The sequence below is a fragment of the Peromyscus eremicus genome, chromosome 17 (assembly GCF_949786415.1).
Source record: "Peromyscus eremicus chromosome 17, PerEre_H2_v1, whole genome shotgun sequence".
NCBI classification, from domain to species: domain Eukaryota; kingdom Metazoa; phylum Chordata; class Mammalia; order Rodentia; family Cricetidae; genus Peromyscus; species Peromyscus eremicus.
In genome coordinates this window covers 48,907,468-48,979,556 of record NC_081433.1, presented here as the reverse complement: position 1 = coordinate 48,979,556, position 72,089 = coordinate 48,907,468, and the positions used below count along the sequence as shown (strand labels likewise).

At 38.9% G+C, this 72,089-nt stretch overlaps 1 pseudogene; it reads left to right on the top strand.

The window, feature by feature from the left end:
- Positions 1-38,651: 38,651 nt before the first annotated feature.
- Positions 38,652-60,083, top strand: LOC131894231 (electrogenic aspartate/glutamate antiporter SLC25A13, mitochondrial-like; annotated as a pseudogene).
- Positions 60,084-72,089: the final 12,006 nt, after the last annotated feature.

The window sequence follows — 72,089 nt, the reverse complement described above, 5'->3', positions numbered from 1 at the left end:
AAAAAAATGCAGCCAGAAAAAAAATTTCCCTGGGAACTTGTGAAATATTAATATATGCTCTTCATTATTTGCTAAATGTCACTGTGAGGTATAAAATTTCCAAACAAGTTATCTGGGTTTTAATTGTTTCATGGTGCTCCTTTGTAGTCACACAAACTTGGACAACTTTCTTAGTCTCTCTAAATTTCATTCTACTGATTTGTAAAATGAAGATGAAGGAATCCCTTTACAGGGTTAAATAAGAAAGTTTGATTTAAAAAATCTTTTTTTTTGAGATTTTTGAGAAGTTTACTTATATTTAAAATATTCTTATGTGTAAAATTTTATCGAACAACTAATAAAATTAATTTCTTTTTCACTGTATTAATGAATTGTTTTTCATTTGATACAGTGTATACCTCTTGAATTTTCTAAGTGGAGACCTTGGGAGGATTTGGAGAGTATAACATCTATGTTCACATTTCAACCTGCCAAGGGAGGAGTTTGGTAGATATAGAAGACAAACCCTAGAGAAAAATGGGAGACCAATGTTAGGATCCACATATTGTTAGGTTCTTCAAGAATAAAATCTTAAAATTGTGATAATGACAGAATTTGGGAATCCAATGAAGAGTAATGTGTTCTCCTGATATGTGTATATGCTGTGCAGAGGCTGGAACCTTCTTCTTTTTTTCTATTTTTACCTGACAATAGGAATGATTAAGAAAGTTGGAAGCCATGGAGTGAGGACATTGTTGAGCTCTGTGGAGAACATTGGCAGCAAATTTCCCTCTTTCTTCTTCTCCATTGATTACACGGGCTCTTCACCAGGAAAGGAATTTCTAATGCTGCAGAGTTTCTAGTAGAGATTAGTAGAGAGCAGAAGAAGTACAGTCCTTAGATCTTGAAGTAGATCCCAAGAAGTTCATGTAGAGGGGCCAGCACAACGGAGCAGAGTAAAGGAGGCAAATCAGGACTTCTGGCTTGCAATGGAGGTTATGTTCCTTTGTAGGAGAAGTGTTTTCTGACCTGTCATCTTCCAGGAACCATGGAACTGGCTGACTGTGGATGGAAATACTGGGAACGGCATCACAAACAACCAGATCAAGACACAAGGGCTCACGTTAACTAAAAATTTATATTGTCACTATGACTAATAGCAGGACAAGTGAGTTGTGAAATGAAGGGATAAATGACAAGTAGTATTTTTTTTCCTGGAGAAGAGAATTGTTGAATCAGCTGAAATTTTCACAGATGTGTACACATCTCAGAGGTAAGTTACCACTCTGAGAGTCATCCATTGATAGTGTGATTGATGTCCCTATACTTTAGCTGTTTGGGTACTGGCTAGTAAACGTGGCTAGAGTGTCTGAAAACTTTCTTTTCCTCTTCTTAAGTGTATAGCTGTCAAATAGTGTGGAGGTTTGTTTAGGGCAATGAAATCAGAAACAGGCATTCTTCAGCTTCAGCAAGCATGAGTCATCTGTCATCAGCCTCTCCTACTTACCATTTTGTTGGCTGATGAAATCAGAATTCACAGAGGTAAGGTTGAGGTTGGTTTTCTGCAAATGAGAAGCCTTCTGAAGATGCAGCATCGTCAATGGATAGAAGTACCATGGGACAAAAGCAATGATTCGTTTTTATGAGAGTGTTTTAAAAGATGAGTGACAGGCAAGCAAGCCATGATTGTCTAGTCAGTGATTGTGAATATGATCTTAATGGTTTGGACAAGAAATTAGACGAAAAACAGGCACAGGCTTTTAAATGTTGGGAGATGAGCCTGATGGGCCCATTTCATATTCAGTAGCCGAACAATGATAAACTAAAAAGCTGTAAAAAGACTCTTCAGTGAGAGTGAAACAATGGCTTATAATGATGTCTACAGATTTCTTGAAAGGTATTCAGTTTAATTTAAGGTTGTCTCTGAACTGAACTCTTGGTCCAACATTTCTATATTTATAAGGAACTGATTAAAATATTCATGGAATACATTTCAAATAATTTGGGGCTTGACATGCTAGGAACTATGCTTAAAAACAGACTCAAATTTATAATTTAGGACCAGGAAGAACTTTTTAGCTCATTAAATTCCTCTTTCTAAAGATGTAGAAATGTGGTATTCTGAGATATATGAACCCATATGGTTATTAAAGGGCCTGTTGTTTATATAACCTTGGAATTTGTTTTTAACATTTAATAAAGTAATGATTTAATTTAACAATTGTTGAGAAAAAACTCACAAGGAAATAGTGAACAGTATTTGGTTTGTACCTTGTATTTTCATTGACATTCTGTGGTTGAATAGACACTTCTTGACTTATATTTGGGTTAGTCCCAGTAAACTCATCGAAGTTGAAATCTATTAATTTGAAAATGTATTTAACGTATTTCAAACCACCAAGCATCCTAGAAAATGCTGTGGTGAAGATGTTGCCCCTGATTGTTTAAGTATTGGAAGGTTGATTCCCAATATGGCAGCATGAGAAATAGTATAGAGATAGTAATATATGGGAACTAGTAGATGTTTAAGTTAACTGGTAGTATATCTTCAAAAGGGATTGGGGGATTTCCAGTTTCTATGACTGCTGCAAGATATGATCTCTTATTTCAGTACCATATGAGCACACAAGGAGGATCTCAAAGAGCCTGGCAATGCTGGTGCCCTATCTCTGAACCTCTTGAACTATGAGCTAAATAAGTCTTTCTGCTTCATAAAGTTAACCTGCTTCAGATACTTCAATTCAGTAATGGAAAAGATTAACAGAGCAACTCCATACACTATAGAGTATAGTATTTATTTATACTCATGATTATGTTACTGTCTGGTAACTGTGGCTTATTGCTACTTCCCAGCACTGCCAGAAAGTATTCTAGTATATAATGCTTGCTCTGGAAAAGTTAAGTATAGTTTCTACTGAATCTGCAGAGACTTTGTACCATGTTTTAAGCCAAAAATATCTTACGTTGAACTATCATATCATTTGGAGACTGTATTACAGATGTTATCGATGAGACAAATGAGACTATGTCAAATCTCCTCTGGATTCCTGCAACAGCTATGGACTAGATTTCATGCTTTGATTTTTGCATTATGTATTTGCAGTAGACCTAAAGCCTTCCTTATAAAATGTAAATCAGAGCATATAACTTCCTAACACTTACACTCCTTAAAATGGCACAAGCCAATACATTATACTTCTATAACCTGAATTGCATCCCTGCCTGTAACACAAATTTTAAAGGGTCTTATCAATAAAAACAAACCCAGAGCAAGGTATTGGTGTAAACGCTGAATGATTGGAAAAACAGAACAAGCCACATCTAACCTCACCTTACCAATTCCTCAGCTGATCTCATTTCCTCAGACTGAAAGCCTCTGAATCCTCATCCGAATGGATCTCAGCTGAACTGCTGTTAAGAGCTAAAAGTTTAAAAAAGGCTCTAGTTCCTGGTCCTCATGCCTTATATACCTTTCTGCTTTCTGCCATCACTTCCTGGGATTAAAGGTGTGTGTCACCATGCCTGGCTCTTTCCAGTGTGGCTTTGAACTCAAAGAGATCCAAATGGATCTCTGCCTCCAGAATGCTAGGATTAAAGGCATGTGCTATTGCTGTGGGATGTTCTGTATGTTATGTGTGTTGCTTGATTGGGTAATAAATAAAACACTGTTTGGCCAGTAGCCAGACAGGAAGTATAGGCGGGACAAAGAAAAAAAATTGGGGAAAGTGAAAGGCGGAGGCAGAGAGATCTACCAACTGCTGTTCAGGGAACATCACGTAGAGGCAACAGATAAAGCCACAGAATACGTGACAACATATAGATTAACAAAAATGGACTTGGTATAAGAGTAAGAGCTAGACAATAGTAGGCCTGAGGTAATGGCCGAGCTGAGCAGTTTAAGTTATATAAGCGTCTGAGTGATTATTTTATACGTGGGTTATGGGACTGTGGGGGCTTGGTGAGACCTGGAGAGAAGCTCTCCAGCTACACGCTACCACTGCCTAAACCTATGTTTAATATAATGGCTGTTTTGTCCTCTAACCCCCAGATAAGTTTATTGGGGTGCATGATATATCAACCACACCTGCCTAAATTCATAGGCTGTTGTTCTAGACTCTTATGTCTTAGAATATTACTTTATTTGGAGATGAGAGTCTTCAAAATGAAGTTAAGCTAAAATGAGGTGATTCAGGTGGGACCTAATTCAATATGATTTGTAACAAGAGGAAACTAAAACACAGACACTCATGGCAGGAAGGCTATGTATAGCCAAGGAAAAGGCAGCATCCTACAAACTAAGAAGACCTCATGAGACACAGACTTTCCTTTGATCTTAGATTTATAGCTTCCAGGATCAAAGGTTGATAAATAATAGATAGATAAATGATAGATAGATAGATGATCAATATATACATAGTAGATAGACAGATAGATAGATAGATAGATAGATAGATAGATAGATGAATAGATGGATGGATGGATGCATGGATGCATTTCATTTGTTTAAGCCACTCAATTTGTGTTACTTTGTTATGACAACAATAGCAAACCAATACACATGCCTATACTTTAACTTCTCCTTATAATCCTTTCTTCCTTAACCATTGCTCTCCTATTGCACTGTATCTTTTGTTTGTTTGCTTCATCTAGATAAAGTATAAACATATTGAAGGGAGTGGAAATGGGCTAAGGGTCACTGCACTTGTGTTCTCTGGATAGCGTCATGTATTCCATGACCCTTGATTGGCTAACTCCTTGTATTTGTAATGGCACCTCAGTACAAATGTGCTTTCTATCTAGCGGCCATCTCTGATATCTTTTTTAAATGTGGTCCTCAAGTCAAGTTTAGTGACTCTCATGTTAGCCTATTCACTCTACTGTCCGTTCAGTTGGGAATTTAGTGGTTTATTAATATATTGATTTGTGTGTAGTATGTCTCTTTCTGTTGCTCATCTTGAACTAGAATGTCAGCTCCAAGAATGTGAAGCCTTGACTGACCTCTAGCTCTGTTTTCTAGACACAGAGACAGTAGCAGTTGTAATAGAGGCAGAGGAATTGATGGCACAGAATGTGGAAGAAATGATTTGGAGTAAATGTCATGTTTGGAAAATTTGAAACAAGCTTAAGTAACACAAAATTATAATTTTTGTGGGCACAGAATTATGAAGGAAGAACAAGGACAAAAACATTGTTGTAGAATAGGGGCCTATGGTAAAGATTCTAGAAATGAGACAGATCATTGAAGAACACTGGTGAATCATGTGACTCAATGCATGCAGTGTTCTTTAATTTTTAAAAATGTATTTTTAGTTGAAATAGGATTGCATCACTTTATCCCCCTCTTTCTTTCTTCCAGTCTCTTTCAGGTTACTCCCCTTACCCTTCAACCTCTCAAGTTGATACTCTTTTTCTTTGATTGTTTTTGCTATGTAGATATGCACAAATATTTAAATATAACTCGATAAGCCTGTTTTGTTGTTTACAGGTGCTTTGAAGTGGGATATAGAAAAGCACGGAAGGAGTTCCAACTGGAGAGAAGGGAGGGAGATCAATACAGCTGGAGAAGGAGAGACAAGAGACAAGTAACACCAATATTGTTTGATAACGCCTCAAGGAATCATATTATTTTATATTTACCTAAAGTTATACACAATAAAAATGTGATATACATATAAATGTATACACACAGTTAACACACACACACAAACTCTCTCTCTCTCTCTCTCTCTCTCTCTCACACACACACACACACACACACACACACACACACACACACACGTCTTTCTTAAAGGATGACAAGACACTTGGGATGACAATACCCCTCACAGGAGCCACCAGACTTAAAAAAAAACACAAAACAAAACCCAGTGCTAGGCACAAGAAACCTCCTTTGGAATGTTTGGTCAGTGTACTTCAAGTGACTCTCAAAACAAAATAGACTATGGTTGTAGAGCTTGGTTGCCTCTCAGAAGCTGAGGGTAGGCTCCCATTGTTATAGACACCACATACATTGGATACAAGACTCAGATCTGACTTGAGTTAGTCTGACCTGAAAGATTCTTCCCTGTAGTCTTAACTTCTAAGCTTCTAGAAAATACCACACAAGCTGCCAAGGAAAGGAAGTAATTAAATAGTCTTATCCAGCTGTAACACTTATGAACCACAACATTGACCATAAATTTCAATAAGTGGTACTCACATGTTAGTAGTATAATTGGACTTAAGGCCCACTCAACAGGAGAGAAATCATGTCTGGTGTTGAAAATATAACCAGCTTCCCAGGGTGAGTGAGGTCACGGACGTTTGAAAAGTATTTATTACCACCACTTTGATAGACAGGTATAACTTTTTACTACATTCTAAACCTTATCCTTCACCCACAGATAAGTACAGCTTCCACTGAATCAAAGAACATCACAGAAAAACACAGCTGGACACAAATGTAGAGATTAATGGATCATGGGGAGCCTTGCCCCAAGGATGCATCTAAATCCCAGTTCCTGTATCTATGGTTCAGGGAACATCATGCAAGAAGGGGCAGAAAGACTGTTAAAAGTCAAAACACCTGGACATCTGAAGTCAAACAGTATGTCTTAGAAATGGTTGAATAAACAAGTCGGGAACAACATTATTTAAGTGTTAATGTGGAAGGGGGAAAATTGTGATCCCACTTATTGCTCATCCAATGCAGAGTGGTCAGCAATGAAACTATATACGCACAGCAAATAAACAAACAAACAGACAAACAACTTTTTGACTGTTTAAAGTGATGACAATGTATAGGATGGGTTAGATGTGGAGAGCCTAGTCTTGGAAAACCATTGGAAAGTCAGTTATAATTGTTTAGGTATTAGAAAGGAGGAAATTATCTATTCTGGTAGTGATAAGAATGATCACTGGAGGACAGATCAATGAATGTGTAGAGAGGCAGAAATGATAAGACTTAGAAATTGACAAATGAGACTTTGGTGGTAAAATGGATGAGAGATCTTATATAACCTTTTGCTGTCTGTCTTCTGAGTTATTATAGAGATAGTGGCATCAATACAGAGAGGAAAATCAGAAGGATCTTATCAAGGGAATATATCGAGTGTTAAATCCTGCTGAAACATCCAGTTACAGGTATTCAATATTGAGTTTGAAATATACATTGGGCTTCAGAGGAAGGTTAGTGTGAGTAAAAATAGATTTTCATGTCAGCTGTATAAAAATGGCTTTGAAAGTTATGGAACGGAAAATGTAGATGAAATTTCCAGAGACAATACATAGCAGGGAGCGGAAGATAAGGACTCCCTGACTTAGGGTATTGAGGAAAAACAGAAACAAGAAAAGAAACTATAGATATGGTGATATATTGTGTACCCTAATAAAATGTGCCTGAAGATCAGAGGACAGAACAAGCCACTAGATGAAACATAGAGGCCAGGTAGTGGTGGCACACACCTTTAATCCTAGCACTTGGGAGGCAGAGAGCCATCTGGATCTTTGTAAGTTCAAAGCCACCATGGACTATATGAGATTGAGTCAGTCTAGGAGAGAAACAGAACCAGGCAGTGGTGGCACACATCCTTAATCCCAATACTTGGGAGTCACACACCTTTAATCCCAGTGCTTGAGATCTCACACCTTTAATCGCAGTATTTGGGAAGCACACATACTATTAATCCCAGTACTAGGAAGGAAGTGATGGCTGAGCAGAGAAAGGCTGGGTGTGAGGAGACAGGAACTGAAGCTTTTCAGTCTGAGGAGTCCTAGAGGTAAGATGTGGCAGGGGTTTGTTCTTTTGTCTCTCTGATCTTTCAGCATTTGCCCCAATACCTGTCTCTGGGTTTTTCTTTTATTAAAAGACCATTTAGTAATTCATGCAATAATAGAAGTTGAAGGAAAGATGGATGGAAAGAATTTCTGTTCTGCATAGTATCAAACATACTGTATAATATAAGAAGAGACAACTTCACCAAGAGTAATGAGAGTTGTTGAGATAACTGCATGTCTCATGGTTCCTTTATTTATTCATAGCTGATGCATCTTTGTCGATTATGATTAGGAGTAGTAGGAGTGGCCTTTATCAGATTGCCATTTCCCCAAATAGAAGCAATAACAGTTCCCACTCCAGAAGTTTTCACACCAAGAGGGAGTTTACATTTCCTCCTTTTGAATCTACAGTCTTCCACACACTGTGCTGTGTGCTTGCTCTGAAGGAACTTCAAAGAAATCCATTCATTTACTTTTCATGTCTCATAGATGTGCCTCAACTTAACGGTGGAGTTACCATCCTATAAACACAGTGTAATTTGTAAACATTGTAAGTTGTGGCAGGGTACTTAATGTAGTTATCTAAGCAAACATGGTAGCTTAATACCACGTATACTGTAAAATGTGTGTTGTTCACTCTCTAAATTGATCATGTGACTAACGGGAAATTGAAGCTCATGGTTAACACAAGTATCACAAGAGACTGTTGGGAAAAGATGGTTGTTCAAATTCAAAATCCAATTCCTACTAAACGTGTATCATTTTCATAGCATCCTAAAGCCCAGGTCAATTAAAAAGTAGATCATGCCATCATAAACTTGTGACTATATTTTAAATAATAACTTCCAAGCCTTTATTATGGTTTTTTGCTTTCTAAGGGCTAGACATGAATCCATAGGAACTAAGGAGAAAGATAAACTGAAAGATAATTATGCTGGCTCCTCGTGATAGCTCATTGTTTTTACCAATCAAGTATATTTTCTTTATATACAACACGGAGACAATAATATTTGCCTCCATTAGTTTTATGGGAGTTAAGTATGATAACATATATTGTTTTTGCTTATAAAAAGCCTGGCAAATACAATGACTCAACAGTTACTAGCTGATCTTATTATTGTTGTTGACCCTTAAGCCACAAAATAAACATTTGTAGAAATCCACTTAAAAAAAAATGTGGCCTGACCACAGAGATCTGACCATCCATCTGTATTTCTCTCTGTCTCTGTTGCTGGTGCTACTCTTGTTATTTCTCCTCTCTGTATACAGTGATTTTAAACTCTGCACTCAAATCCCTTCTTCTCAGCATTGTTTATTGCTTCATTTGAATATAATAAGGAATAGCAAAAATTGAACCAAGGCTACCCCTCTATTCCTAAGGGAGGTAGCTGTAATTATGCAGAACAGAAGGTAAAAATGAAAATTTGTGGGCTATTTTATTATGCTGTACCAAATATTCATCACGGTATTAGTAAAAGAGCCATAAGCTTTCGGAGACCTGCAAAACGCAGCAATGAACGCAGTTCTAGTGCAGAGACAGAGTCATTATAATGCAGGAAAATGCCCTTGTTTCATTAAATCCACAGGGAACCAGCACTGGGTTAGACTTGTGGGAATCAATAGATCATGTTCTTCATCTTACAAGAACAGTGATACCAAAACGACTCAGATTTATATACATCATAAATAGCAGTATTGGACTTTGGCTGCTCCCCCCACCCCACCCCCCTGCCCTTTCTCTTGTTTCCTCCTGGAGTTAAACTTCTTATGTTGGAATTTATGAGACAGTAAAAAGTTAGTGAAGGGGAATCAACTGAGGCCAACTGCTAGGTGGGGAAAAAAATCAAGTTCTCATGTTTAGACTTCCCATCCTCACATTGTTTAATAAATATCAGAGGGGTGATATTAGCAAGTGTTTACAATGGCAATTCATTTTCATGGCTGTGCCTCATTGACCGAAGCAAAGAAATTAATAGCTTTATTTCATTTTATAGTCTAAGCAGCACATTGTGCATAATATCCAAGCTGCTTAGATGATGGATGTGTTCATGGCGTCTTATGGCTTTTGATAACAAGTGCATATATCACACAACAAGAAGTCAAACAGATCCGTCATGTGCTGTGCTCATCTCACTCAATTTTCATTATGGTGTTTTTTATTCACATACACTGCACAAGATGTACATACTTGACTGCTTGCCTGCAATCTTATATATTTCAAACTCCACATATTGCTGTTTTGAAAGTCTGCGGGGATGGTCTTTCTACTTCATACTCTTTGAAATTGATCTGGTAGAAATAGCACAATATTTCAAGCTACCTCATTGCCAGCTAGGCATTAGAAGCATACTAAAAAGCCTCTTTATGTTGATGATATCTTAGTTATACAGACTTACTCAATAACAGTAGTAGCCTTGGCATGTTTCAGAGCTCTCTCTGGTGACCACACATTTTCTTTTTTTAATTAAATGCAGATGGAATTCTCTTTAAGTTCATGTGTATAGTGAACTTCAGGGGTGGTACCATCTCACATGTTTCATTTATAACTTTCAAAGATTCTCCAATTTTCATGAAATTTTTGATAAGATGTCAAAAGCATTTATTTTTTAAAAGTCAAGAAGCACAGACAGGGGTCCTAAGTCCATTTCCATAGGAGGGCAGTATAGTATCAAGAAGAAAACACAAGAACTTGGAGGTAGTTTCCTGTGCTCTAACCTTATAATTAAACCACTTCCTGCAAGGGGAGTGGATGGTATTTTGAACCACACTAATAAATCTATGGGTTAATAATGTGTGAGTGAGAACAGCATGCACCATAATCACCGCTGTTGATCCATTTGTCTCTCTTTGCACAGAATATTGATCCCCCCCCAAGAATTGTAAGGCAGATAGCACTTAGTAAAATTCCTTTTCCTTAAACTCTGCTTGCTAATATATTCCTGTTGCCACTCATCTCTTAGTAATTTCCTGATGGATAACTATTGCTTTTTATAATTTAAAATCGTCTTGAAGAGTAGTTGCTACATTCTGGCAAAACTCGTTATTACTGGTAATTGCCTGCATAATGAATTCCAAGTACTAGATGGTTCCAGCTGAGATCAAAAGTGATCATTAACTCACCTATCAGCAAAACAAGGGTTTCTGGGGCTGCTGTCTTATGGTGAGCTCTCTTCTTTTCCACATTTTAAAAGGCTCTGCTTTCTTTTGTCAGGTTTACAGGTACCAGCTTTCACACATTTAATGCTTATCTTGTCTATGGGACATTTGAGGGCTTTGAAAACTCATCTTTATTAATTCAGAAAGTAAGAAGCAGGGGGATTTGTTTGTGTATCTGGCTTAAAAAATAAACTAAGGAGGCAGCTGAGTGGCATATGGAACATTTTAGAGTGACAACTTCTCATTCAAATTGATGGTAGGAGAATTTCATAAGCTGACACAGGGTCTACTGACTTGCTGTTCTGTTTTTTTTTCCCCAAATAACTTTCTCCACACTTGGAAATAAAGATTAGAAGTTAGCACTTTAAACAATCAATAAATTTTCCCTTTGTTCATCCTCATTCACTTCTTTTTTTCTTTACATAAAGAGATATGTTAGGTTAGTAGCTAATGCTCCAGGCCAAACATCCAGGAGGCCAAGGCAGGAGGACCACTATAAGTTCAAGGCTACTGTGAGCTGCATAGTGAGCTCCAGTACCTAGTGTGACATCTTATCTCAAAACCCCTCTAAATCCCCAAAACATTCAGGAAGCAGATTGAATTTGGAAAGTGAAGGGGTTGAGAAAAGCCTTCTTGAGTTGCCTCTTATAGGAAGGAACTTTTGGAAAATATGACAGTGTACAAAGTACTTCAGAGAGAAGAATGGAAAGTGACAGGTTCTCTCCTTGACCAAACTGTAGCCAGGCTTGTCTGAACCTTTTGCTTAATTATAGACTGATTTTAGGCTTCTATGTGGATCTCTGCTGTAGTGGTAAGTTTTCTCTGGTCCGACCAGGCCCCGCCATCCCATGGCCACTTATAAAATTGTCATTCAGAGGTAATATTAATTACTGATTGCATGGCATATGGCAGACTTCTTGCTAGCTAGCTCTTATAACTTAACCTATTTCTATTAATCTATATGTTGCTGCATGGCCATGGCATTAACTGTCTGTTGGCATCTTGCTGCTCCTTCAGCAGTGGGTTGGGGTTTCCCCTGCCTCTCTGTCTTTCTTCTTCCTTTCTCTCTCCTTGAATTTCCCACCTGCCTCTAAGGGCCAAAGTAGCTTATTTATTAACTAATGGGAACAATATATATTCACAGAGTACAGAAAGACATCCCTCAGCACTTCCTCTTTTCTATCTAACCAAAAAGTGAGGTTTTAGCTTTAATACAGTAAAATTCTATATAAAAATAGTTATCAATCAAGAATTACAGTTACATACAGTCTAAAGTTTCATATCTAATTTATCTCTTATCATAAACAAGGAAAATTATAACCATCTAGTCTTCAACTCCATCAAAGACCCCACCAGGATCTAATACTACCTAGATAAACAGAAAGTGCTTTGTAAGTAACTTCCAAAATTCTGGAAATGACAGAGACAGCTGGCTGCTTGGACAGTCACCCAAAACTCCTCTGCAACTTTGGGGCATCCACCTTTAGCCTATAGGCCTAGAGTCTCTCAGTTGCTTTCCCTGTGTCTTGTAGAATGTCTGGCAGCCTCCTCTGTGAAGCAGGAACCTGAAGCACCATCTTGTCTTGCAAAGTTCTCTGGTCACCTTCCTATGGGTCCTGCATGTCCAGTTTATACAACATACTGCCAATCAGTTGACACAAGGTCACTTTTTTGCCCAGTGGCTAACTTTTGCCACAAAGAAAGCAAGCTCCATAATGAGTTTCTTCAATGCCCTTCATCCTCCTTGAAGTAATTTTTTTTTTAATTTTTATTTTGCAATACAATTAAGTTCTACATATCAGCCACGGATTCCCTTGTTCTCCCCCCTCCTGCCCCCCTCACCTTCCCCCCAGCCCACCCCCCATTCCCATCTCCTCTAGGGCAAAGCCTTCCCCACAGACTGAGATCAACCTGGTAGACTCAGTCCAGGTAGGTCCAGTCCCCTCCTCCCAGGCCGAGCCAAGCGATCCTGCATAGGCCCCAGGTTTCAAACAGCCGACTCATGCAATGAGCACAGGACCCGGTCCCACTGCCTGGATGCCTCCCAAACAGATCAGGCCAATCAACTGTCTCACCCACTCAGAGGGCCTGATCCAGTTGGGGACCCCTCAGCCATTGGTTCATATTTCATGTGTTTCCATTCATTTGGCTATTTGTCCCTGTGCTTTATCCAACCTTGGTCTCAACAATTCTCGCTCATATAAACCCTCCTCATTCTCGCTAATTGGACTCCCAGAGATCCACCTGGGGCCTAGTCATGGATCTCTGCATCCAGATCCCTCAGTAGTTGGATGAGGTTTCTAGCACGACAATTAGGGTGTTTGGCCATCCCATCCCCAGAGTAGGTCAGTTCGGACTGTCTCTCGACCATTGCCAGCAGTCTGTTGTATGGGTATCTTTGTGGATTTCTGTGGGCCTCTCTAGCACTTTGCTTCTTCCTATTCTCATGTGGTCTTCATTTACCATGGTCTCCTATTCCTTGTTCTCCCTCTCTGTTGTTGATCCAGCTGGGATCTTCTGCTCCCCCAAGCTCTCTTTCCCTCGACCCTCGCCCTTCACTACCCCCACTCATGTCCAGGCTATTCATGTAGATCTCATTCCATTTCTCTGTCATTGGGCAATCCCCGTGTCTTTCTTGGGGTCCTGTTTTCCAGGTAGCCTCCCTGGTGTTGTGAGTAGCAGTCTAGTCATCCTTGTTCCACATCTAGTATCCTGCTATGAGTGAGTACATACCATGTTTGTCTTTTTGAGTCTGGGTTACCTCACTCAGGATGATTTTTTCTAGATCCATCCATTTGCCTGCAAACCTCATGATGTCATTGTTTTTCTCTGCTGAGTAGTATTCCATTGTGTATATGTACCACATTTTGTTTATCCATTCTTCAGTTGAAGGGCATCGAGGTTGTTTCCATGTTCTGGCTATTACAAACAATGCTGATATGAACATAACTGAACAAGTGCTCTTGTGGTGTGGTTGAGCATTCCTTAGGTATATGCCCAAGAGTGGTATAGCTGGATCTTGGGGGAGATGGATTCCCAATTTTCTAAGAAAGCGCCATATTGATTTCCAAAGTGGTTGTACAAGCTTGCATTCCCACCAGCAGTGGAGGAGAGTTCCCCTAGCTCCACATCCTCTCCAGCATAAGGTGTCTTCAGTGTTTTTGATCTTAGCCATTCTGACAGGCGTAAGGTGGTATCTCAGAGTTGTTTTGATTTGCATTTCCCTGACGATTAGGGATGTTGAGCAATTCCTTAAATGTCTTTCAGCCATTTGAGTTTCCTCTGTTGAGAATTCTCTGTTTAGTTCTATAGCCCATTTCTTAATTGGACTGTTGGGCATTTTGATGTCTAATTTCTTGAGTTCCTTATATATTCTGGATATCAGTCCTCTGTCAGATGTGGGATTGGTGAATATCTTTTCCCATTCTGTAGGCTGTCGCTTTGCTTTGTTGACCGTATCCTTTGCTCTACAAAAGCTTCTCAGTTTCAAGAGATCCCATTGATTGATTGTTTCTCTCAGTGTCTGTGCTACTGGTGTTCTATTTAGGAAGTGGTCTCCTATGCCAATGTGTTCAAGACTACTTCCTACTTTCTCTTCTAGCAGGTTCAGAGTAGCTGGATTTATGTTGAGGTCCTTGATCCACTTGGACTTAAGTTTTGTGCACGGTGATAGATTATACATTGCAATTTTAAGTGAGCTGCGCAAACATAATTGTAGAGAGCCGTGCACGGCCGCGCTTTGAAGATGGCGCCGGCTCCAGCTTCCGCCTTCCCAATGGCAGGTGTTCTCTGGGATAAACAACTCCTTATTTGGCTTGGGTGTGGAATCTGGCTTGCTTGCGTATGTCTGACCCTATCAGCATTGTCCACGTGGCACTATGGGGTTGGTTGCCCAGTGGCTATAAAGGGGGTGGGCTGGCTTTCCCCGGAGTCAGAAGCTGGCTTTCCCCGGGGTCAGAAGATTTTCTTGAGGTTCCTGAATAAACTGCTTGGAGAAGATCCTGGTGTTGCATCTTCCTTGCTGGTTGAGGCGGACGTGACACATAATACCTTAAACGAGAGTAGAAATATACATATAGTATAACAAAATTAACTTTACATTTATAATGAACTAAAATCTACATCAATGTAAACCATTTTAAACAAGTTGTTGCTCTTTAAAAGTAGATTCAATAATTTACCCTTTCATCCTTTCATGTCTATATCATAAATTTCTATATCATATCCCCCTTTCTTCTTTTAGAAACAGATTGACTATGACCAATAACAATTTGTAAATAACTTAAACAAAGACAAACATTCAGAATCCACTTTTTGAGAATGTGGCATAGTGTTATAGGCTATTCCTACTGATTGAGGGTGCTGATAGTCTTATGGGGACACAAAAAAATTTTAGGATTATGGTCAAGTCCTGACTGGAGTAGTTTGTGAGGCTGTGGTCTCTGAGCCAGTTGCCTTGAAGCTGTTCTGGATGTTGAATCATCTGGAGACCTCTCAGGGTTCTTTGATGGAACCATATTGACCTGGAAGGAATCCACAGCTTCTCATCTTCCGGGGAAAAAAAAGCAGAACCTCTTTTCCAAAACAATGTATCCTTAGACACAAATTTTGAAGTCAAGATACTTTAAAATATACATATTGGTTAAACTCAGCAGCCTTTATAATGAAATGTCTCTCTCCAGTTATACATACCAAAGACAACACAATCCAGATTTTCTGCATAATTTCCATCTTTAAGTGGCTTACTTTATTTTTATATATTATTTTATTTTACTTTTATTTATTTATTTATTTGTGTTTTTTTTTTTTTTTTTTTTTTTTTTTTTTTTTTTTTTTTTTTTTTTTTTTTTTTTTTTGAGACAGGGTTTCTCTGTGTAGCTTTGCCCCTTTCCTGGAACTCACTTTGTAGCCCAGGCTGGCCTCGAACTCACAGAGATCCTCCTGGCTCTGCCTCCCGAGTGCTGGGATTAAAGTCATGTGCCACCACCGCCCAGCCATATTATTTTATTTTTTAAGACTTTTTTTTTTTTTTTTTTTGGTTTTTTGAGACAGGGTTTCTCTGTGTAGCTTTGCGCCTTTCCTGGAACTCACTTGGTAGTCCAGGCTGGCCTCGAACTCACAGAGATCCGCCTGGCTCTGCCTCCCTAGTGCTGGGATTAAAGGCGTGCGCCACCACCGCCCGGCCGACTTTTTTTTTTTTAATGACTATCTATATCCTTTCTCTTTTCTCTCTCTCAAGTCTAGGTATCATTTACACACTTTGTAAAACATTTAGGAGTTTATTCCATCTGAATCTGTCTTATAGTGAATCTATAATCCTTTTCTGATCACTGCTTTAAAATGAAGCATGGTTGGGACTAAAGTGGCAGCTTTGGCTGGCGACTCTGCACCCCTCAGCTTCCCTACATGGTGTTGGTACATTATACTGCCGTCTCTGGGAGCCCTGCTCACTACCAAGTCTGGAAAGCAGTGAGTCTATGCCTAGGAAAAGCTAAATCCACCATGCAGTGTTCTGTGTGGCTTGGAGACACTTCTGTGTACGTGGTGGGAATCCACCGTGCTACACTCAAGCTCTCATGCTGCAGGTTCTCTGTATCATGGCTTGCCTGAGAGACACAACTAGGAAGCTACTTTGGCTCCATTGTAGAACCCCCTTTTTAGTTTTCTCAGGTCTTGGGTGGAAATTCTTGCTACCATGTTGAGTGCCAAAATGTAGTGGTAAGTTTTCTCCATTCCTGCCCAGCCCCACAGTCCCACAGCTGCTTATAAAATAATCACTCAGAGACTTAATATTAATTACCAATTGCATGGCCTATGGCAGGCTTCCTGCTAGCTAGCTCTTATAACTTAACCCATTGCTATTAACCTATATGCTGCCATGTGGCCATGGTACCACCCGTCTTGCTGCTCCTTTGGCGGCGGGTTGGTGTAACACACACCCGCCTCTGCTATTCTCCTTCTTTTCTCTCTCCTTGGATTTCCTGCCTGCCTCTAAGCTGCCTTGCCATAGCCAAACCAGCTTATTTATTAACCAATGAGAATAACATATATTCATAGCATACAGAACGACATCCCCCAGCACTCTGTTTTACCCATTTTCAGCAAGAACCCTGGTAAGAAGTTAGCTAGAATCTTCTACCCACAATGTTTGATTGGCCTTTCCATTCCAGGTGGTGTCTGCTATCTCTGGTCCCATAGAGTGGGGAAGGGTCTCAGGAGACCCCACTTGCTGAGAGTTATTGACACTTGATGTCTTGTTGGGTAGGGAGATTCATTTTTTTTTTAACCATGTGGCCCCTGGTAGATTGATCATATTCCGGTAAATGGCTTCACACCTGTGAGTTTATAGGAAGCAAAACTGGACTCAATGGGTTATAAAAAAAAAAAAAGCAAAACATAATGACAAAGACACAAATTTGGGAGGAGTTGGGAGTGGATATGGGAGGGGTCGGGGGGGGGGAGAAGTGGGAGATAAATATGATAAAAATACATTGTAGGGATGTATAAAATTCTCAAAGAATTAAAAAAGATCTGCCTCAACTGAATGTACCAGGCTGGGCTGACTCCCCAGGGGAGACCTTGCCTTGGAGGAGGTGGGAATGGGGGGTGGGTGGGTGGGGGGGAAGGCTGGGGGGTGCGAGGAGGGAGGACAGGGGAATCCTTGGCTGATATGTAAAATTAAATTAATTATAAAATAAAAATATTTAAAAAAACAAAACAAAACAACAAACAACCAGGGAGCCTAAAAAAAAAAAGAAAAGAAAATAATTATAAGAAAATAAAATTTCAGTCTGATGTTTCTGCTAAGTTGGGTGAGTCAGAATCCTTCTTTAATCCCGATGTTTCCTCTTCATAATTCTGGGAGCTGCATATGGCTTTTTGTCTGTAAATTTCCACTCCTCAATATACACCTTCACCACAAGGCTCTGTTGCAGACAGCCCTACTATGTTATCATGGTTCTGCTATGATATTCTTTCTTGAATAGTCTCCCTGACACTCATTAGCAAATGAATGGCTGTTTTATCCTTCAAACACTATGGTACTGAAAGTCTGATGGGGATATTATTTGACATCAGACTACCAGATTGCTCACTCAGGGTTTCAAGGGGCCACCTTTGAAGGCTTTTCTCACTCTTGGCTGGTTAATGAGAGACCAGGAGAGTCAGACTCTTGGACTATTGCTCTGGACAAATATGAGCTGGCTAGGACAGCTTGATTCTGAGCTGTATTACAGTCATAGGCTACTTTCAAAAGGAATTTCATTGGTCTTAACTAGAATATTTCCTGATAACTTTTAAACATAGGAATCTGAATTATCACTTGAAATGTTTAGATAGTCTTTTGCTTGTCACAGAGATCTATTAAAATTGCTTCTTCTTGTATGATTTTAACTGAATTATATGAAATAACAAACCTTACCTAGATTAATAATTTATCTATTTTATCTGATACTCCTTCTAATTAAAAAGTTCTTTCCTTTTTACAGCCTCCATTGATTTATGGAAGCAAGCAGACTTCAGTGTGAGTTTTAGGAAGTATCAGAACTAGTTTCAAACCTATAATAACATCTCCACACTCGTCATGTAGACCTGATCTACTTACCTGCCATTTTACAGAAAAATAGTTTCATTTCTGTATCTTACCATAATTTTATAGTTTTTTTACATAATTCCTTTTAATAGTAGGTACCTTGTTACATATGTTATTATTTGAATGCCAGTTGATTGCCTTGGTGACGAAAACCAGAAAATAACATCACAATTTATCTACGTGAGGAAATATGCTTTTCTCATCTGTGCTTGGCATGTGAATATATTGAATAAGTTCTCACCTATTAACTTAAAATATATTTAAGTCAAATCTAGGGGCCGTATTAAGTATAGAAATTCCCAGCTATTAATGACTATTTAAAATATACTTACAAACAATTTAGCCTGGCAATGGAAACATAAGAAAGACCATTTCTGGTGCTGCAGTTAAGAGCTAACAGTACTTGTTGTTTTTGCAAAGGAACAGGATTCAGTTCCCAGAACCCACATGATGGCTCACAGCTACCTGTAATTCCCATTCCAGAGGATCCAACATCATTTTCTGGCTTCTGTGGACACCAGGTATGTATGTGGCTCATGGACATATACATAAAATAAAAAAGTTAAAATTAAGAAAGAAAAACTTAGTTTCATAATTCAATGGATTTCCCCACATCTTAATTATTGTTGCCCCCTCCCTTTTCATATTCTATAAGCATAATCCAGGTTCTTTCTAGTGAACTTTAACTTGCTAGTCTTTACATAAAAATTCTTGTTTTATTTCTTGATAGTATAGAAAATATCAATGAAAACACAAGGCATGTAATTGGAAATAAAAGCCAAAGAAAACCAATTCCCATAAGAGAATTATGAAACACATTGTTCTCAGTACATATGTGAATATCACTGTAGACTTTGAACTAGTTTTATTTAAAAATACACAGGAATGAGAAAATGTATTGTATATAGATCACTAGAACGCATAGGCTATACATTATCTAAGAAAAATAGGTTTTTTTTCAAGGTATTTGCTCTTTGTTACCAAAGTACTTACATAGAAGACATGGCAGTTTTATGACTGTAAGTATAAATTAGGGAATCTACGTAAGAAGTTCTCATTGATTTATAGATGAGAAACAACTTCCATAAATTATGTAGACATTTCTCCTCCTCTGTTTAGGATTGTTCTAAACAGATTCAGACAGATAAATTCTATATAAGCCCATAGAGGAAGGGAACTACAGTCTAACTGAGTGATTACCCCCAGTGGCTGGTGCTAGGCAAGTTAATGAGATGTGCTCATTTGCCTGAGACTTCCTTCCTTCTCCCCATCTGCAGAATGCATTCTCCTTGCCCTCCAGTTTCCTGGAGCTTGAATAGAGTCAGAAAACTACCTACAAGAAGCTAAGCCAGAAGTTGCCAGTTCTGAATAAAGTTGTGAGTCTTTCGTCATGGCATCTGAGCACTCTGAGCCTTCTTGCTCCCAACTTCTCAAGTATCAGTCATGATGTATCAAGGGTCACCAATAAAGCAATAATGCTGTCTCTGTGCCTTTGATATTTGAGATAATTTCCTACAAACGATTTTTGCTCTTGCATTATTCTTGAGTCCAGAGAATTGGCTAAACTCATGATACGTTTTTTTAACACCCCTCATACTCCCCTCAAAAACCTGTGGAAATTTGCAAACCTTACTTAGACAGCCACATGCAAATGTGACACATCTTAATTACTTTGCTTTTATTATATAAAATCAATCAGTATTTAATAATAAATATGTATCTTCAGGCTGAAGATCTTTGCCAAACTCTATATTCATACATTCATATTCTCAATGTTTCCACTGAAGTCTTTATTTGGATAGCAGATAATTTCTTCAAACTTGCTGTGTAAAATAGGATTTATTATCTCCCCTGTACTCCCAAATTGACTTTATAAGCAGCCATTTTCTGTTTCATTTTCTAGCAACATTCTCTCCTCGGTCACTGTCCCTAAAGCTTGGAGTCCCTCCTGGACACTTCTTTCTCCCTAACCCTACTTGCAATCATTAGACAACCATATCATCAGAAACCTCAAAACACATCTGGAGCCTGACCTTGTCATACCTTGTAATACTAGCAAACCTCTTGGCTTTTTCCACTTTTCTCTCCAGTTCCCCCAGAACACCTTCTCTTCCTCTCAACTTCATGTCTTTTGTTTTTTATTTTAAAAATACACTGATTAAAATTAGTGCTGCCCATATCTGCATGGGTTATTGTCCTTTCATTTGAGTATGGGAAACTGCTGAAAAAAACAAAAAACAAAACAAAAAACCTAACTTCCCTTCCCTCAGCAACCTGAACCTTCCTAAAACATCTCAGTGTGGAGTGGAGTTTCATGGGCCCCTCCCCCATCCATATTGGAATGTTGACTGAATTAATCTTGTTCAGGAAACTTCAGTTGCTATGAATTCATGAGGACAACAGTTTTGTCAATGTGAAGAAACTATTTTGTAGCAATCCTCTCTGAGCCCAAGCTCTTACAATATTTCTGGCCCCCTTTCTACTATTTCCCATGAATCTTGGTAGCGGGTGGTGGTGGATGTGAATCAGATGTCAGTTAAATTGGGCCATAACCACTTACTTTTTCTATGCACTTTGGTCAGTTGTGAGTCTCTTTATTAACCATCTGCTACATAAGGACACTTCTCTGATAAAGAATGAGACATATGTAGTATTTAGAAGGCAGTTCAATATTATGTTCCTTTAACAAAATAATAGTACTAGTTTTTCCCCTAGGCCCTATGACCTCCCTAACCACAGGTTCTTAGGCAGATCTATAGTACCAGACATAGATTCCCTTTTTTGTAACAGGTTTTAATTTCAATTAGAAAGCTCTTGGTTACTCCCATACATTCATGTCACTATTGCATAAATAGGCATACCTTGCCAGGGGAGTAGTTATTATAGCGTGCAGAATGCACAATTGAGTAAGACTGTTGATGACTTTTCTCTCCCAACAAGTCTTCAAAGCACCTCCTGGTGCTATGAAAGCTAGCTAGTAGGGAAGAAACCTTCTGGTTAGTACTGCTTGGTATCACCATGTCCTGTGATCAAAATGTCTTCAGTAATAGGGTCTTATAATATCAAGTTCTGGCAGACTTATAATCAGAACATTTGCTTCAGTTTTCTTTAATATATGACTATTCTGAACTCAGAAGTTAGAAGGTGCTGTTTCATGGTGCCGAAGATGTATGTCAGTAGGTACGTTCATCTCCTAGTGATACAAAGCCTTGAGTTTGATATTAAGTGTGCATAAACCAGGCATGGTGGCACTCTCTTGTAATCCTAGCACTCAGGAAGTAGAGCCATGGGGGTTAGATTATCAAGATCATCTTTGACTGTACAGCTCAACTTTTAAGGGAAGCCTAGGATATGTGAGACACTGTCTCAAAAACATTGTTTAATTCCTCACTCTATTCCTGGTACAAGCTAGTATCCTTACTATGCACTACATGACTCTATATATTCTGGATATTTACCCCCTTTTGACGTGGGAGCTCATTTTTCTGAACCTTTCTCCACGTTCATACTTCCAGCAAGATATCCATGTTTTTGTTGTAGATTCCCTCTGTCTTCAAGTTCTCTTCTCTGATTGGTTCCCTAGTCTTGAGTCATCATCCACTGTCCTCTAATGTCCAATATCCAATTAGCTAACTCTCTCCCTTTTCAAATCTTTGTTCAAATCTCATCTTTCAATGAGACTCTCTTGACAAATGTTTACAATTGTGATTTGTCTCACGCACTGCTCTGGTATTCCAAATCCTTCCTGTTCTGCTTTACGCTTCTTCTCAAGATACAGAATTTTCCTCCTTATTATTTACTTCAGTTTTCTTATTTTCTCTCTATTGGAAATATACACAACAGTAAGGTTTTATTTTTTGATTAAGATATTCCAAGTGACTAGTATACTATTTAGCATGTGGTAAATACTCAAAAATATTTGTTGACTGAATGAATAACCTTTTATGTCTTATAAAGCTAGTCGTCTGGTTAAAAGTCTGCATATTCATCTCCAAGAATTAATCTTTAATGACAAAATTCCATGTAGTGTGGGCAGACTTCTGGGAGATAGCTTGAAGCTTCACCATACTGAATAATTTGCATTTCTGAAACTTTAGAATTAAAATCTGGGTCAGTATAGATATTAACAACGCTGTCAATGCTTTAGACAAATGAATGTGTATATTATGTCAGAATACAAATTCATGTACAATGAGGAATTAGAACACATGCTTATTAGTAAAAATTCCCCAAATTCATTCTAACTTATGGTTGAAATCAGAAGCTTTGTAGTTTGGATCGGTCTTGTTTCTTACTAGTACATCTTAAGCATGTGATTGTACCTTTATCTGTCTCCATAAAAACACTGTAGTTTTCCTATAGTTTCCTACATTACAATACATAAAATCAGCTTATTAGAACTGTGAGGAAAAAATACACTGGATCATGTACTTATTATGTACAAAATAGTTATGTCCAAATTCGTGTGTTGCATCCCATAATTTGGGCATATAAGTTTTTGCATGAGACTGTGAAATATGTAGTACTTAGATCATTAGTGATGGTGACTGATGGATTATGAATTTAAATGAAATTATATATAATGATATTCTATATACTATTTTGAATTATGTGTGCATTTTGGAATAGAATGGATAAATCAAGTAAGAAACATACATTACCTCATTTTTAAAAATATAGTCAGAATATTTAAAACTGCTCTCAGGGATTTTAAAGAATATAGTCCATTTTAATTAGCTGATATTCTTATGCCGTAACATGTAGGCATTGTAAGTATTATTGCTGTATAACTGAATTTTTGCATCATTTTGTCTACCTGTCTATAGTTACTCCACCTCCAGTCCTGGCAATTACCCTTCTACTCTCTGCTATTATGCAGAATTGCCTTTCTGGGTCTGCTTGTTTTAGTTAGCATGATTTATGGATGGCAGGATTCCTTCTTTCTAAAGACTGAATTTCAATCCATCAAGAATCCATACATTTATTTTGTTGATTCATTGGTTGATGGAGACCTAAGATAATATTTGATCTTCCATAAGTGACATTTGAAAGTGACATTCTGTAAGTGACTTTTTAACGAATGTGAGAATGCCACTAGCTGTTTTCCACAAGCAGATCTCATTTCCTGGGGATATATCCATAGTAATGGAGTTTCTGTGTCTTAAAATTGTGATAAATCATGTTTTAGATATGGTATCACCTAGGCTTCCAAGAAATAAAATAATCCATATAAAGTGCCTGGGTCTATGAATGGCGCCTAGAAAGTGCTTAGAATGTGTTGACTCAAACATAACAGAACAAATCAGAGTCACACAAAGATTAACTTCTTTAACCAGGCATACCAGTGTATTGAAAAAATGCCAGTGTAGGGTGTTTTACTACTAACCTATATTACAATCAACATCCCACTTAATCTTTAAATATTAAAAACTGTAATTATTTGTCCTACAAAACAAGAAGAAAATAGCGCAATACCGGTTCCTCCTGCAGCTGTACTACAGTCTTTATTTTCTTTACAACACAAAACATTTGCTGTTGAAAAGTTACAACAAAATGTACGGTGAAGGCAGAAAGAAATATCAAGGAACCAAATTATATCCTTTTCAGAGGGAAGTAGCTCTGGTGAACTACAGCACCCCAACACCCCAGGATAGCCAATTAACCTGCTCAATCAAAAGTTTCCATTGTTAAAGGATATGAAGTATATTCCACAGTTAAAAGTATTTTTGTCTCCTTTTCTTCAATTTCACCTTTCTTTTTATGTTGCTTTGGTTTTTCAATTTCTCTCTGTTTCCTCCCCCAAAAGAGTAAAAATAAATATGAAAAAAATGAAGAAAGAAGCCCTGTACAACATTTGAGGTTAAGAAGTAATCTGTTCAAAGGAATTAAAGGATTCAGGGAGGCTCATGTATCATTCCATCAAAGTGTTGAATGTTCTGTTTGAAATCAACCTTTGCATTAAAGCTGCCTTGGGCTTTCCTGAGTAGGCACTGGGAAATGGGTGAAGACAGAGGAAGGGGAGATACTGTGATTAATCCCTTTGTTGGTGTTTGCTGAGTGGCTCTCCATGCTTGTGACTGAGAAGATGCTCCTGGTGGCCTCTGAGTGGCCGGTCAGATCTATGTGGTTGTTATTTTGCTCACTTGGGACTACTTCATACACTTCATTAAGGCCCATAAAAATATTTTACACCTTTTACTTATAAAATGTATTTTGCCTAACTGCTTACATAAAGATGATAAATGTAAAACAGCATGCATACCCTGGAGTGAATGAATGAAAGACTGGATTTTATCCTGCATTTTCCTGGAGTTAGCTCATGACAGAAATGAGCAAAGGAAACAAGATATTTCATTTTATGTGTCAACCTAAAATCCTAGTCACATTTGTGGATGGAGATTTACTGTTCAGGAATATATGTTCTTGGGTGAGCCAAGGGATGCACAGTGGAGGACTGACTCCATCAATGTTCGAGTCTTAAAGACCCATTGTTCAAAGTTACATTTCCCTTATTTAGTCCTTCATAAATGTAACTACATGACATTAAGTCTCAAATTCTTGTGATAGCATGCTGCAGGAAGAAAAGATACTGCAGTCTAGACTATTTATTTCTGTGGATTTATCAAGATGCGTAATTTCCAGGATGAGAAGTAGTGAACACATTCAATATTACCTAGTTTTCAAAGGTCAGGTATCTTAGAAGTGATTTGCCAAAGCAGTGAATGTTGTGGCTGATTTCCTTCATGAATGTCAACCTCTGCTGTAGAGAGGAGCACACTTGTGGAAGTTTCCTGATGAATAGTAGGTGAGGGTGTTCACTTTTGAAATGCAGGAACCACACATAAGGGGAACCAGCTTACTGTAAGTCTGGTTACATCCTCAGCGACATAGACAACAAGTACAAGAGTTTATTTGGCCTGGCACAATCATTTCTTTCCTTATTTTCTATTTTGTTGGAGGCAAAAAGTTTATTATAGACATACATACAAAAACACACACACACACACACACACACACGTACATACACACACATACATATATACATCCATACATACCACAGTATGGTGGAGGCTCTGAAACATAATCAAGTCTCTGGAAAATGAGCTTTATGGGTCCTTATCTCCAGGAAATCTAGATTACCCGGTGAATTCTGAGATTCCCTATATATATGTATTTTTATTCATAACACATGTCCTTATCACAATTCCAAACATGTACACCACATATCCTGGTCCTCCGTCCCCAGGCCCTTTCCCACCCCTACCAGCCCCTCCCTTATTCATAAGTATCTTCTCTTATTTACTAGTTTGAGTTTTATTTAGTGTCCCACAGAGTTTAATTAAGGCTGCCTGTGTGAGCCTGAGTTTCTCAGTAACTATGAGTACCTGGTGGACTCACTGGTGGGTACTTGCGCTGCTCCAAGGAAGTCACTGGTCAGTGGTAAAACCGTGGGGAAGCAGAGGGCAGAGAGAGCTGCAAGCAGAGTAAACTGAGTTGCTTGGCTAGAAAGTGAGCCAATAAAACAAGAGTTGAAACAGGGCGACTGGAGGGCATCCTAATGCATGAGGGGGCTGAAGGCGAGACTGAGGCTTAATCTCTCGAGTATTATCTTCTTAATGTACCTTTCTCTGATGAATGCTAGGTGGCCTTATGGGTTGTGGTGTCTTTGGAACAGGATCAGCTTCTCAGGTAGCAGCCTCTAGTGGCAATGCCTGCGTCCTGCTGAAATGCCAGATGTTAGCCTGTTGTTTTTGGTATGAGTTCTATGAAATTGCAGGGATTGCTAGGGAAATGGAAATTTGATTAGTCCTTTTTTTCCCCCCCTGCCTGGGGAGAATGCCATTTTAGCAGGAAGTACAGAAATACTATACTCCATCATATTTTGCCATTTTCCTTCATCTACTGCTATGCATGTATAAAATAATAATAAATTTCTTATTTCTATCAGAAGTTATTTTAACTGTGATTGCATAGACGGCCCACTTGTAGTTGGATGAATAAGAGTGGCTGGAGCCGTCTGTTCTTGGTTATCTTATGGTCTGATTGTTCATTATCCCCTTATTTGGGGATTTACTTTTGAGTAGATCAGCTTTGTGCATCTGATTGTGAGAAGACTGCTCTGTTTTAGGTGTCAAATACTTCTCAGTATTGCAAGAAAATTAAACTCTTCCAATTATTCAACAACTTGTATAAATTTTGAAGATAATTTTGTTAAGAATAATGTTGACATAAAAGTATTTAAACTTGACTATTACACGTTAATTATTCAAATATTTTCTCACCTCTAAGTAGAAATAATAAAAGAGCCCAAATTAATCTTCTGAGGATTTTAAACAAGTAACAAAATGTTTTATCCTCTTGCAGCATCTACTTTAAAAAATGTATAACAGTAAACTTTCTTTTCCACAGATGCAAATTTTAAAGAAGTCTCTTCCTTGTTTTTGTGTCAAGGGATGCCTCTCTTGTGGACTTGGCAGGCATCTCTTTGAAATGAAGAAAGATGGCATCCCATTTTCCAGGTTGTAGAAGGGGGTAGGAGTCTAACTTCTAGTCACAAAAACAGATGCCTAATCACATTGGCCATCTCCTCTCACGGGTCCTTCTTCCTTCCTAACTCATCCTGGCACTTAACAGATCTCCTACCATTGATGGCGGTAGAACTGTGTCCAGTCTTTTTTGCCTTATTGTGATAATACTCAACCCTAATGTGTTAGTCTTGGAGAAAATCTCCCTTACTTGTTACTTTGTTGCAGTCATTCTTTGATATAGGCCGGGCTTGGAATCATGCCAAAAGGAGGGCACAGAGGACTTCAGCTCGCAGCAGATTCAATATAAATAGTGAAGTGGGCCACACACAGTGCCGTGTTTTCAGACTTAACTTGCAAATTTAGATGATGAACATATTCTTACTTTGAATTTGAAGACTGGACCGTTAGGAGAAGTTTCACTGGGCTGAATCTAGGCTGAATGATCTTTTAAGAAACTTAAAAAATGAGAATTATTGGAGTAGAATGATTAGGTCTACAAACTTACAGCAGATAGGAGAGTTTGGATGATGGAGATAATTATACCATTGTACATTCAAGGTGCAGGCCTATTTATTTCTAGAGGTAAAATGGAAAATGAAGTTAAACATGCACCAAATGTCTTTGTTAGGATATTGAGCTTTCTTTGGACTTCTTTTCTACCTTTCAAGCAGCAAAGATAATTTGATAAGTTATTTCAGTGATTCTTGTGCACTACCTTAGCTTACAAAACAAAGTAGTCCAAAAGTGCAAATACAGCATTCTGCTTTAATGCAAGATGGGAAATAACACAAGCAATTATCTGACAAATGGCAGCTGTTTAAACTGCAGGATACTAAACTAGTATCTTAGCAGGGGTGTGATTATCTATAGGCCATTAAAAGTTTGTTTCTTTATTATTTCATTTTTATTGTCTTAGGTTTGAGAAAGGGAAAGATAAACTCTCCAGTTGAAGAGTTTATTACTTTTACTACACGAGAGTCACTCTGATTCTAAAAGGCATTTTGTTACTTGATTAAAGTTCTCAAAAGATTCATTTGAATTCTTTTCTTATTTGTATTTAGAGACCAAATATTTGAATGAGTAACAAATAATAGCAAAAAAACATTTGTGGCAACATTATTCTTATTAAAATGAACTTCACAATTTATACAAGTTAATGAGTCATGGGAAATTTTAATATTTATTTAAAATTTGGATGTATTTAGTACCTAAGAACAGAACATCTGTCATGCATGTTATGTTGCTTTTCTTGTTGCTATGACAGAGTATACGACAGAAACAACTCAATGAAAGAAGAGCTTATTTTGGTTCATGTTTTGAGAGTGTGTCATTGACAGGAAGGCGCGAGGACAGGAAATGAGCGAGGGAAGTGTGAGGTGGATCTTTATGGTGTGTCAGTGGTCAGGATGCAGGTAAGTTGGACCAAAACCGAGGGATGAACTGTAAACATTAGACCCTCTCTGAAGTGACCCATTTCTTCTAGTTTATGTCCCACCTCTGCAACATTCCACAGCATCTCACCCAACACAACTGGCAGCAAGTTTTCAAACACACGAGTTTGTGGGCACAATTTACACCCAACACAACCCATAAGATCCTGTGCCTTCATCTGAAGTGGTTAGGCAGATGGGGCTAATTGTTATGGAATCAAATAGTGGATGAAGTTACTTTTATTGCTTCTATTTACTCTTTTATTCCATTTCAAGTACCATCTCTCTATTTCTTTCCAGGTATTCAGTATCTCGCTAATTGTAATCCAATCTCCCCTGGAGAGAAAATGGCAATTATTTTCAGATTCATGAATATCAATTGATGCAATTGCCTCATTATTTTTTGACATAACACCTACACTAATAGATCAGTAAAAAAACAGGTACACTTAGCGTCTAGACTTCATCAAGGCACTATTGCCAACTACCTCTTGTGCGTCTGTGGGTTAGGCATATAAATATAAACCCGATTGCAATGCCCTTAGGTTGATTTATTATCAGACGTCTGTGTCCACAGAATCTCTATAAATGAACTATTGTCAACAGAAGAGAGAAATCTTTCATCCACACAAGGAGAGCTATGCCCTTGTTCATTTAATATTCCTTAAATTAATACATAGTTATGCATTCACTAATTTTTAAGAACGTGATATTCGGTTTAGAAGGAGAGTGGGCCTACTGTGCACAGTCACAGCAGGATCCATCGAAAATGTTGTCTGTCTGGGAAGTTCTCCCTAATCAGACTACTTTTATCCAGGATGAAAGTAGGCACTTACATTTGTGGTCTCAAAGCTATGAGGGTGGAAGCAGGCATGCCAGAGAGCCTGCAAGGAGGACCTGGGAGTTGAGTTGAAAATGCATTTCAGATAAATTGCCTGTCTGATGTTGTCGTAGAGGCTAGGACAACTTTAGATAAATTAAGAGAAGTGTGGCTTAGAGAATGAGAGAGCCGTTGTCTCTTCTGGGTGCCAGACAATACTTGGCTGATTACTTTTAATCCTAAGTGTTGCAGTTTAAGAGGAATGTGGATAAGCTCAAAAGACATAAATGGAGAGACCAAGAACGTGCCAGAGAAGACCATTAGGAAGGACTAAATTTGATGTAATAAGTGTGTGTGTGTGTGTGTGTGTGTGTGTGTGTGTGTGTGTGTGTGTATGGGGTGCATAGCAATGCCTAGAGGAATGATATGGTGTAGTTTTATTGGAAGATCTGTGTTTCCAAGAAGGGCTACCTGCAGTTAATTTCCACACAAGAAGCAGAATTAGAATCAGCTTGTTCATGCATGTTCCCATGCTGGAGTTAAATGAACATATCGACACTGTCTACATTTCCAAGTACAGTTGAGAGATTACTTGATGCTAGTCCCTGTGATCACCCTCTTTTGTGCTGTGTCCCTCTGCACCATTTACAGGAAATCAATGGCAACAGTTTGTTTCAAAGAATTGTTATTCTATTAATAGGGCTGTTGATGGCATGTTTTATATTAAACTAGCTTAATTCTCAGGGGGTTTTCATTCATAGTTATAGGGTTACAATTTCGGTTTGTCTTTCTTTAATGTCTCTCTTTAACCTCTGTGACTGTAGTTGTTATTGTTAGCATATATCTAGTAAGGATCATTCCAACTATATGAAGAAATTTCTGATAAGTCAAGGAATTTAACAAGCTCCTGAAAGATCCACGTGACAATGCTTTGTTGTTTCCATCTTGACATGTTTTTATCAGTAGAATTTTTTTTCATGATTTGTGTGGAATTGGGACAACTTTTCACTTAGATAACAGCACTGAGATACAGAGAAAACCCCAATGTCCGTTCAGATTTTTATCATGAAAAAAAAATAATCCTTCAGTGAAATAATGATGATGTGAGTGGTACCTCACATAAGTGGAGTCACACACATATGAGTGTTACTTCTTCTGTGACTGGCTTATTGCACTAAGCATAACATCATTCGGATTCATACTATATTCTTACAAGAGGCATTGAAAACATTTGAACTCACAGAAATAGAGACTAGAGGGAAAGAGGGAGGCGAGATCTTGCTCAGTGGGTGTGATGCTTCTTCTTAACCTTCAGGATTATTGAATTTAAAAAATGGTAGATTAGTGTAGCTGGCTTTTCTTTTGGGCCACCAACCAGCTCCCAAATCATGACACAGAGACTTAATATTAGTTATGAATGCTTGGCTTTATCCTATGGTTGTCCCACTAGCTCTTATAACAATCTGTTTCTCTTTAGCTATGTTTACCTTGGCATTTTTTTAACCTTTCTTTCCTTTTGTATATCTCATTTCCACTGCTTCTCATGTCTGGCTAGCTGGTGGCTGACTGGCTTCTGGCCCTGGGTAACTCCCTTTCTTTCTCCCTCATTCTCTCCTCCTTCTTCTCTCTCAAGCCTAGATTCCTCCTCCTACTTAGTCTCTCTGCCCACCAGCCCCACCTATACCTCTCCTGCCTAGCTATTGGCTGTTCAGCTTTTTATTAGACCAATCATGTGCCTTAGGCAGGCAAGGAGAAACAAATGCAACACATCCTTACATAATTAAACAATTGCAGCATAAACAAAGGTAACACATCTTTATATCACTAACAAAGGCAGCAGAAATAAACATAACACATCTTTGCCTAGTTAAAATATTATTCCACAACAGATTAGCAACACACTTTTCGGTGTGTCTGTGAGGACATTTTCGGAGCTGGCTAAACAAGTGGGCAAAGCTTGCTTTGAGTGTGGCAGCCATGCAACAGGCCGGGGCCTGGGCAAACAAACAAGGAAGAAGAAGCATTCTCTCCCTCTGCTTCTTAGTGGTCATGAGGATACAAATGTGCTTACCACATAGTTGTCTGTCCATTTTTTCCCCCTATCTTTTAAATTCTTCTTCTTTTAGATGGGGTATCATGTATCCCTGGCTGGTTTGGAGTTTGCTATGTACAGTCAAGAATTACCTTGAACTTCTGATCTTCCCATATTCTCATGTGCTTTAGGCTACAGGCACTCACCACCATGCCCTGTTTGTGTGGGACTGGGAATAGAACCCAGGGCTTCATGCACACCAGATAAGAATGTTCTTGACTGAGCTACATGCTTTCTTCCTTACCACAGGCCTCAGCAATGGAGCTAGTTGATCACAGACTACAATCTGTGAAAAGCCTGAGACTTAATAATCCTTTAAGTTGTTTTCTATTTGTTAGAGAGTGACGAATAGCTGATTTACACAGGGGGTGTGAAGTGTCAGTTCTGCGAGATGAAACAGGGGTGATAATCTGCTATACAGCACAGTGCCCCCAGTTAACAACACAGTACGGGGTGCACACATTTTAAATGGTTTTACCACAAAATCACCACCAGAACAAAAATAAAAGCCCAATGACATATAAAAGGACATAAGGAAAGTTCTGGAAGCAATGAATGCGTTTAATGGCTTGGTTGTGGTGATGGTGGCACATGTGTACAGGTTGTCTGTCCAAACTATTCAAATTGCATATATTGAACATGTACTGCTCTCCTATATGTCAATAATGTTCCAATAAAGCAGTTAAAATGAGTCAAAAATAACATTAATGAAAAAAATTAAAAGACAATAAAATGTAAGATTTTAAAAATTGTGAACACGGTTTAAAAATTAGTAGGAAAGCATCTAATTCTCCCTCTCCTCTCTTCCATGTGTATTTTGTGATGCCACCACCTAGACTTGAGTGCATAAAATTTATTCTGAAGCTGTCTTTGTTTTTTAGATCCCAAAGACAGCAGCTGCCTCCCATTTAAAACCAAGACCCGTTAGCTTAATTTTCTTAGCTGTTAGCTCACAGAAGCACAGTTTTGGCAGGTTCTATCATTCCCCATTAGAAAGTCCCCCATCGCTGGGCATTTTAGCGTTTTCCCGCATTCACATACTCAGGAGGCTCAGGAGTCAGGACTGGGAATTGGCTAGCTTATGTTCTACAGTAAGACATCTCAATGGAACACATAAAGTTTCTGCTGTGCTTCTGAGAAGGGAGAAGACCAATTGTAGAGATTGTTCTGTGAGAATTCTCTTACAGCTTTTATCACCGCAACCCTACTTACCTGCTGCTTTGTGCCAACATTCTTGTACTCTAGTGTGTTATTGCTAACTTGAAAATAAAGATATGGCTTCCTCATTAAACTGCTCTGCTGGGTCTCTCTGCTATGGTCCTAAACGGTTTCCAGATCATTTACAAACATGCATCCAATTCCTTTTAGTTACAGCCCAAGCATATTATTACATACATCTGAAAGCATATTTAAGCATAGCATCACTTGTAGTTGAAAAACAGAGATATAAAATAATTTTGGATGAGGGACTTGCCATTTTGTGGTTCTGTAGATTCACTACTTCACTGGTTTGCTGATGATGTACTTTAAAAGTACAGTTTATTAAAAACTGCCTGGTGTTTTCATTTGTAAAGGGGGCAGTAAGCACTAATTTCTCAGGGAGTTCCACATCTGTGAAGTTTATAATCCAGTTAGGAAGGCAGGCAATGATTTCCAAGATGCTGAAATAGTCACCAGAGAGGATCACTTTCTGTTCTGCAAATGTACCTCATTTAGATCAACTCACTAAAATCTAGACTCTCCATTTTCCAGGGAACATCTAGTTCATGGCCAGAGCATATTGAATGTTCACAACCAGTGGATCATCCGTGACCAAGTCTCCATGCTTCTTTCTGCTCTAGCAGGGTCCTTTGCTTTCCAGAGGCGAGGTATTTATCCCAAAACCTATTTGTGGCATCTGTATATATTTTATGTAATTGAATATTGTCAGGGAACATGATAGAAATAATGACAGTGAATGGTTAGAACACTGTTTTTTGTTTTTTTTACCATTTTCAATATGTTTATAGAAATAGATCTGTATAATCATCATTAAGCATCATAAGGACACACAGTGCCTAAAAAGAAGAGTTCTATCTTCTCAATTTGAAGCTAGGATGATATTACAATATTTAGCTCAAGTTAGACTAAATTCTGAGAAGAGAATGAGATAACAATGACACTGAAGCCATCATATCCAGCTTGTCTGTGTGTTCTGGATCTGTCGATTAATGCCTACCCACATACCGAGCAGACAGTGGTGCCCACACAACACGTTAGTGTCAGAGATCTGAAATTGCTGATGTATGACTCTGAGACCCTCAAAAGGGAGAAAGGGACAATGTTGGAGCATGTGAAAGGGACGAACCTACAGATCCAAAACAGAAGGATCTCCATGACACAGGACAACAACAGGATATCCAAGAGGAGCCCCAGTGAGAGCCCATTATTGATGATGTAGCAGAAGCCAGAGGCCTTAAGCCAGACTAATGACTCATAGCAATGAACACTTGAAAGTAAAGATAAGTAAAGATAAAGGAGACACTGTGTGACTCAATGGGCTTCTTCCATGACAATATTCTTATTTCGTTTTTGTTTTTTTTTTTGGGGGGGAGGGTTTCTTTAAAATTTGTTTTTGCTTTGGGGTGGGAGTTTGCAAGGGCAGATGGTGGATTGGAGAGGACAGGGAGATGGGTAGGATTGGGATTCATGATGTGAAAACCACAGAGAATTGATGAAAGTTAAAAAATTAAGTATCCTACATTCAGGGAATAGACTGTGCCATAGAACACTGCTGTTATGGAGACCAAGTTGAAGAGTTCAAGAAGGAACAAAGACAAGGAAGAAATCCTGTTGAATTGTACGACATGTGGGCAAACAGCACAGAGGAGAGGAATGACCTGAGATTTCAATTAGGCTTTGTATTTATTTACAGCTGTAAGAGTCAATATTTTCACTGTATTTGTATATGCACAGAGCATCACTGGTTATTGAAAGAAAGGCATTTTCAGACTTCAACAGACGTACACAAATAAAAAGCCTTTGTTTTATATAGATGTACTGGAAAAAGCACATTGTTTAGACAAAATAGAGAAATTAAAAATGTATTTTTTTGGTGGCTGAAGAATCGACTCAGCATTTAAGAGCATTTACTGTTTTCTTAGAGGTCCCAGGTTCAGTTCTCAGCACCCATCCTGAGTTCCTGAGTGGCTCAAAACTCTGTGTGTGTGTGTGTGTGTGTGTGTGTGTGTGTGTGTGTGTGTATATATGTAATTATAATATATACCTGTCTGTATATACATATTATATTAAACATGATAATATGTGTGCACATATGATATTATATACACATATATGTGTTATTAATATGTACATATATTATTATATATGTATATACACACAAGGAGTTTTGTATAATTTTATTTAACATAATAATATATAATATATATAAAAGTCTCTCTATATATACCACTTTATATTTATTACATTATTTTGTATAATATTATATATAATTTCTCTCTATATATGTAATTTACTCTTCAAAATGAAAGGAATTTGGGTATTTGCAACAATGAGAATGAATGTGGAGGATATTATTCTAACCAAGATAAGCCATGCACATAAAGGCAAGCACTGCATGTTCTCACTTTCATGTGAAGAATCTGCAGAAGTCAAATGCATGGTTGCAGAGAGCAGAAGGATGGTTCTCAGACACCAGGGCTGCGATAGGCACTGTAGAGATGTGCAAAGCATCATTACTTCAGTGAGGTAAAAGACTAACATTTGCAGACACAGTGCAGGGTGTGATGACTGCAGTTAGTAATAGTGTGTCGCTTATTTTAAACTTGCAACACCAGTAGATTTAATTTTTCTATAGTAATTTAATAAGTATGTGAAGTGATAAATACGTTAATTAGGTTGATTTAATTTTCCTGTCTTGTGAACACATATCAAAATATTTTTCCTCGTAAATTTATATAATAATTGTCAATTGAAACTAGCAATTTTAAGAGGGAATTATGCTTGCAATAAGTTTTTGGTGAGACTTGGTGGTTCTCATAACAATGGTCTTGTGTGAAATAGAGGGACTTTAACAGCTTGTAAAACACAAGTGTCTTGAGTCCTTCCAAATTTAAAGTGGTGTCACTTTGGTGGTAGGCAGTTCACCCTAAATGTAGACTTGTTCCAAGATTTTTAACTTCCCAGTTATGTCTTCTCTCTCTCTCTCTCTCTCTCTCTCTCTCTCTCTCTCTCTCTCTCTCTCTCTCTCTCTCTCCTTCAATCCCTTTCATCTTTCTCACTTCTTGGTCACCATACTGTGGCTATACCCACTTTGCTACACGATCCCCCAATAATACACTGTGCCACAGGGCCCACTGCCTACGAACTGAATACCCTGAAACTTAAAATGAAAAGTTTTGTTCTTTTAAGTAGATTTCTTTCAAGTATTCTTGTCACAGTGACAGGAAGCTAACTTAACTGTTAAAATTCATTAGCCTAGGTAAATTGATGAAACAGAAATCCTAGTAAATCAGAGGCCAATTGTGGGACTGTCATTTCTTCAGGAAAGGGCTGGCTGAGAGTGGTCCACAAAGAGGAGGCTATTGTCCATTGCTTCAGTTTGAGAAAAATACCGCATACTGGGCTTGAAGGAGAGCACCAACTCTCATCTCAGCAGCTGCTCAAGATTGCTGAAGGAAGTGAAGGTTCCCGTCTTCGTCACCGCGTTAAAAGGCTGTGATTCAAGCAAGCCATACAGTGCTGAGCACACCCATTTAACTCACAGAGCCATCTGAACAACAAATGTTCTAGTTCGTCTTTTGGAACACCCCATGAACTTATTACTTCGAGGTGTTTGTTTTCTGGGCATTTTAAAAATACCGAACCGGTTTAATGTCTATGAACATGGCTTTGTAAAATGTGAAATTATATCATTTAGTTGGCCACGAATGCTGTAGTGCGGCTATTTCCTCTGACTTGAAACATTCCCTCCCAGAGGGAATGGGATGGCTCAAGAAATTCACAAGAAACTTACAAAATGCAACAGGAAGCTACAGTCGGCTGGAGGCTGTCTCTGAGGTGATGGAACCGGAAACAACAGGAGCTCTGCTTTCATGAACCCTGACCTCTGCTAGGATGGAGCTTTTTTGGCGATGTGATAGCTTCTGGGGTTACCCGTGCTCCCTCAGTGACCCAAGTAAACTCACAGACTCGCCAGGATAAACATTGGTACAATCTTTTATTTGCGGCTGTTGCTGCCCTATCTTGCTAAATAGATTATTTTGTCAGTGTTTCTCAAGGAAAACTCAGGCAACAAATACTTAATCACCAAAACCAATTAGAAGATAGAGACTGACAGAAATTTCTTCCATTAGCCGCTTCCACCTATTGCAGGTTCAGACTTTTTAGTTACTACCACACATTTGGTCTTCTCAGAGCTGGGACCTCATTCTGCCTTGGAGGATGGATAATAATAATAATAATAATAATAATAATAATAATAATAATAAAAGCCTGTCTTCAGAGCACATGTTCTGTTTTCATTTAGCCCTTTTTTAAAGATGCTTAGATATTTCACCTGGGATCTGAAGCTTGTTCCTCGATAGCCTTTATGTTCTGGAAGATTCCAGAACCACAGGGGCCAATTGCACGCTGCCACCTTTCCTTGGTTCTTGGGTTACTCTTACAAACTTGTCGCACCTGTCAGGTCTCTCTTTTTTGCCTTTGTCCATTTGGGGTTAGTAGATTCATAGTCCTGATGTCATCTGGGTTCCACTGCCCTAAGGGAATTCTATCATTCATGTCTGTCGCTAGAGTACAGAACAACCTTTGCCAGCGCTCAATACCTGGAAGATCTTCCCTTCCCGTGCAAGACGGTTCTACTGAGTGCATTCCCAGTTTCTTGGACACTTTAGCCCAACTTAATGCAAAGACATATTTCGGCAACTGCCAACTTTGGCATTTTTACCTGTCAAGTTTTCTGTGTGGAGGTTGTAATGTTTATATTTTTCTCATAATAAACACTGGCCTCTGCCTGCACAATACAGAGAAAACATTCAGATTGCCTAGATCAATGATATAACTGCATTTTATATTAAAAATTTCCTTGATTATTTTTTGATCACTGTTTTGTCTGGTGTAATGTACTTTTTTATTACCCTTCTCAGTTGAAATAACAAAAGATGAAAATTAAAAGGAAAAGGAATATTAAAAAGGAAATGATATTGCACTGAAAGAAATAGTGAAATATAATCAAAACATTTTAATTAAAAGTGATTTAATAAATCTAATTTTAGTTATTTGACTTATATTGGATAGAGCCACCGTGTGGTCAACGTCTTTTGAGGCCAAATAATAGGTAAAGTGTGATTAAAAGAAATCATATGGTTATTTAATAATTCACCTCTAGCTATATGAATAGCTAGCCCAGAGCTCAAGCTGTTCTCTGTGGTTTCTCACCTCTTAGAAAATAAAACAAAGGTCCCCAGCACCTATTCTTTCTGTGTTGTTCTTTGGCTTAACACAGAAAAATGAGTTGCATTTTCTTTTTTAAATCATAGTGTGAAAAGCCAAAACCATAAACTGAAAGTTGGTGCTGCTCAAACTTTCCTTAGCAGTAGAATTCCATTTCTCTGCAGTTTCTCTGTGCTTTCTGCGTTTATGGCTTGGGGATTTGAAGGGTCCAGAAAATAATAGACTCATGTTTTCTATCATCGTCTTTCTCCATTTTTTCTTTCTGCTGAGAAGTTTCTCCACCTCCATGGGTTTACTGTTGTCCCTCTGGTCAGGAGCGGACTGTAGCACTGGCTTTTTGAATTCTCCTCGTGAAGATATAATCATTTAATGACTCCTCAAAAATGAGTTAAGACATTTAAAAATTTGTTATCATTTTTGCTCCGCTTTTCTCCGTGTTTTGTTTCATTTTAGGGGCCCATTGTTTTCTTTCATTGATTTCCTTGTGGTCAAGAAGGCTGTAAGTCCCGAGCTTGGCAAAGGAGGATAACGGTTGGGAGGCAAATGCCAGCAAAATACAATGATGAATGTAAAAGACACTGTAATCATCAACCAGTCATTTTGCACGCCAACTAAAAAAATACGACGTTTGAAAAAGTTGTCTCCGGCGTGGTTAAACGTCAGGTGGGTTGGCCTCTGATCACCTACTGTAGAAAATTGGTAATTACACATTAGTTCTACACTGCTTTGAGATACACTTCTTTTAGATGACTACTGGCCATTCTTAAGACTCAGGAGCGTCTTTATCAAAGGTCTGGGCACTATTCTTTGAAAACGTAATTATCAAGAAATGTAGAAGGCTGGCGAGATGGCTCAGCTGGTAATGGCGGTTGCTGCCAAGCCTCATGGCCAAAGTTTGATCCCCAGGACCCAAACTGTGAAAGGAGAGAACTGACTCCTGTGGCTGTCTTCTGATCTCCACAGGGGAACAGGAGCATGTGCACATGCACACGTATACAATAAATAAATGGAGTAAGCAAAAATTTAAAGAAAGATAGCCCCTCATCTCTTAGTATGGTGAGTAGGAGTATAACTCCTAATGGACGTCTTGCTCCAACTTATAAAGCACATCTTAGCCTCAAGATATGTCTATTAAGATCACAAGCTTCTAGCTGCTTCTCCAAGAAATCAGGCTACCCTGCCTAGTGGCCTTTCTTTTTCTAGATTTAAAAAGTTGATAAAAAAAAAATGTATGCTACGCTATGGTCTTGAAGCGTCTCTTACCCTTTGTGATTTGGAGCAAGAGCAAGACAATTTTAATATGTAGCTTCCCTTTCATCTGGTGCCTCTCTGTTTTGTAACTTCTTACATGAAGGGTAGACCTCCCTGTGTCACGTGGTGTGGAGTGTCCCTCCTGCTCCAAGACTGTAAGAATGGGAAGCTCTGCTTTCCTGCAGTCCTGAAGGCTCACTCTCTTCAGGATACCATCATGCTCTCTCTCTTCAAGACTTCATCATGCTGCCTGTAGTGTAACTCAGTCACGAATTTTCTCACTGTTCTGGAGTTTGAAGGGCCTGTCTCCCCTTCAAGAGTTTCACCATGCTGTACTTGATGGCTGCCCCTTCTAATTGAAGCTCCTTCTGAGACCTGAAGGCTTAGTCTCCAACTTTGGGTCACAATACTGTAACTCCTAACAAGCTCTCATGGGTAATTTGTCTCAGCTTTCCTTTTCTCTCGTCACATCCTCTGGTTCTTTCTAATAAGCGCAGACAGTTTGCATTTGTTTTGGGTAAGGATTATTGGCAAAAACAGATGGGGAAGAATGTGGTTAGCCTCTGTCTTGGGGCAACATTCTGTAAGTTTTTCCTGACCATTATTTAACATGATGTGCTACGTTTTTGTGTTAACATCTGTTTCTGACCCATCAACTATCTTTTGAAAATAGCTTTAATTGATGTGTAACTGTGTCCATCTCTTCCAAGGGTTTTATTAACTTTTCAGCTTGTGCCGCCACCACCGCAGTCCAGACTTAGAGCAGTTCTCAAATCCTAGATATCATCCCCATTTGCAGTCAATCTATTCTATTTTCACTTTTAACCTTTTTGTTTTCCTGCATAGTTGGCAATTCTTAGCTGTCTGTTCATCTTTAAACCATGAAAGAGTTGATAGAATATGTACTGATGAATTCCTTTTGTTTATACTTTCTTGAAGGAAGTCTCCCCTGAATTGGAGTCCCATGAGCAAATCCCTCTGAGAGACTGGGCTTTGTTCTCTGGCAAGCTTGGTTTTAGGTTGAGCAGATTAAAGTAGCCACGAAATTGCCAGAGTCTAAAGGTTTTCACTTATGATCAGCAACACCTAGATTTTTCCCAGGAAAGTATTTGCATTTCAAAACCAACTTTAGTTTACTTGAGCTGGAGAAAAAGGTGTGTGTGTGTGTGTGTGTGTGTGTGTGTGTGTGTGTGTGCGCTTGTGCACGCATGCACGCATGTGTGTATATTTTTGTATGTGTGAAAGAGAGAGAGAATGAGGAAGAGGAAGGTTAGAAAGAGTAGGGAGAGGAGGAGGAGGAAAAGGAAGTACAATTGTTCTGAAGTCATAATTTCTATTATTTTGCTTATCCTCCAGCTCACAGCAAACCTGCTGTTCTACCTGGAAAAGTCAGTTTCACCACCACAGAGTACCATCTTACAGGTATTTTAACAAATTAAAATGATTTATTGGTTTATTGTTTCTTCATGTTTGTGCACCGTGTGCATGCAGTGCTCAGTGTCCAGGGTTGCCAGTAGAGGGTGACAGATCTCCTGGGACTGGAGGTAAGAGATGGTTGGGAGCCACCTTTTGGGTCTCCAGAGTGGAACCCGTGTCCTCTGAAAGATCAGCTAGTGCTCTTACCCCTGTTTCGTCTCTCTCCAGCCCCTTTTCACAAGTATTTTGATGCGATACCTTTGGTAGTTTTTGGTATCTTTATCTATTAATTTTAAATGAATACTAAAAATTATGTATTTTTTTGTTATATATAACATGTCACCTTGAATTATGTGGCTAAATTTGACTAATGAACATTTCTATTGTTTCATATACTTACTGTTGCCTTGGAGAAGAGAATCCTTAACATTTCTACTTGTAGGTCAGCGAAATAACTCGGAGGGTAAAACTGCTTGCTACCAGGCCTCACAAGCTGAATTGGATTCCCAGAACCCACATGGTAGAAAGAATCAACTCCCTCCTCTCATTTTTCTTTGATGTACAGACATTTGCCATGGCACACATGCACCCGCCCTCCCCAGCACACACTTCCGTAAAGTAAATAAAATGTAATTTTTTTTTCAGAACTTCAACTTGCTTGTCATTTGGGAAAGGACAATTAGAAATAGTCAAGATGACTGAGCTGGGCGAGGATTTGACGTATTGACAAAGTTCTTATGTAGAAAGTCCAAGGCTCTGGATATGATCCATAGCATTGCAAAGAAAATTGAAAAACGTCTGCTTACTTAAGCCAATCAATACTTTCTCTTACTATACCTCTTAGAAATGTTTCGCCTGTTGTATTCATCGCTGTGGGTTATTTTATTTTTTCTTTACTGTAATTTTACCATTTTCTACAGAAGGCAATTATATGTACTCTCTGCCATCCTGCTCTGCTTTCTGCTAAGAAATGAGAGCCGGATGGCAATTACTTTAATAGAGATGTCTCTGCTCAGTAATAGAGTGGACAGGCAGTTTTCTAGAGGTTGGATAAAATACCACGATGTGTTCTGAAAAGGGGTCCAGATAAAATATTTAGAATCCAAGTCTCATTGAAGATAATAGCTCAGGAAGATAAATGTAGCAATGGGGTTGCTTCTTCAGTAAGGACATTTATCTAGAAGAGAATGGGACCCAAACACCAGAATCTTCCTAGAAGACAAAGAGTAAGGTTTCTACACATTGGAGAGTCTGCTAGGAGAGTATCAGAAAGCGTATGTCCCTATTCTGACAGTAAGAATTAGCTTGGATAGGAGATATTTTGAATTGTCTGGAAAAACTAAAATTATAACTTGTTTCGTTGATTCTGTGATATACTTCCTGTTTTCATTTTTTTTAACATTTTCATATACCGATATGAACACAGCCCATGATGTCACACATTGAACAACATACTAGAGTTTAAAACTTCTTAGCAGAAGCTAAAGCATCTCTTTTGGAATGCATATTTATCCTCGTCTCAGAGAATTCATATAAGTAACTTTTCTGGAAAATGAGCAGCTCACTATTAGCAGCTGATGGCCCTGATGAGAGTCAGGGCCTGCCACGTGTGACAGCCGCTAGCGTGTGACAGCCGCTAGCGTGTGACAGCCGCTAGCGTGTGACAGCCGCTAGCGTGTGACAGCCGCTAGCAAGAGATCCTCTCAGCACTTCATGAGAAATGGAACAGTTGCTACAGAAAAGACATTTTTGACAGTGAGCACTTTGGGAGATGTCTTTGGGGGGCAGGAAATTAAAATCAACACAAAAACAGAAGACTTAACAGGTCTGAATATGAACCAAATACACAAATCTTAAGTGATCTGAGTGTCTCCATTTGTATAGGGGGGGTGATTTCCATTTTCCCCTTAATGATGGAATTATGAGATTGGTGTGTTTCTCACTGTGTATTTTTTTTACCTTTTTAAAGTCACACTGCAAGACAAGGGATATGCAGTTTTAGAAGACAGCTCTTCTCTATATTTCATTTATTTTTATGCATTCTCTTGTATTCTTTTTAAATATTAGAACTATGGAGAACAACCTTGTGATATGTTGTTCATGATTTCTGAGAAGCGTCATTTTCTTTTAGTAAGTGGAACATCCTAGACAAAGCATTGACTATCTTATACTTGTGTTGGATGCTGGGCCCTGATTCTATAACTCACAATTGTCTACTTTCTTTTAGAAGTACACACACTTTAGAAGTCTTTTGAGTGATGCTGGTTAACACCATTGGTTAAAGCATAAAACTAAAGAGGCAATTTAATGTGTCTCTTCCTGTGGGTGTCAATTTTCTTTATTTGAAATGCCAGTCCTAGAGGGCTCAGGCTTCCACACAGAAATGTGAGTTGGTGACATATTAGCTAATGGGCAGACACAGTAGAGAGAATGATGGAGGCCACCCATCACACTGCTGGTGTTTTAGTGGCAGCATTTTGTGTATGAACCATAGTGTTAAAAAGAAATTGTTTTGATTTACTTTCATTCCTGACTCCTTTATACTTCCAAGTAGTACAAAGAATGAGAAAACCCTAAGAATTTTCTATTTTCAAGGGCATTTTTACAAGCTGTATTCTACAGAAAAATCCTTTTTTCTTTCTACGAAGGCAAAAATCCTCTTTGTAACCTTTTTTTAAGTTGATGGACATGGTTTGTGTTCATATTTACCCTTGCGATAAATATTCCAAAATCACAGTGTGAAACAAATGTATTCTTGCAATTAAAAAAAAAGATTGTCTTAGGCATTGATGGTTGAAGGTGACAATCTTTGATGTTTGCCAAATCTCCAAGTCTTTTTATGATGGGAAATAAATGCAACTTGTTTTCATCTTAACTTGACAATGTCACCTTGTCAAAGAATTCTTTCTGAGATATTTGAAAAATTATATTACAATCATAGCAGAATTAATAAAACAAATCCCAGGGACTTTTCAAAGCTTTAGACTTCAAAGCTATGTCACCCACATGAAGGTGTGTGAAGTGGCTGGGCAAATGAGAGATAGTGAAGCTGTTCTCCATTAGCTTTGTGCACTGTATGTACTCCAGTGACCCCACAAGCCAATCAAGACATTGCTGCCGACACAAGGCTTTGTAGAGATGAACACTGAAGTCTGAGTTCTTCAACAGTAATACTGTTGATGTTTTAGACCAGATATACTCTTTGGGGGAGGTATCTTATGCACTGCAGGATATTGAAGGCATCCCTTTTCTCCACCTGGTAGATTCAGCCTGTTGTCGTCATCTGAAGGTTTCTCAGCGTCCAAGTGTTCCTAATGGGAGAGGGCACACAGTTGCTTCTGAGAAACACTGCAGTGTTGCCGTCATAAATCTAGGCTTAAGCAAGGTTGGGAAGAGCAGCACAGAGTCCTGGGAATTACTGTCTGTCTATCTTTAGTGGATCAGACTGAGACAAAGTGACATCTTAAAACATCAGACCTGTCTGGGGATATCTTTTGTGGCAATAAATTTTTGTTTTCCTATATTCTGTGAAAGGAAGAGGAGTTTTTTCTTTTTTTCAGAATGCAAGGTGAGAAAGACTGCTTTCTTCTGAGATTTCTGCCTTACGTGAAGGTCAGAGAAGATGTGAGAGGCTGTGTTAAGGGCTTGGATTCTGAGCTAGACTGGAGGTCTGAGGCCTAGTTCTCTAAGATCACTTGGGTGATCCCTTCAAAACTTTTACTTTTCTCATATCTGCGTTTTCTACCAATAACATAGGGATAATGATTAAGGAGTTGTAAGGATTAAAAGGGGATAGTACGTATGGTGTGTTTAGGACAGCACTCAGTGATTAGAAATGATGAATCGATGTTAAAAGGTGAAAAGAAATCATTTATAAGAAAAATGGAGACCTAAGTTGATTGGAAATTTTAAAAGCTCCTTAGTGTAATTAAGCCACATATATTTAACAAGCATTTGACAGTGACTGGTTTGGTACTCCTGTCATGTCTTCGATATGCCACAGATAAAGTTTGCTATACCGTAGGTGAAACCATGACCTTTCAAGTGGAGGAATTTGCTACAATTTCTTGATATAAAGTACTTGGCCCAGGAATAGACAGACATCAGCTGTATCTTCCATGTTAGAGACAGAAGTGTTGAAACTGTGTCTTCACTCACTATGACCACCGTCACGTGAATATTTTATCTTGTCTCAGCTCAGATATTCTAAATTTTTATTGAGCCCCTTTCATTTAGTTCATCAGAATGATGTGATGTGGTCAAGATTTCCAAACTGTTGGAGCACGAGCAAGCCTTATCAGAACACCAGAAGACCCATTTTATGATTCTTGGCAGGGCACAGAGCAAGAATAAACACAAAGAAATAACTGCCAGTAGCTCAAATCCTCTGAGCCTACTTAAATTTTTTTATTCAGAGATAGAAACACATAGAGAAATTTAGCTATAACCCGAAGCACTGTCTAACTGAAGCAATATAGTATTTTTATAGTTTAAATTAAAAAAGAAGTGGGTAGGAAGCATGCTGTTGTTATTTCCTATTATTGTGAGTCCAGGTCCTTGGGATCCTTGTTAAGACACATAAGTTTATGCTGAATTCCACTCCTTGTTGTTAGAAAGAAGTTAGTGTTGGGCTGGGAGGTGGCTCAGTGGTTAAGAGCACTGGGTGCTCCCCCAGGAGGACCTGGGTTAGATTCCCAGCACCCACATTATGGCAACAACTATCTGTATCTCCAGTTTCAGAGCATCTGATCCCTTCTTCTGGTCTTATGTGATCATGCACAGAGATGGATGCAGGCAAAACACCCCTCCACTTAACATAGAATAATAAAGTGAAAAAAATTGAAAAGAAGTTAGTTATTAAAAAAATCCCAACTTACATATGTAGCAAATCTCATCTGGCCGTTATGATTTTTACAGTAACAGTCTATTATCTCCTGCTTTAAGACCCTACAGCTAGTATGTGATTTAATTGCATAGAGCAAAAACAAACTGTCTGAAATATCTCATGTCTTGAGAGTATGACTTGAGAGAAGTTGTGTGTAGCATGACCTGGGCCAAGTTCATCAACATCTCTACAAAGACCCATTTTGGATCCCTCTTCTAGGGACATGGATTCTATACAGGATTGGGCACACTGAGATGCATTTCTTAAGGAAGCACTATGGAGAGACAGCTTCTGGTTTCAGTTATTCTACAACTATTTCAATGTGGTTTTGGAACTTACACAGGTAACATGGAAGCAGTGGGGCAGGACTGTTACACTTGTACCAACAGAAAGATGTGAGGCATAGTTCAGTTTATCAATCAGTCACACACACACACACACACACACACATCCGCTACAAATTGTGCTTCAGAAAATGTGCCCCTTCTTCCACACGTGCATTTATATTTAGGTTTCTCTAAACTAAAGTAAATATCCAAGTTACCATTTCTTACCATCTTTGAGTTAGTGGGAAATGTGCTGAGTCATGTTTAGCACAGTTTTCTTTCTTAAATGAGTTGTGTAAGAATACATACACTGCCTCTGAGCTGCGGGTTCACTGAAAAAAAAAGCTCGAATTCTTCTCACTGTTAGCCCTTCCTGGGTGTGCTTATAGATTCTTGAAAGGCGGGTAATTTCACTGCAGCTGTGCCAGGCAGACGTAGGCTTTGCTGAGCCTGGGGCCCTGGTCTGTTGGTCTGGCCTCAGATCTGATGTTGCTTACTTTTCCGTGTCCTATATTTCTCTATTAGAACATTTATCACAACAGAGAGGGTTTTGATTCTCTCTCTATTGCAACACCCTGCTGTTAATTATTATAAAAGTCTTTCTCAACTGCACTTTATAGCTTTAATTCCCCAGGTTCCTAATTTATTACCAAAGGTTTATTCTCTTTCCTAGCAGGCTCAGAGAATGCCAGCCCCATCACCAGCTCCCAGATTGGGCTTTGGCTTTCACTTTGAAATTTCTCCTGGCTTTGTGTTCCCCTTGTCTTTGCCTGGCAGTAAGACGTTGTTAGAGATAGCCCTGGCTTTTTGGCAGGGAAAGAACAGCTTCCAGGCTAAGTGATACCTGAAAAAAAATCTACCCACTGTGCTGAAGTCATTTCTTTCTGATGCTCCGAGTGCCAGGCCATCCAGAACCTTTGTGGCTACAGCAGCCCTGGGTTTAATTGCTTCGTGTGTTCTCCAAATGACATAAAAGGGAACAGGATGAAGCCGAATGGAGAAACCCAGGGTTTGATCTCCTATTTAGCAAGGAGACTTGAATGACAGTCTAGCTTTTCCCATTCTTTCTCTTTTTGCAGCAATTTTATTCTTGTCTCTATGTGCAATTTTCCTTTTCATTTTTTTTTCAAGTTTTAAATCTCTCATATGTTTCCTGAAGGAGACAACCCAGTCTATTTCTTTTACATAAAAGAATACAGAGAACGTGTGCGTGTTTGATCTCCCGAGTGGCTGCATTGTGGTGGATGCTGAAACAGACCGGGTTTGATCTTAATTCACACCTCTTGCAGAGGACAGGGAGATATTTTGCTGAAATAAACTTATGAAATGAGCGTAAATTAACAAGCATCACACCAGTACGAGATGCAGCAAAACAGGGCACTTAGTTTACAGTGTGCTCATCTTCATAATTGAGAAACACTGTTCCAACACAAAGGAGTATGCTATGACCTCAGAAATTAAGGAGGCCAATGTGATTTCTACTCTACTATTTTAAAAATGCCCATTGTTTTATTTTACCCTGGAAATAACTTGTTTTCATACTTCTATTGATGGACATGTATTTGGGATTTCTATTTTTAGTGTTAAAGGCTAGAAAGACCCTAGTGATGCATGCCTATGACCCCAATTCTTGGGAAACTGCAGCAGGAGGATCAGGAGCACAAAACCAGCCCCTGAGCTACATACAAAGACTGTCTCCAAAGTCAACCAACTAACTGACCGATCAGCTAACCAATCAACCAACCAACCAAACAAATAAACAAACAAACAAACGAACAAATAAATGCAAAATCAACTAGTGAAACAACTTAACTAGTCATGGTCTTCAGAACTGTATATTTGGAAGACAATTTGTTGAACTAAACTTTTATTTAATGAAGGGTCACTATCTTATTTATGTTTATTGAATTAATGTCTTCAGAGATTAAGAGAAACAAATTTAAATATTCACACTCTGTTTACCTCGGGTTTTACCACTTTGTCAGAAGGGGAACGAGATACTGTTGTTTGAATGTGTTTCAAAAGCAAAATGTATGTTCCCAAAGCATGATGTAGTTTTCACTTGAAACATTGAGAGAATCAAGTTATTTTCTATGGAGAACAATTGAATGCTTTCAAATGTTTCAGGGGCTGGGATTTAAGCTCAGTTTTGCTGAGGGCTGATCTCCAACACTGAAGACAATGATGAGGGAGTGCACACTGTAATCCCAGAACTCTAGAGGTGGAGGCAAGAGGATCAGAAGTTCAAGGTCATCCTTGAGCTGCACAGTGAGTGTGAGGTTAGCCTGGCATAAAAAGGTTCTGTGTTTTAAAAAACATGCAGACTTGGTGTTTTGAAGTGAATTTTTTTTTTTTTTTTTTTTTTAGAAATGATTAATTTGGACCCATTTAGCACAATATTCTTTTAATGACAAATTGTGAACCTGCTCATCTGGACCCATTTGACAGCTGTCTCTAAAATCATCTTAAGTGAAGTACAGACTAATTTAAAAAGAGAACTAGATGCCATTAGACTGCAAGCCTACCATCAACAACATCTGGTAAGCAAATGCCTTTGAGTGACACTTTAAAGACCGTTCAGTGAAGTCTGACGATAGTTAACACCTTGAATTCACAGTACAAATTTCAATATATCTTGAAGTTCCCAAGACATGTTATTTCTTGACTGCTCATGGGTACCTGATATTTGTGATGATGATTTTGATGCATTTGGAGACATTTTGAAGTTGTTTTTGCTGTATGATTTGAGATTTTAAATGTATCTGTGGAGTGTTGCGTCCACCACCAGAATGAATTTTCACCAGAATAAATTTTAAGATATTTTTACATTTCTGGAAAGCAATCTCAAACCAATTAGCAGTCGTTTTTCACTTTCCTCCTCTTCATCAGATTTCAGCAATCACTAATCAATTTTCTGCATCTCTAAACACAATTCTGTATATTTTATATAAATACAATCACATATTACATATCTATGTCTATATATTCTTGTGACTTCTTTCTTACAATCATTGTAAGATTCTCTCAAGGCTCATCCACATTGTGGAATGTGTTAGAACTTTCTTCATGTGTGGCTGTATAATACCCCCCCTAAATAGTTAAGATATATTCACTTTTTTTGTTCATTCTATGATTGGTAGGGACTTGACTATTTCTACTTTTTGCTTTCTTCATGTGTGGCTATATAATACCCCCCTAAATAGCTAAGCTATATTCACTTTTTTGTTCATTCTGTGATTGGTAGAGATTTGACTATTTCCACTTTTTGCTTTTATAGATTATGCTGTTATGAATATGTGCCAGTTTTTGACTGGACATTTTCATTTCTCTTGAATATATGCTTGAGAATGGGGTTCAGAATATAAGAGCCCGTTTCATATTTTGAGAGGTTGCCAAACTATTTTCTAAAGTGGATAGATTTAACTTGTTTCCAATTTTATTGTACCTCTACTTTCAAAAGGGATTCAGGTCAATTTCATCTAAGTGCTGGAGTTGACATTGTGATTCCTCTGTGTCTTTAAGATGATCACATTGCTTCAGCTCACAAGTGTGTGCAAACAATTACAATAATTGGAAGTTACAATACAATTGAGTAGTGCATGCTCACAAGTTTGTGTTCATGTGTGGTGTATGTGTGTATGTATGATATATATGGTGTGTTGTATAAGCACATGAGTGTACACATTACGTCAAGATCAGATTAAAACATCAGCTGCTTTACTCTACTGCTATCTGTCTTATTGCCTTGAGTCTCTCACTTAACTAGTTGCTCACTGTTGAAGCTAGTCAGGCTGGGGCTATCTACCTGTTTCCTTCTCTCCATCTGGGGTTATAGGTACAGTCAGCCTTTTTACATCATGGATGTTGGGGATTTGAACTAAGAGCTTCATACTTATACAGCAAGTGTTTTACCCACTGATCCATCTCTTTAGACTTCTTCCCTATTACATGGCTTTTAATGCAAGATGATACTGTAAGTACTTAGAATCTCGTTAGAGCTTATTGCTCTATGTGCTCAACTACCCTCAAATGGTGAAGGTTAGCATTGCCTCAGCAAAGACTTAAGGCTGCAAACAGATCTTGATCATTCTCTGTAAAAGAAGCAGTTGAAGATGCTATCCAGGGATATTTTATAGTTTGCTTTGTCTGTATGCCACTGTGCCTTATGAGAAGATAAAATAAAGCTTGAGGATTGTTAGTAAGTGTGTGAAATACTCAGAAAGTTAAAGCCAGAGCTGGGCAACATGGAAGAAACTTTCTCTGAGCTGAATAACATCTGTAGAGATGAAGGGAGCTAACAGAGCCAATGGACTGTGTAAACTCTGAGGTATTACGGTGACTAGTGGCTTTGAATGATCTGAACAACTTTGAAATACTTATTCTGGATAGACCACTGTGGTGGTCCCTGCGGCTTCCTGGAGAGGGCTTCAGGTACTGACTGTTCATGAAGGCATGGGAGGCTTCCTACTTTCCAGTCACGGAGGAGCAGTTCTCTGAATAGCACGAGGCTCCAGGGACCCAGGGCCAGCTGTCTTAGACAGCTTGGAAGCGTCACCTGGGGCTACTGCTGCCATGAGGAACCACTGATGAGAATAGTCTAGGGAGGACTTTCTCCGAGAATAGTCTGCAAAGCCATTGCCCTCAGCATCTTCTCCTGGGATAAGAATTTTAAGTAACAATTCGGAGAGCACTTAGTTCAATGCTATTGTCCAGCCTCCGCCAATTGAGCAAGTCACTTCGAGAAAAAAGTTGCTATCTATTTCTCGTAATTCCCACTTGACTTTCATTTTTTAATAAAGATAAACACTTGACTTTTATTTTGTAATCATTTTTTTTTCTGTATCAAAACCAACCAATTGATGACTTATTTAGAAAACACGCATGGATACTGTTCCCCCTCAAGACTATAATGGAGAAAGTCGTGGTTGTTTAAAGTTGATGTACTAGTGCTTGTGAGCTACAGTAGTAGAAGGTAAGGATGCTGCTAAATCCTGAAATGCTCAAGATTGTCACTCTCTCAGTAGACACATCCAGCCTCACTGTCAGCAGTACTGGAAGAACACAAGAAGCATTAACATGTAAGAAAATAAAAACGTCCACAAAAGTTTAGTTATGACGACGTATTTGTCTACTTTGAAAGTAAACTGTTGATCCTGTTATGGGTTGGGAAAAATGGAACGAAAGGAAACTAGATGAACCGTGAAGGATCTTAGAGCCATCAATTTTGGTCTCGTTTCTAAGACTTCTGGTCTACAGGGTTTGAGGAAGGTGACTCATTCTTTCTGAGCTGTGATCCTTTCATTATGGAGTGGAAACACTAGCTACTTTCCAAGACTGAGAACTTGGACTTTCTATTTAGGATTAGTGAAGTGGTAAAATGAAACGTCACGTAGGATCCACTGACGCTAGTTTTTTTTTTTTTTTTTTTCCATGATGAAGTCTGAGAGTTACAATTCTGCCTGGGAGTGCAGAAACAGGATTGTTTCCTCTGCCTATTAAGGAAGTAAAAGGTAGAAAAGATATGACTGTACGGGGAGCCCTGCTGTAACTACCCTACAATACCAGAGAACTCAGGATCCCTCTCAGAGTATTTAGTCTCATTAATGAAAAACAGAATGGATTCATAAGGAACCTCAAGCAGAATTTAATAGAAACACCCTGGGACAGACAAGCTCTATGTCTCACAGCTGCCAAGAGTAGAGAAAGAGAATGGAAAAGAGGATGAAAAAGCAACCTATGCTATTCCGATAAACAGGTATAAAGGTTAGCCACGTGGTGGAGAGGGGAGCTGTAGAAAGAGACTGAGAAGCCCAAAGTACTAGGGAATTTAAAAGCATATGTAGGCTCTGGCAAACAACAACAGCAACAATAAAAAGCAAAGACCCAGGAAGGGATAGGAGCAGAACTCAGGAGAATCTCATGGTGGCCTGGGGACTGGACTAGGGGTTCTGGGAAGAAAAAGCACATTTTTTAAAAGTCAGTCATCCTTTCTAGGGGTGGTCTTGTAGCTGGGTCCATGACATGCCCAAGGTAGATTTCTTCTTAAGGGAGGAGACAAGGGTGAGTCTCCACTTAGAGGGAGATTTGATTATTTACTGTAACAATTGCAGTTGGAAGCTCTGAGACATTTTCAAATAAGAAATCTCTTAATCTATGAAGAAAATGAGATGGTAGCAGAGCCAGCTGTGAAGATTCTGAATAGGTTCTTCAGTTTCAATAGTTTTATTTGTACACATGATACAAAACAAGGACGAAATATACTCAGGAAAGAGTATATCTCTTCTCATTTTTCTTTAGGCCTCAAATCTCTTACTGGAGCCATTTCCTTTCTGATCCAATCTATGTATTCTTTGTGTGGGGTGGGCAGACACAGAGAGACCATTGGTTATTGTGTGTCTTCTTTAGGTCACTCTTTATTGGAGGATTTATTAAAGCAACACTACATAGTAAAAAAGGAGGTTTATTTTGGGAGTAACTTACAACAAGTAAACGAATAGGTTACAGGATCCAGGAGAGGTGAAGTGCAGTCCAGCGGTGTTCTCTGGAGAACTCTGCTGGGTATGCACATCTGGATCTCCGTCTTAAGGACTCCTGTCTCGGCCTTACCTCAGGGGCAGGCCATAGGGAGGCATGGCAGTTACCAGAAGCCTCACTGGGGGTAGTACTTCCAGTTCAAAGCTGGAACATAACCCACTACAACTCTTCACCTTTTCTTTTGAGACAAGGTCTCTCATTCAACCCAGTGATCACTGATTGACTACACAGGCTGGCTGGCAAGCCCCGGGGATCTGTCTATCTCTCATCCTCTGCCCCAACCACTCTGTATTAGGGTTATAGACATGCGTGATCATGCCTGACTTTTTAAAATGGATATTAAGGTCCAGAACTCAGGTCTTCATACTTGCACAGCAAGTACCGTACCAACTGAGTCTCAGGCCCTCTGGTGTTTTGTTTCAGATTAAAAAAGTCTTGCTATTCTGACTGAAAATATCCATGTTAAGAACACAGTTTTCATGATGCCCTACGACCAAAGGCAAGCAAAAGTAAGTGATGAGAAGCACAATTTTCCAGGCTGGATGTCAGGGAGCAAATCCAACAGCACCAGGATGATGGAACTAGGATGAAGATAGAACAGTAGAGGAAGGAGCATTGCTAGAAAACAGAAGGATGCATTTGGATTCAAGTCTGTGGTGTGTGTGTGTGTGTGTGTGTGTGTGTGTGTGTGTGTGTGTGTGTGTGTGTTTTACACTGGAGACAAATACTCTCAGAGATCAGGAGAGGATTATCTGTGGTCCAGAATAGAGGATAATGTAATAGCTTAGCTGAAGATGGAACATACTAGATAAATAAGGAAAAGGTGGTCTTAGGGTCTGGCCTTGAATTTAAATGTGATGGTAACATGAATGAGTGATGTCTTTGCTCATTCTTTTACTGCTGTGACAAAATACCTGGCCAGAGCTACTTGAAGAAGGAAGAGTTCAGTTTGAGGGTGCAGGAGCCTGGGACAGCTGTTCATTCACACTGCATGTGTAACCAGGAGGCAGGAAATGGTGAAGGGTCTTGCTCAGCTGGCTTTCCACTCTTTAGACAGTCTGGGACTCCAGATTGAGGAGTGGTGAAGCCTTTATTTAAGATGGATATTCCCACCTCACTAAACCTTATTTAGGATATCCTTTATAGACAAGCCTAGAGGTGTGTCTGCAAGGACGTTGTGTACACTATCAAGTCAGCAATCAATATTAGACATTACAAGTGATAAACAAAACAAAACAAAACAAACAAAAACGTCAAGATCTCCATATATTCCGGAACTAGCTGAGGACTATTAGAACATATTTGATATTTTTCTCAAGTGCACAATCGTACATTCCAGACTCCCTTTGAATTATATGGCTATTAAACCTACTAAAACTAGGCAATCATGGTCAGAATGGAGAAAATGAAGGAAATGGAGAAATTTGGGTCAAGAAAGAGATATAAGGGGCTGGAGAGATGGCTCAGCGGTTAAGAGCACTGACTGCTCTTCCAGAGGACCGGGGTTCAATTCCCAGCATCCACATGGCAGCTCACAACGTCTGTAATTCCAGTTCTGGGGTGCCTGACACCCATGGCAAAACACTAGTGCACATAAAAATGAAAATAAGAAAGAGATACAAATATTTTCCCTTTTTATGCCCATTGTTGACAAACTAGGGGACTCCTGACCTGATAGCATAGGAAAACCTATGGGGATTCAAGGGATGATTTGTTGCTGTATTCCTAAACAGGTGTTGGCACGAATGTGAGATGGTTCTGAGGAGGCTCGTGTTACGGTACACTTGGACCTTCACTAATAGTAGTACTGTTTTGGATAGGTGTGGAACCATGAAGAGGAAGTCTATTGGAGGAAATATGTCACTGGGGGAGGGCCTTGAGGCTTACAACCTCGTTTCATTTCCTGTTTGCTCTGCTTCCTGGTTGTTAATGTTTGTGACCAGTTAGTCACCTTACGCTTCTGCTGCCTTGCCTGTTCAGGCATGATGGACTGTATGCATCCCCTCAAACTTAAGCCAGAATAAACGCTTCCTCTTTAAAGTGTTCCTGGTCGAGTATTTTGCTACAGCAAACGAGAACGCAAACTAATACAAAGTGTATGCCAAGGTTAGATTAGTTCGCACCTCCAAACCTTGGGTTTCATCCATATAATGTTGTCAGCCAGAGTATATAATGGAACAGCTTGGCACCTCTTATTTTCAGGTCATTTATGCTTAGTCATACACATGAAATACATGTCAAAGGTTAGGGTGAATCGCTGCCCACACCACTGTTGGGACTGGAAGTGTGACGCAGGAGTTCGAGTGAACCCAGGAGCAGATCCCTCAGCTGCCCACACCCAGGCAGAAGCATGACAGCTGCCCCAAGGTGGCCTTAACCGAGAGAGCAGATCCAGCTGAACTCAGAACAATATTTTTGAAGTATATTTTTGAAAAAAAAGGTGATTTTTTTTTTTTTTTTTTTTTTTTGGTCTCCAGATGACTTTGTCACTGGAATCTGAATATTTTGGAGAAAGATGAACCAATTCAAAGACTGTGAAACTTTTAAGTAGTGTGGTGGATCAGACCAAAGATTGGTTAATATCCTTCTAATAATCCATAGCATTTGAGTCTGAAGGGACTCTCGCCAGCCCGAGCATGGCAAACAAAGCGCTGGCATGCCTTGCCCTTTTCTCCCATTCCCCTGCCTTGCTAAGAACCTGTAGATTACATTCCTAAAACTAGCCCCCAAGAGCTACTTCCTTATTTGGTCACTTCTTTAGGCTGACTACCGAGGTCTAGCTAGCAAAGTACTGAAGTTCAGCAATAAAAAATCCCCTTTGATTCACCTAATTAACATGCCCAATTAAAATTCAACACCTCATCCTAACACAGGGTTTCCCGTTTTACATTTTCCTGTGGGCCACATCTGTCTTCTCTCCATCCAGAGGCAGCTCTTTCCCCTTTCCTTTCCTCTCCCTTGTTCCCTTCCCATTCTCCCTCTTCCTCTATCGCCTGTCTTTGTCCCTTATCCCTGCCCTCCTTTGTGCTGAGAACTTCATCTTGGAGTGTTTTGAGCTGACTCTGAGGTCTTCTACAGAAACTGTCCTGTGTGTGCCAGATGCCTTATTCATGGTGGCCTTCTAGCCATTTGACAAAGCTACTAAAGGAGAGGTTGCTTCTGGGGATGTTAAGCAAGATTTTGGACAGACTACAATTCATCAACATGTTCCATTTCACTGGGATTCAGAATTTGTGAGTTCTAACTACGTTTTGGAAAAGAAAGAAAAAGACATCTTACGTTTGCAGAGCTCACTCACTTTTTCCTGGAAATACAGTTAGAGCATGCGAAGCAGTCTTTGTCCAACGTGGCGATGCCCAGACTGGAAGAGTCACAGCCATTGAGTTCTGAGACATTATGGTGACCGTCTACCCCTATGTCTTGACTCATTTTGTTAAAGAATGCCTGGAGACATGGTATGCCATGGAGTTAGTTTCTCCTATTTTAATTCATTTGATTTGCTCCTTAACGACATGTAATTCATGAGAATGATCTATAGCATTCTGGCTGGCAGCAGGAAAGATGTGGAGGTGACTAAGGAGTAGTTGGTTACACCCTTGGAAGTTGACATCTTGTTTCAGCTAGCAGATTTATTTGAGCCAGGGGAACATATGACCTTAGCAGACACTGAGCACGCTTCCCTTGAAGAAAGAACTTTATCCTTCAGCTTGACTGAGGCCCAGAGGCAGCAGAAGGCCTCAGATGATATAGCTCGGCCACTTGTACAGCTTGCAGAGTCAGCCTACAAGTTTACTCTGAGTTCTGTTACACAAGCAGTTGGGATCACTGCTGTGTATCTTGTGAAGACTCAACTCTTGCAAAGACTTGGTCTTGTAGAGAATCGAATGGGGAGTCAATGATCAACTGGCTCCTTTGTGGGAGAGCACTCGTGTAAAAATAGCTTTGACTGTTTTCAGAAAATGCTGTGCTATGAAGGCTTCTTTGCACTGCCTAGAGGTTTGCTGCCACTGTTACTGGGAGTTACCCTAGAGAAAGCCATAAAACTTACAGGGAATGATTTTGTGAGTGATGAATTTGTGCATGAAGATGGCTCAGTCCACTTGCAGCAGAGATTTTTGCAAGAGGCTGTGGAGGAGGCTCCCAGGGGATTTTCACAAATCCTTTAGAAACTGTCAAGATTTGATTGCAGGTGGCTGGAGAGTTCACCACTAGCCTTGGAGTCTGTGCTCTGTCTGTGGCGTGAGATCTGGGGTTCTTCGGCACCTACAAAGGTGCCAAAGCATGCTTTCTGTGGGACATTCCTTTCTTGGCCATCTACTTTCTGTGCTATACCCATGAGAAGACCTCCATTGCAAATGAAGACGGGCAGATCAGTCTGGGAAGCCTGCTCATAGCTGGTGCTATAGCTGGTGTGCTGTAGGTGGAATTTTCCATCTAGACTGCCAATCAGCTCTTTCCCACCAGTCATTCCCCCAATAACCACATAGAGATTTGTTATTAATAATAAATGTTCTGCTAATGCTTAGACTTGTCTCCAGCCAGCTCTTACAACTTAAATGAACCATTTCTATTAATCTATATGCTGTCCTGAGGCTTATTTACCTCATCTATGTACTTTTCATGCTTCTTCTTTTGCATATAGCTCACCTGAGACTCCTCCAACTCAACCCTCCTTCTTCCCAGAGTTCTCTCTGCTCCCAAAATTCTGCCTAGCTATTGGCCATACAGCTTTTTATTGACAATGATTGGCCATTGGCAGTGCATAGAAAGATTATTCCACAGAATTTCCCCCTTTTTGTCTAAAAAGGAAGGTTTTTAACCTTGACATAATTAAATTATATATAACAAAAACAGTTATCAAGTAAGAATTACAGTCACAATATCTAGTCTATTTGTATTTGGCAATATTAGAGAAAACACTCTATTATCTATCTTATCTTTGTGAGTCACAAGTTTTATACTTGATTTACCTTTTATCATAACTAAGGAAAACTCGTTTAACTATTCAGTCTTTAACTCCATCAAAGATCCCAGAAGGAGTGTAATGTTACCTAATGACAAGGACATCTGGCTGCCTGGACAGTCACCCAAAGTTCCTCTGTAGTGTTGGTGCATCCATCTTTGGCCTAGAGGCCTAGAATATCTGGTAGACTTTTTTTTTTGTGAAGCAGGAGTTTTGAAGGACTGTCTCATCTTTTCTTGACAAAATTTGGCAGTCATTTTCTTTTGCATCCTGCTGGTCCAGTCTGGACAGTGTACTGACAGCAATTGAAGCAAACTCCTTATGGAGTTCCTTCGATGCCCATCAGCTTTTCAGAAATAAATTGGGCTGCCATGAGCAGATATGTCTCACTGTCCAGAAAAGCCTTATATTTTTAACACAATTTAAATGTCATATTCTGTAGGTCTTTGAAGTGCTTGAAGACCATCTTTTTATCTAAATAAATCTGTTTAACCTTAAAAACGTATCTAACATGACTATAAGTTTGATTATCATATATGACTATTATCCTGTATTTCTTAATTATACATTGTATTTTAAATGAGCCACATAAGTGCAATACCCCAAACAAGAGAAGAAACATACATACAGTATAACAAAAATAACTTTGAATTTGTATCAATCTAAAAAAATTCATAGCAATGTAAAATTTTTTGAGATTAATAGTTGCTTTTGGGAATAAAGTAGATGCAATAATCGACCTTTTCTACTAGCATTCCTATATCCCCCCTTTTTTCCTTTAGAAAGAGATCTTTGAATTTAACTCCTTTGTCTAGCTTTTTCCCTGTCTATGACCAATAGCAACTTGTAACCAACCCTCCTTAATTGATGACAAACATCCACAACCCATCTTTTGGGAATGTGGATGTTATTGTTGTTGTTGTTGTTGTTGTTGTTTTGACTGCTTGCTGTTGTCTGGGGCTGCTGGCATCTTTGAGGAGGAACCTTGAGAAAATGAGGATAACTGTTAAGTCGTGGCTGGAGTATTCTGTGAAGCTGGGTCATCTCAGCCAGCAGCCTTGAAGCTATTTTGGATGTTGGATCACCTGGACCATCCATTTTCATTGGTGTTTGGTCACCTTTCTCTGAAAATACATAAACTTTTAAAAGTAACACACATATCTCCCCTAATACAAGTGCAGACAAGTCAGTCAAAGATGCTTTTTTGTTTTATGTTTGAGCTGGTAAAATAAACATCCTATGTCTTGTAGTTCTATTAGGTTTCTTTCTTTATGTCTTAGTCAAGATTTTTGGTGGTTCTTCCATGATCAAACCTGATTTTTTTTTTTTTTTTTTTTTTGGTTTTTTTCGAGACAGGGGTTTCTCTGTGTAGCTTTGTGCCTTTCCTGGAACTCACTTGGTAGCACAGGCTGGCCTCGAACTCACAGAGATCCGCTTGGCTCTGCCTCCCGAGTGCTGGGATTAAAGGCGTGCGCCGCCACCACCTCCCGGCTCTGATCTTTTTTAACCCTGAAAGAATTCATAGCCTTTTGTTTTCTGTGGTAAGAAGAGCATAACCTCTTCCCCAAAGCAACATACCCTTTGACTTTCATCTTGAATTCAAGACATTTCTAAAATATATAGGTTGGTTTAATTTAGCAGTTTCTATAACCCGGTGTCTCTCAGCACCTATTATTTGCTCATTAGCAATCAAAAAAATTCAAAGATAACATAATTACATACAGGATCCAGACTTTCTGTGAATTTCACATCTCTACATGGCTTATTTTTTGTATTACTTTACTTTCTTTAAAGACTTTACTCTTTTATTTTTAAATAATTTGTTTATTTTTTATGACTATATATCTTTTTTATTGTTAAACACTGTAACCTGTTTAGAGTTTTTTTTTTCTTTTTCGATCAGAACCTGCTTTACTGAGTATCTGTAACCTTTTCTGTCTGCATGAGAAAATCTTAAACCACCTCACAGCTTAGCTCATGGTGAGCTGGCAGCTCATGCGTGAGAGACTGTGGGAACAGGCTGCCATGTTTGGCTGTTTTTTTACGGGTTTGGAACCTATATTTTTTAAGCTTTCTCAGGTCTCATGTGGAAATAAGTGTTCCACATTGGGTGCCATTTGTAGGTGGAGTTTTCTGTCCAGATCATCAATGAGCTCTGTCCCATCAGCTGCTCCCCAAATAACCATACAAGGACTTATTTTTTTATTATAAATGCTTAGCCAATAGCATAGGCTTATCTCTAGCCAGCTCCTATAACTTAAATGAACCCATTTCTATTAAACTATGTGCTACCCTGAGCCTCATTTATCTCATCTATGAACTTCCCACATTGCTTCTTCTGAATCTGGCTCAAAGCTCCTCCAACCCCACCCTCTTTCTTCCTAGCATTCTCTCTGCCCTGAAAATCCTGCCTAGCTAGGGACCAATCAGCTTTTTATTAGCAATGAGAGCAACAAGTCTTTGCAGTGTACAGAAGGATTATTCCACAGCAGTAGTGATTCCTGCTGATGTTATTAAGTCTAGATTATAGGTGGCTGCTCAGGCTGGCCAAACCACATACATGGTATAAACTGCTTCAGAAAGATGCATGGGAAGAAAGCCCAAGAACTTTGTGGAAAGGAGCTGGTGTTCATGGGTTCTGATCCTTGTTCACGCTTGGTGTCCTTGCTCACTTATGAATTGCTGCAGTGATGGTTGTACATCAATTTTGGAGGAGTAAAGCCTGTGGGATCTGAGCCTATTATTCCTAAATTCCGGATTACTCTTCCTGCTCCCAATCCTGACCACATTGAAGGTTATAAACTGGCAAATGCAACATTATAACAGACTGAAAACAAATTTAGAATTTATCTACCTCTCTTCAAACCATCAGCATCTATCTCAAAAGTGACTGATGAGGGTTGAAAGGAACAGGCAAATATCATGACAGCCTGCCCTATTAACTCAGTTAAGAACTAGGCCTTGGTCCTTGGTTATTTGAACTAAGCAAGCAGTTTCTAAGGAAGAGCCATGAACAAAGGACAATTAATCTTCAACATCCCTGACAGCAAGGACGAGGAGTCCTGATGGCCTAAGCCATAATCAGCTCAAGATGGTAACCAAATGAAGATAAAGCCTGGGACTTGTCCGGCCTGGCCCCCAAAATGGAAAACTGTAGTCCTGACCACCCCTTGACTAGCCTTGGCCAATTAAAATGTACTAGTATGACTGCCACTTGCTTAAGTTAATCATATTCTAAAGTGACCTAACTGCTTTAGGACCTCCCCTTGGCTATGCTTAAAAAGAGTTCACACATCCCTCTCTGGGTCTTCACCATTTTGCCTTTGTGTGGGATGACAGTCCCCAGCATGCTAGAATAATAAACACTCTTGTTGACTATGTACATGGATGGTAGTCTTTTGTGGGACTTCTCCAGGAAGCTAATAGGGGCCTGTAGGAGGACTGACCTAGGATGTGTGTAGATGTACCTGTCTTATTAAATAAGAAACATGGAGCCAATACAGAGATGAAAGCCAAGAGGTCAGAGCAATAGCTAAGAGCTAAAAACCTTACCCTTCACTGTCGCTGTTGTCCTACCTCTCCGAAAGAGACCTACTTCCTGTGTGTCTGTCTTTTTTATAGAGTTTCTGTCCTGCCTTCTCATTGGTTGTAAACCCAACCACATGACCTCCTAGTCACTGCCTGTCTGTACAGACCTTCCCAGGTCTTCTATGGTTGGTATTGAGATTAAAGGCATATGTCTCCAATGCTGGCTGTATCCTTGAACACACAGAGATCTGCTTAGCTCTGCCTACCAAGTTCTGGGATTAAAGGCATGCACCACCACCGCCCAGCTTTTGCTATGGCTTGCTAATAGCTCTGACCCCCGGGCAACTTTATTTATTAACATACAAATCATACTTTAGTACAAATAAAATATCACCATGGATGTGGCTGTAAAATGGTTTATACTATAATAATTCCATCTCTGATTGAAGCATGGCTTCACCCTTCTGTATCTGTTTCATTCAAAATTAGGTCAAAGCTTTTTTTTCCCCCTCTCTCTTTCAAAACAGGGTTTCCCTGTGTAACAGCTTTGGCTATCTTGGAACTCACTTTGTAGACCAGGCTGGCCTCAAATTCACAGAGATCCACATCTACCAAGTGCTGGGATTAAAAGCATCTGCCTCCACAACCTGGTGGGTTAAGTTTTTTTTTATATATATCAAAGGCAGTCATTTATTTTCTGGATATTTTTGTACACTTCAGCACTCTGCCCACAAATCTATGTTTGTATCATTTATATATTGGGTTTGGTCAACACTAACATGATCTGGAGTAAGGCTGAAGGGAAATTGGGGAGGTCTCCTACCTGGACTAGGATGATGGTCTCATTGAGGCCCTTGAAAGGCAGCTATCACTCCTTAAGCAAAGAGTTCTGAGGATGTTTAAAACAGTAGAGAGCTGGATATATATTCATAAAAATGAAAAACACTGGAAGAAATAATAGTAATAATAATAACCCCAAATGCCCTGCCTGGATTCAGATTTTAAATATGCACAAATTTGGCCCCAATATCCAGGTTTTATGTGAAATATGTTTATTTCATAATGAAAACCACAATGAGGATATTTAGTAATCATATTCTGGTGCCATTTTGTCTTTGAAATCCACTTAATCTTGAGTCATTCCAGACAAATACACTAAGTTTTTATTTAGTTTGGAGTGTTTTGTAACATTGTCAGAGGCTTGTGTGTTTGTGAAGGGGTAAATGAACTATTTTAAAGGTTAAACCCTTGGCTCACAGAGACCAAACCAGCCACCAGAGATCCTGCATGGGACTGACTTAGGCACTCTGCATATATGTTACAGTTGTGTGGCTTGGTCCTCTTGTGGGACTGCGAATAGTGGGAAGAGGGGCTGTCTCTGACTCTTTTACTGGCTTTTGGGATCCTATTCCTCATACTGGGTTGCCTCTTCTAGCCTTAATACACGGGGAGGTGCTTAGTCTTACTGCAACTTGATATGCCATGTTTTGTTGATACTCATGGGAGACCTGCCCTTTCCTAAGCAGAAATGGAGGAGGAGTGGATTGGGGGTGGGAACAGAAGTAGGGTGAGGTGAGGGACTGGGAGAAGGGGAGGGAGAGGAAACTGTGGCCAGAATGTAAAATAAATAAATAAATAAATTTAAAAAAGTTAATCCCCCTCCAAAACAAAACAAAACAAAACAAACAAACAAAAAACCCAGCAACAACAGAAAACCAAACACTTCAAATTTAATTTGTCTAGAAAACCCTCATTTACAAGACAAGGTAGATTTATATCTCATCACGCAAGCCTAAAGCCTGCTGCTTTTCTCTCGTTTCTTTGATTCCCCATTCCTGGTTAAACCTTCCTGTTTTTCTTCTCTGTAACCATGTATTGCTCCACCAGCCTGCTGTCTACAACAGTCCTGTTAGCCAGTGTGTTTACAGAGACGGTATCTATTTTCCATGAAATATGTCTCCCTCCATATCTGTACCTCACCTGTAACACCAGGCTCATTCTTTCAGTCTCTGCTTCTCTGAGTGTCTTGTCTGGCCAATCCAGGCACAGTCACAGAGGTGAGGACTGTTCCCCATATTCCATTACTTTAGTGAAACTCTGGTGATACCATGGCAGAATTTGCTCGCCTCTATCATACTATGTGGACATGTGGATAAGGCTACTACAGTTTCTACACAAAGTTGAGATGCTCTGTTTTTAAATAATATTTTTAATTCTTTGTAGTTTGATCATATTTACCCTCTACTCCTTACACACTCATACTCACCAAGATTTGTAGCTGAAGTTATGCTGTTCCTGCCAGGCTCCTGCGGCCCTCAGACCCAAGCAAGTAAACACACAGAGACTTATATTGCTTACAAACTGTATGGCCATGGCAAGCCTCTTGCTAACTGTTCTTATATCTTAAATTAACCCATTTCTATTAATCTATAAGTTGCCACGAGGCTCGTGGCTTACTGGTACCTTACATCTCGCTTTTCATGGCGGCAGCTGACAGTATTTCTCTCCTCCACCTTCCACTTGCCAGAATTCTCCTCTCTCCTTGTCCCACCTATACTTCCTGCCTGGCTACTGGCCAATCAGTGTTTTATGTATACAGAGCGATATCCACAGTAAAGATTCATTGTGCAGGGTGATAGACATGAATCTATTTTTATTCTTCTACATGCAGCTATCGAGTTTGATCAGTTCCATTCATGGAACACGCTCTTTTCTTCAGTATATATTTTTGGCCTCTTCATCAGAAAAAAGGTATTAATAGTTGCATGGATTTAGGTCCATATCATCAACACTAGTACCATACTGTTTTTATTTCTATGGGTCTGCAGTATAACATGAAATCATGGATGGTGTTACCGTCAGCAGTTCTTTTATTGTTGATCGTTGTTTTTTGTTATCCTTGTTTCTTTGTGTTTATAGATGAAGTTTAGGATTATTTTTTCAATTTCTTTGAGGAAAAGCTTTGGAGTTTTGATGGGGATTGCATTGAACTTGTAAATTACTTCTGGCAGGATGGGAATTTTAACAATATTTATTCTATTTATTCCAAGATACTTACTTATGAGTCTATTGTGAAAGAAACTGTTTCTTTGATTTCTTTCTCAATATGTTTGGCATTGTCTTCTAGGAAAGCTACAGATTTTGTGTGCTAATTTTGTATCTTGCTACTTTGCTGAAAGTGTTTATCAGCTGTAGGAGTTTTCTGCTGGAGTCTTTGGGGTCTCATGTATAGAATCATATCATCTGCAAATATGTATACTTTGATTTCTTCCTTTCCTATTTGTATTCCTTTGATCTCTTTCAGTAGTCTTATTGCTCTACTGAAGATTTCAAGTACTGTGCTGAACAGGTATGGAGAGAGTGGCCATCCTCATCATATTCATGATTTTAGTAGAAATGTTTTGAATTTTTCTTTATTTAGAGTGATATTGGCTGTGGGCTTGTTGTATGGCCTTTATTGTGTTAAAATGCATCCCCTATGTCTCTAGATTCCCCAGGACTTTTGTCATGAGTAGATGTTTGTTGTAGAATATTATTGTAAGGTGTGTTGCTTTTGTTTATGTTGCATTTGTTTAACTCTGTGAAGCTGTGTTACTGTGCCTGTCTAAAACACCTGATGATCTAATCAAAAGCTGAATGGTCAACAGCAGGCAGGAGAAAGATAGGGATGGCTGGCAGGCAGAGAGGAGAAATAGAAGGATAAATCTGAGAAAAAGGAGTAAGAGAACAAGGAGAGGAGTATGCTAGAGGCCAGCCACCAAGTCAGTCACAGAGTAAGAATGAAACTAAGATACACAGAAGCAAGAAAAGGAAAAAGCCAGCGACAAAAGGTACATAAGAAAATTAGAATTAAGAAAAGCTGATAAGAAACAAGCCAAGCTAATGCTGGGCATTTATAATTAAGAATAAGCCTTGGTCTCTGATTTATTTGAGAGCTGGGTGGTAGGCTCCCCAAAGAGTAAAAACAGCCAACAACAGATGTTGGATTTTGTCAAAGACCTTTTCTGTATCTGTGATGATCATGTAGTTTCTGTCCCTGAGTGTGTTTATGTGGTACATTACATTTATGTATGTTGAAATTATTTCTTTATGGTTGAAAAATTCCACTATATGTAGTAAACACATTTTATTTATCCATTCCTCTGTTGTTGGATACATAGGTTGGTTCCACAATTTATCTGTTGTGAGCAGTGCTGCAATAAATGTTGATGTGCAAGTATCTCTGTGGTTTGTTGACTTGGCATCTTCAGGATTAATAACCCCGAGTATGGGCAAACGGGATAGGGGAGGTGTGAGACAGTCGATCGAAGTAGTATAGGGAATATACTCAGAACTCTTTATATACTTGGATAAAAATGGTTTCATGTAATCCTGCAAATTAAAAATAAAAGACCAATTTCTAACACTGAGCTGTAAACTCCTTGTTGGTTGAAGTTTAATTAGTATTATGAAATTCTGTACCGTCAGAAATGTAGAACTTTCATAGAGAGTTTTTTGCTTTGTCTTTTGTGAGTCCTTTCTCCCTACGAAGATTACATGGGGCACAGGCTGAAACTGTCGGTCTTGTACGTCTACATGTCCTTTCCAGACCCTGGTAAACGAAAGGCACTTTAAAGTTTAAGTTTGTTTGCATGTTTTCTGACATCATGTTTTTCCCTATCATAAGAATGTTGATACCTTTCATGTTTACTTCTGCACAGTTACATTCAACTTACTTGGAAAAAGAATTCTAATTATTTTGTACATGAGTGAGATGAAACTTTTTAAAAAGTGGTTTTTATCTATGTGATAGCCTCATTCACATTTTACTAATTTTTAATTTCCTTTTAATTTATAGGTGTTTATTATATTTTCTCACATTATGAAGTAGCCTAATATGCCATAAAATATTATTAACTGCCATAAAAATTAAACTGCTACCCAGCATAATTCATTTACAGTCTTTTGTTACTCAGATTAGAAGTTCATAGACACCTAGTTCACTATAGTGGCTCCCCATCCATGAAACAAACCATACAGACAAAAAGTATGTAATGGTAAAACCAGTCATACACGCAGCAGGAAGGACTTGGCCCCAAGCAGTTTTTGATCAATCTGCCTACCATGTGACACAGGGGACTGAACTGCATCAGTACCAGAAACAAAATCATTCTGATGTTTAGATGCATGTCTATCATTAGGAGACATGTGCTTGTACTGTGTCATTCTGATTTATATATTTCCAGGCAAGCCTTTGAGAAAATGCTGCAAAAGACATAATAAAAGAAATGACAGCATCCTTTTATGCTTTAGTTTTCTCATTAGCCAATCATCAGATTAACATTATTGGGCAAGACATGGGTGAGGATGAGGTGAGTTATTGGCATTAAGAAGAAAGGCTTGCCCAAACAGTTTATGAAGCTGTCAAGTGCAGACCAGAATACAGAAACAAGTTACAATAGAAAACAGGAAAAAAAAATAAAAAGAAATAAATCTTGGCCAATTCTTACAGACATGTCCAACCTTTTGACATTGAACATGACATTGTCATTTATAAAACTCATATTTGAGAACTGCACACTTGAGTCAAAAAGAAAAAGCACACAAAAAATTTCTCAGGATGTTTTAAGTAAGTTTACAATTTTGTATTGCATCATGATTGTAGGTATTCTTGGCCAAATATGGCCCCTGGGCCATGGACTGGACAGGACTGCATGATGAAAGCCATATTTAATCGGTTATTCCAACTCTTGTCTAGAGCACAATAAAAGTGATTTATAGTCAAAAGAAACATTGTGATTTATATTAAATAAAACATATTTTCATGGTTAAGTTGAAGAAGCAGCATAGCTGAGGGAATTAAATATATTCAATTGCCAGCCTTCCACGAATTGCATTTAAAATAAAAAAGAGTGGAAGAAGTAAAACAGCCATTGATGAGCAAATAATAAACAAATTTTATAGATTTTATAGAACTTGTTGTTTTTAAAAAGTATAACATATTAAAATTGTTTGTGTGCATGGTAACCTAATATTTCCACAATGATGTACTACAATGCTACAGTAATTTCATTTCATATCACATGAGAGAGTGCCCTGCTGTAGGTAGTCTTCATAAGTTTAGTATATAAGAAAGTCTTTTGTAAACTGTATTACATAATTCAACAATAACCTTTAAAAAAATAGAGTTAGAAAGCTTCAAATAGTTTAGGTTTTGGGTACTTGGAAGATTGGCATTAAAATGATGTTGGAAGGTATTTTTGTTGCCCCTAAACTGAAAAGTAGAGGAACACAAATTTTCAAAAATGTACCTTTGTACCTTGACCTGTATTCAAAACTTTAAACAATTTAAAGATTAAGAAAATGATAAAAAATGCTATTAGTTTAAATGTTTCAAGTTTGGATGGTTTTAGAATTTTTCCTTAGTATGATTTTCCTGTCTTTGGAGATTAAAAAATTCTCTTGAAATTTTGATCATGCCTATAATATAATTTTTTTTGTTGAGAAGAGAAAAAACATTTTTGACTTAATGTATCCTGTCTTGACAGGACAGTGATATGTTTGACAGAGACTTGCCAACACAGTTCAAGGGGTTCTTTTGATAGGCAAGAATACAGAAGCTTGAGAAGACACGTGTACGTTTGGACCACAAAGAATGGCTCCACAGAGCACATCAGAATTCTTTCACCTCTGCAGAGCTGTGAGCACTTCAGCTACTTTTCAACACACTTGCACATATTAAAGATTTCACTGGGTCCAAAAGGATCACATTTCTTATTGCTATGAGGGGTGTGATAAAACGCCCTCTTAGAAGAAGTTAGTGTGAAAGGCAGTCTCTGGCAATGGTCCTCATACCGAGATGATGCCTAGAATCTTTAAGACATTTAAACTTGTTTCCTACACCCAGAGTGACTTAAAAGCGAAAATATATTGCCTCACACTGCTGGAGGGCAGCAGTCCAAGGTCAAGTTGTGGACAGGATTGATTCTGAGGCTTCCAGGAGTTCTCTGGGTCTTTCATGACCCCTGGTGGTTGGTAAGCAATTTGTGGCATTTCTCAGATACTTGAATTGCTTGTTCTCTGCCTCCGTATGTATTGTATGTCATTCTCTATGTTGCTTGTCTGTGTCCAATATTCTTTTTACGGGAACATAACTCACACAGTGATTGGGCTCCACACCACCTCCCAGCATAATCTCAACGTATCTAGGTCTATATGAAATGAGAATGTTTTCACATAAGGTCATATTATGATATCCAGAAAGATAGGATTTCAATATTTGAATGAGTAGAGGGGTAGAATTCAGTCTGTAACAGAATATTGAGGAGAACAGTACTTCTGGAACATGATGGATGGATAAATGGATGGATGGGGTGAAGTTGAGAATAGTTCAGGAAGAAGTTTCAGAGATTATAACTATTTCACCTGTTTTGTATTATAGATGGTGGTGGTGGTCATGCTCGTGTGTGTGTGTGTGTGTGTGTGTGTGTGTGTGTGTGTGTGTGTGTGTGCATGCGTGTGTATGCACATGCATTCACATATGCATGTATATCTGTGTCAGTGTCTGTGTATGGTATGTCCCATCTTGAGACTTCTGCTGGATTCTTGAAACTGTGGGAAATACTGAACTTTGTATAGACTGCTCCCGCCCCCTGCTGCCCCTTATATATACCAATGGACAACTTTAACTTAAAAATTAGGCTCATGGGCTCCAGGAGTCCAGTCAAAGAGAGGGAAGAGGGATTATATGAGCAAGGTGGGTAGTAAAGATCATCATGAGGAAATCTACAGAGACAACTGAACCAAGCTTGTGGGAACTCATGAACTTTAGACCAACAGCTGTGGAGCCTGCATGGGACGGATTAGGCCCTCTGCATATGAGAGACTTTTGTATAGTTTGGTCTGTTTGAGGGGCCCCTGGCAGTGGGATCAGGATCTATCCCTGGTACTTGAGCTGGCTTTCTAGAGCCCATTACTTATGGTGGTATGCCTTGTTCAGCCTTGATGCAGGGGTAGGGGCTTGGTCCTGCCTCAACTGAATGTACCAGGCTTTGCTGACTCTTCATGGGAGCCATTAACCTTTTGGAGAAGGGGATGGGGGATGGGGGGGGGAAGGCTGAGGGTGGAGCGGAAAAGGGATGAGACGGGGACCTGTGGTTGGTATGTAAAATCATTAAAAAAATTTCTTAAATAAAAAAAACATTAGTCTCATGGTCCTGGAGAGATGGCTCAGTGGTTAAGAGCACTGGTTGCTCTTACAGAGGTTCAGTTCCCAGCACATACACAATGGCATATAACCATCTGTAATTCCATTTCCAGGGCATTTGACACCCTCTTCTGATCCTTGCAGGCACCAGACATCTACACAGTACTCTTACATACTTGCAGACAAAGCATTCATACGCCTAAGAAATTTGGCTCAATGAAAAATTAACAATAATAAGAAATAATGAAATAGAACAATTGTAGCAGTGCATGAGTGTATCAGTGTTCCTCACATATATGTGAAACAGGATTTATTTATTATATTTAACACCTAGCTTATCTGGCATCAGCTAATTTCATAGTTTACTGTTCATTCCATTGAAATTGCTTATTGAGTTTCTACATGTGTCTGGAATCGTGAAATAGAAGCATAAAACTTACTTTTTGATGACTCACTTTTGAAGCTCCTAAAACTCCTTAGAAGCATCACCCTTAAGACAGAACACACTTGTTTATCATCTGATGAGGCTTATGTTGCATATCTACATTTTAAAGGCTGATAATCACTCTTGACCACATCATCACAGACATTAAGCAGCTTCTACAGTCTTTGTCTATACCATCAGCAGTTGGTGTTTTGTGGTTCCGGGTTACCAAGCTTCATTTGGGACAGTAATAGAAATTTCCAAAAAGGAAATCCTGCAACCAAATTAAATGTGTGGAGGAAGAAATGGGGCAATGTGATAGCTGTTGTAATTGATGGATACATTTCTAGAGAAGAGGGTCGTGGCCAACAACTAATACACAATGTGTTGTTACAACTTTGGGAGACACAATATGATTAATTAGAGTAAAAGGCAGTAGGTAATCAAGTGAGCCATAGAAGAAACTAGCTAATATGAGTCATGAGTTAGTTATTAATAACCCCAAATCTGAATAGTTTCTTCCCTGAGACCACTATAACCACGCACTTTAAGAAGCTTCAATGCTGGTGAGACTTTGTGAATAGCTTCTGATGTTACAAGGAGACTCAAAATCATAGCAAAGGCCCCTATCTTCCGACTCTTAAAATCTTTCCACTCCCTCTTCTGCAATGTTGCCTGAGCCTTAGGTGTGGGAGTGTGTAGAGTATCCATTGGGACTGGGATCCACAATTCTGCATTTTGATTAACATTATATGGACTCAACAGGTTATATTTAGGAGAATATATATATAACCATGAATTTGAAGGAGAACAGGGAGAGGCATATGAAAGGGTTGAGTGGGGAAAGAGAAAAGAGAAACATAATCAAATTACAATCCCCAAAATAAAGGAGGACACACAGTTAGTTAATACTCCAATATACCTTTAGTGTTCCATGTAAGTCATTGCATGCTATGTCTTTATTTGAATCTGACCAGGAACTAACGATCAAATTCCGTAAAGGCACAAGTTGCTTTAATTATTATTATTGCAGCCTCCATCAAGAGAGTAATGACTGCTGCTCAGCTTAGGTGGAGGCTCCAGAGCCTTCCTCTGATGCACTTTAGTATATAACTTATTCTAGTTGGTGAACTTCTCTTTTGTCTTGTCTGTTGATCTTACACTGATTCTTATTTATGAGGCCTTCTGCCTTAGTCCAGAAATTCATCACCCAGTGAATCAGCTCCACATTCTGACCCTGTCATATGTGACTTAGTCTTCTGTACATGGCTGATGAGTTTGCTGTATTTTGTCTATACAGGACATGTTTTGTCATAGTTGATAGATGGAAGCATCTTTACTATAAGACGATAAGAACTAGCTATATTTGAAGTCAATCCTTACTTCACTCTTAGGAGCACATCTTTATCTCTTTCCAGGGCCACAGTTCAAAGTCTGACCGGTGTGAGGATTTTACCTTTCTTTGCCAATAGTAGGATTAATAGGAAGTATCAACCAATGATTGACTGTTCTTTCCACACTATATTGCACATTGTTTCCTAAGCTGTCACATGATCTTTTTACAAACTATTTTTTTCATATTCAGATTTTCCTATCCTACTGTAGCAGAGGGGGGTGAGCTATGACACAAATGGAATGTATTTCTTCGTGTCATGACAGCAAGTGTTGAGGTATTTTTTGTGTATAGAAGAGTATATAGTTGCATATAGGCAGAAATAAAAGTTAGGATTTGAGAACAAGCAAAAGAAAAGAAAAAGGGGAAACCCCACAAAATTATAGTCACTAGTGTGAGAAGTAAAGATATAAAGGAACTAAGCATTATTAAAACCACAGATGGGTGGCTGGGAAGATGACTCGGGGTAAGAGCATTTGCTGTGTAAGCATGGGGATGTGAGTTTGAATACACAGAATCCATGTGTAAGTGGGGCATGATTGTATGTGTCTGTAACAGTGTTGATCCAGGGACGTCACTAACTAGCCACCAAAAGGTGAGCTTCAGGTTCAAGGAGAGAACTGGTCTTGTAAAATAAGGGGAGGGCTGTGGAGGATAGCTGAGGTTAATGAGAAAAGAGTTCACCGGGGCGTATTATCTTCCTGGCACTTGAAAGAAGGACAGATGAACTTTGGATAGAGAAGATTGTTGTATGTGGATGTGAAATAGCCTATCAGTATTTGACCTCTTCTGTCATTCAAATTCTGTCCATAATGGTAGTGGTCTTGCCTTTATTTGCTCTTCACAGGAATTTTTGTAAAATACTGTCATATACTGGTAAGTCAGTTTATAAATTATCTTGATATTTAAAAATTAAATATAGCAGAAATAGAATTAGGAAATAACAGAATAAAAGGCTTTGCTAGAACATGTGATTTTACAAGAAAATAGTCAGTATGTTAAAATACCACAATTATTATCAATATGTAATGTAAGTATAATGCTGTTGTTATGGTGTTTTTCTCTTTTGTTTTAACGTTCAATTTTGAACTCTGAGACAGTGCTGAGCACTAAGCTACCACTTGCTCAGTGTGAACGTTCCTGTAGTCAAATGAGATTTTAATGACCTCTCCAGATTTTGGAGAGGTTTACATGTAGCCCAGGGCAACAAACAATGAAGCTATATGTATTTTTATTTTATAAGTATATTTTACGTGTCTTAGGCTCATATTTTGTCTTGAAAGCTCAAGAAATAGCTCTCCTTTCTAGTAATGTTCTAAGACAGTGCATCATACCCCTGAAGACTGCTGTAGTGAGGCTGTGGTGACTCAGGAGGAATCA